The 60,602-nt window shown below is 40.3% G+C and overlaps 1 protein-coding gene and 1 long non-coding RNA gene across 7 annotated transcripts; one reads left to right on the forward strand and one right to left on the reverse strand.

Annotated features, from left to right (window-relative positions):
* Positions 1–14,738: 14,738 nt before the first annotated feature.
* Positions 14,739–31,656, reverse strand: LOC307198302. The gene is made up of 5 exons (XR_013831607.1): positions 31,569–31,656; positions 18,620–18,701; positions 17,233–17,318; positions 16,599–16,690; positions 14,739–15,552 (listed from the first exon to the last, which is right to left on the reverse strand). It is a non-coding gene; the product is annotated as an uncharacterized lncRNA (long non-coding RNA).
* A 224-nt stretch (positions 31,657–31,880) lies between these two features.
* RRN3 (RRN3 homolog, RNA polymerase I transcription factor) lies at positions 31,881–60,303 on the forward strand. 6 transcript variants are annotated; one of them, XR_013831512.1, is made up of 19 exons: positions 31,881–32,001; positions 33,476–33,581; positions 34,742–34,798; positions 40,007–40,096; positions 40,209–40,338; positions 40,732–40,791; positions 41,143–41,206; positions 41,964–42,033; positions 44,517–44,615; positions 46,630–46,722; positions 47,726–47,864; positions 49,066–49,196; positions 50,986–51,116; positions 52,070–52,254; positions 53,385–53,493; positions 56,029–56,181; positions 56,332–56,391; positions 57,176–57,263; positions 58,161–58,188. XR_013831512.1 is itself a non-coding variant. In XM_079944222.1 (18 exons), the coding sequence occupies exons 1-18, from the start codon at positions 31,913–31,915 to the stop codon at positions 58,320–58,322; spliced, it is 1,956 nt and encodes a 651-aa protein (XP_079800348.1). In that variant the 5' UTR covers positions 31,881–31,912; the 3' UTR covers positions 58,323–60,300. The 6 variants fall into 6 exon arrangements, 5 of the variants coding, with proteins under 5 accessions (XP_079800348.1, XP_079800352.1, XP_079800350.1 ...); XM_079944222.1 differs by lacking the exon at positions 56,332–56,391 and having other exon boundaries at positions 58,161–60,300; XM_079944226.1 differs by lacking the exon at positions 56,332–56,391 and having other exon boundaries at positions 57,207–57,263; positions 58,161–58,298.
* The last annotated feature ends 299 nt before the right edge of the window (positions 60,304–60,602 follow it).

The raw sequence follows: 60,602 nt of genomic DNA on the forward strand, positions 1-60,602 counted from the left end.
CAAATTCTGGCTCTACGGGAGACAGGCCTGAAACAAGTTAATAGACATTAGCTGTTATGCCAGGCACTCTCCTAGGCCTGCTAATTTAATGCTCTCAAATGCCAAATGAGGCGGGTATTGTTACTAGTGAAGAAACTGAGGTTCCAGAGGTAACTTGCCCAAGGGGATGGAGTTCCTCTGTTCTGTCAAATCCCCATGGCCTGGTGTGTACATACGGCCCCAAGAAGCCTTTTCCTTGCACTGAATTTACTAAATAACCATGCTATCTCGGCTGCCTACCTGATTGTTTAACAACAAATACCTGCTAACACTGAAACCTTAGGACATGTTTGTATTTAGAGAAAGTTCAAACCAACAGGGTCCTACTGTTTAGCACAGGGAACTATACTCAATATCTTCTAATAATCTATAATGGAAAAGAATCTGAAAATGAATATATATATGTATATGTATACACATATATGGATATACCATAAAGAAAATATATATATATATAAGTGAATCACTTTGTTGTACACGTAAAACTAAAACACCATTGTAAATCAACTATACTTCAATAAAAATTAAAAATAAAAAAAGTTTTAAATCAAAAAATAAAGTTCAGAATGGCAAATCCTATAGACATTTCACCCACACGAAGTAATTACGGATCACTATCCAGATATACAGTGATTGCGGCTCAAACTGTTGGTTTTTAAGTTCATATGGACTTTACTTTCTCTTGATCATATGTTTGTTTTTATAAAGTAGAAAAGTTCACTAGGATTTACTCAATAACAGATTACTTCCTGAAGTTGTCTAAAGCCATACAGAATTCAAGCTGGGCATTCTCTTCTCTTGAGCGTCTTTCATGGGAGATAATCAAGATGATCCTAGAACACTATCTTCTTTATCGATATCCAGAAAACTAGATAGAGTAGAACTCTAGTCTGATCAGTCATGCTCCTTATGGGTACAAATAAACTTCATATTGAAAACAATGTCCTTCTGAAATGAGTTCTTCAGTCAACCTTTCAATGGTAATTCTTCCAATTCTTTTTCTCGTCTTTCTGCCACCAGCAAAAATCCGCTGTGGCTGGGATCCCACGTGCTCCTATTTTAAACACCTTGTCACAGGAGATGAAGCATGAAAGGAGTTTCTTGATTTTGTACCGCCAATTCATCATTCACTTTATGTTAGGATATTTGCTGTTATCGATTGGAATGGCTCTGTCAGCTAAAGACTGGATAAGTTTTATCCTTAGACTGCTCCTTCTCTGGGTTCCGATGCAGGAACATATGAATATGTTATGAATATAACAATTATGAATATGTCAACAATATGAACAACATGAATATGTCAACATATGAATATTATAGCACAACAAGAAGGTGAGTCAAAGGCAAGCAAAGCATTATGGTGTCTACCTGCAGAAGGAACCTCCACCTTCATCTGGGATGCAAGAGCCAGAATGAGCCTATTATCCATTTTTGTGTGCAGAGCCAGGCCTCAAATGTATCTCCATTTTATTTATTCTTCTTAAACCTGAAAAAGATTTTAGTTTTTAAGATATAGCAACAAAGACCTTGCTTCTATTCAGTTCATTTCCATTTTCAGAAAAGCTTTTCTGAGGTTGTGTTTGGGGCAGAGGGAAAGATTCTTCTTAATTATTCCAAGTTCTCTCCACATGTTAGTGATACAATAAATAACCAACAGAAGAGGTGGGTTTAGGGAGAAATTCTTCAGAGCCAGTTTACTAAACCTTTCCTAAATCCAACAATCAGTGTTCTCTAGAATAAATAGGGCAAAATTCCTATTCCATTTAACATCAACCAAGTCATCAATTAGAAGTTAAAGATGACCCAGTTTTAATAGCTTTTGCTACTTACAGAGCACAAGTTAGGTGCGACCAAGAAAACATCAACAAAATCAGTACCATAATCCCTGTTCGTTAAACAGAAATGACGTGGGTAGGATGAATATGTCTTTTGTCCTTTCTCAGGATCCTGATATTGCCTGATGATAACAGAAATGTGGGCTGAAGCCTAAGCTCTTTGCCTCTTTCTCCCACAGGATATTTTTCCTTCTCTCACAGCCACCCACTATGAAAAGGAAAGCAACTGGGCCAGGACTTTCAGGGCTGGATAGACATGTTTCGATTCCTCTACAGCAGTGGTAATCCACTGGGACAGTTTTGCTTCCTAGGAAACACTTGGCTATGTCTAGAGTCATTTTTGGTTGTCACAACAACCTGGGGGTGGAGAGGAAGGTCCTACTGGCGTCTACCCACAATTAGAGCCCAGAGGTGCTTGCAAAATGTCCTACTGTATAAAAGACAGCCTTCCCACAACAAAGAGTTACCCAGGATAGTCTGTAGTAGTCTGCTTGGACTGCCATAACAAAACACCGGAGACTGAGTGGCTTAAACAACAGAAACTTTCGCAGTTGTGGAGGCTAGAAATCTCATACTGAGATGCTGGCAGACTTGGTTTCTGGTGAGGATTCTCTTCCTGGCTTGTAGGTGGCCACCTTCTGGTTGTGTCCTCAAATGGACTCCTCTCTGTGCACGTGGAGGGAGAAATCTTTGGTGTCCCTTCCCCTTCTTATAAGGACATCAGCCCTGTTGGCTTAAGGCTTCACCCTTATTACCTTAATCTTTATGACCTCCTTATGGGCCTTCTCTCCAAAGAAAGTCACACTAGGGCTTGAACATATGAATGTTGGCAGGACATAATTCAGTCCATAACAAGGAGCAAATGTCAACAGTGCCAAGAAGAAAGCTAGGATAGCCAAAAGGGAGAAACAGCCCAAATATTCATCAGTGGATGAATGAATAAACAAAATGTATATCTATACAATGGAATATTTTTAGCCTTAAAAAGGAATGAAGGGACGTCCCTGGTGGCACAGTGGTTAAGAGTCCGCCTGCCAGTGCAGGCGACACGGGTTTGAGCCCTGGTCCAGGAAGATCCCACATGCTGCGGAGCAACTAAGCCCGTGCGCCACAACTACTGAAGCCGACGCACCCTAGAGCCCACCTGCCACAACTACTGAGCCCATGCACCGCAACTACTGAAGCCCACGTGCTCTAGGGCCCTCACGCTGCAACTACTAAAGCTTGCGCACCTAGAGCCCATACTCCACAACAAGAGAAGCCACCGACCGCAATGTGAAGCCCGCGCACCGCAATGAAGAGTAGCCCCTGCTCACCACAACTAGAGAAAGCCTGCGCGCAGCAATGAAGACCCAACACAGCCAAAAAAATTTTTTAAATAAATAAATAAGATAAAAATAAAATTTTAAAAAAGAAAGAAATTCTGACACATGCTAGAAAATCTACAGACCTTGAACAACATGGATGCTAACTGAAAAAAAAAACAGACACAAAAGGACAAATATTGTAGGATTCCTCTTAAATGAAAGGTACCTAGAATAGTCAAAGTCATAGAGACAGAAAGTAGAATAGTGATTACCAGGTGCTGATGGGGAGGGGATGATGAAGAGTTACCATTGAATAGGTATAGACTTTCAGTTTGGGAAGATAAAGTTCTGGAGACGGATAATGGTGATGGTTGCACAGCAGTGTGAACATACTTAATGCCACTGAATTGTAGACGTAAAGGTAGTTAAAATGGGGTAGGTGATGTTGGCATCAGAGTGGCATAGACATTCCTCATTTTTGTCCCTTACCCTAACCAACAGCAAAAATTTGGCATCCATCCATGGACAAAGGTGCCACTGAGGGAGCTGTGGGATCCAGCACCATAGGCCAAGGGATGCAGGAGGAGTCTTGCCAACCTCTGCTCAAGTAATAGGCAGACAGACCTTGGTCCCAGCTATAGACCCTACAGTGGCCCATGAACTGGCTCCAGATTCTCTCTGCTGTGGTCTGGGAGTCCCTAGAATCAACCAGGGGTGAGAGAGCCTTTGTTGAAGTCCAGCTTTCCAGATGAAAAGTTCTAGGACATGAAAGGAGCAAAAAAATACAGGTCTGGACCAATGGAGAGAGTAAGAGGAACCGCTTGACTCTACCCACATCATTCCTCCCCCAAGGCAGCCCAACCTGGTGCCAAGAGAGGTTTCCTCGGCCCACAGGGGAAAAGGAAAGCATATGAGTGAGTGCCTAGCCTTCCCAGTTGTGCAGGATGCAGCCCAAGGGGCTCATTCCTCTCTTGCCCTATCCACAGTACAGAATCCTGAACTACATGACTGGAGCGCGGGAAGAGGCCGGGAGAGTGGAGATAGGATTCTGAGGGCTTTAAAGGGATGCAAATCCTACTAGCTGCAAAGGGACTCCATCGGGAAGCCCACCCATACGTCGTCGCTGGGAATGTCTCACTTGCGAAGTGGTCCATCGTCACCCTCAGTGCCCCAGGTGCCTCACCCACACCACACCACCCCTTTGGGGCCAGGTCCCTGTGTGTGCTCCTGACAGCAGCAGCGAGAACAAACTTTGATGCATTGCTAGTGGACACACACAGAAAGCCAGCCTGAATCTGTGGGCTGGGGACAGACCACAGGCTTGGTGGTGCTAAAGCTTTAGCACCTTCTTTGGGAAAACGAAAGAGAAGCGGTCAGAACTTTGCAGCATCCAGAGAAGGCATAGAAGCTTAAGAATTCTGCCACAAGAGGGAGCAAGAAGCATGGAGCATGTGTACCCATATAAGGTCTGAGAAAGTCTCAGAATCTCTAGCCTGGCCAATAGAAGGTATCTCTCTTCAGAAGGCAGTTAGTAAAGACTGGAGAAGATGACTGCTACTTCAAATGTGAAGATAGCAAAGCAAAACTCCAAGGAACATAAAAGATCAAGGTAACATCACACCACCAGAGGATCAAAATAATCTTCCAGTATCAAGACCCAAAGACACAGAGATCTTCAATTCATCCAATAAAGAATTCACATAGCTGTTTTAAAGAAACTCAATGAGCTTCAAGGAAACACAGAAGGACAATTCAATGAAATCTGGAAAGCAATATACAAATAAAACGAGAGGTTTAACAAAGAGAGAGAAATCATAAAAAAGAACCAAACAGAAGTTCTGGAGCTGAAGCACACAATGAACGAAATGAAAAATGCAATAAAGGGACTTCCTTGGTGGCACAGTTGTTAAGAATCTCCCTGTGGGGAGGGCAGGGGGGAATGAATTGGGAGATTGGGCTTGACATATATACACTAATATGTATAAAATAGATAACTAATAAGAACTGCTGTATAGCACAGGGAACTCCACTTCGCTGTACAATAGAAACTAACACAACATTGTGAAACAACTATACCCCAATTAAAAAAAAAAGAAAAGAATCCACCTACCAATGCAGGGGACACGGGTTCGATCCCTGGTCCGGGAAGATCCCACATGCCTTGGAGCAACTAAGCCCATGCGCCACAACTACTGAGACTGTGTTCTAGAGCCCACGAGCCACAAATACTGAGCCCATGTGCCACAACTACTGAAGTCTATGCACCTAGAGCCCATGCTCCACACCAAGAGAAGCCATCACAATGAGAAGCCTGAGCATCACATCAAAGAGTAGCTCCCGTTCGCCGCAACTAGAGAAAGCCCATGTGCAGCAACAAAGACCCAACACAGACAAAAAAAAAAAAAAAAATTATTCACAAAATGCAATAGAGAGCAACAGCAGATGGATCACACAGAAGAATCTGTGAGATAGAAGAGAGGAATTTAGAGATTATCCAGTTCAAGGAGATCAAAGAGAAAAGAATGAAGAAAGCCTATGTGGTCTATGGGTTACATCAAAAAAAAGAGAGAGAGAGAAACATTTTTCAAATTACTGGAGTTCCAGAAGGAAAAGTGAGGGAGAAGGAGGCAGAAAGCTTATTTGAAGAAATAATGTCTGAGAACTACAATAATTTGTTAATGAATACACAAAATAAAAAGACGTAAATTGTGACATCAAAAAGATAAAAGGGGAAAGTAGAGAGGTAGAGTTTTTGTCTGTCATTGAAGTTAAATTGTTATCAGTGTAAAAGAGATGGTTATACCTATAGGATGTTATATGTAAGCCTCATGGTAAACACAAAGCAAAAACCTACAGTAGATTCACAAAAGATAAAGAGAAGGGAATCAAAGCATACCACTATAGAAAATAATCAATTCAAAAAGGAATGCAGCAAGAAAGGGAGAAAGGAAAAAGGGAACTACCAAATGTCCAGAAAACAATTAACAAAATGGCAATAGTAAGTCCAGAGCTATCATTAATTATGTTAAATATAAATGGACTAAATTCTCCAATCAAAAGACACAGAGTGGATGAATGGATTGAAAAACAGCACAACTACATGCTGCCTACAAGAGGTTCACTTCAGCTTTGAGGACACACAAAGGATCAAAGTGAAGGGATGGAAAAAGACATTCCATGCAAGTGGAAACTAAAAGAAAGCAGGGATAGCTACACTTAAATCAGACAAAATAGACTTTAAGCCAAAAATGGTAACAAGAGACAAAGAAGTTCACTATATAATGATAAATGGGTACATAAGAGTAAAAAGTTAAATTCCTCCCTAACAATCCCATTTCCCGTAGTGGATACCTCTAACAACCATTTGCACATTCTTTAAGATTTTTTTTTTCTTCACAAGATTTCTTTTTACTCATAATGTAAAAGTTTCCTGATTAATTACTTAATAATTTACCCCAAAGTCCAACTTCTAATCCTATTGGAAATGCACCCAGCCTCTGGTACTAGCTACAGATTTGAGGACTTCATAGGATGAACTTGGGAGTGAGGGACCTCAAATCTGAAAGCTACCAAGGCCTTGATAACGCTTTCAGAGGCCTGGTTATTAGCCCACAAGACACACTCCTTCTTCCCAAGTGCTCTCCAGGGTTCTATATGCCCAATAAACAAGTAAAATAATAAATACATATTTGACTCCACTATCTGCATCATCCCATGTCCAATCAACTACCAAGTCCTATTATTTCTTCCTTCATTCAAAAATACTTCATTAAGAGATTATATGCCAAGTTCTATGCTAGGCTGTGGGGATACCAAGATGAATAAGACTTAGTTCCTGCTCTCATGAAGCATGTAGCTTGGAATGCAGGGAAAGACAAGTAATCAAATAAGTAAAATAGATTCAACTTTTAAATCTCGATGGTCGTTCATTCCACTCTTCTAAACTATCAGTTGACCTCTGAGGAATGTTTAAATCAAGAATTTTCAATTTTGGTTGCATGTTAGATTCACCTAGGAAGATTATTTTTTTTTTTTTTTTTTTTTTTTTTTTTTTTCGGTACTTGGGCCTCTCACTGCTGTGGCCTCTCCCATTGTGGAGCACAGGCTCCGGACGCGCAGGCTCAGCGGCCATGGTTCACGGGCCCAGCTGCTCCGTGGCATGTGGGATCTTCCCGGACTGGGGCACGAACCTGTGTCCCCTGCATCGGCAGGCGGACTCTCAACCACTGCGCCACCAGGGAAGCCCGGAAGATTATTTTTTAATATGCTGATGCTGGGACCCTACCCAAGAGTAATTAAATAGAATCTCTGGGGCTGGGGCCCAGGCATCAGCATTTGTTAAAAATTCTCCAAGTGATTCTAACATGTAGGCAGAGTTAAGACATCCAGCATACATTTGCAGCAACATGGATGGACCAAGAGATTATCGTACTAAATGAAGTAGGTCAGAAAGAGAAAGACAAATACCATATATCACTTACACATGGAATCTAAAATATGACACAAATGAACTTATCTATGAAACAGAAACAGTCTCACAGACATAGAGAACAATTGTGGTTGTCAAAGGAGGGGGGAGTGGAGGAAGGATGGATTGGGAGTTGGGATTAGCAGATGCAAACTATTATATATAGAATGGATAAACAACAAGATCCTACTGTATAGCACAGGGAACTATATCCAATATCCTGTGATAAACCATAATGGAAAAGAATGTAAAAAAGAATATATATATATTTTTTAATTTTTTTAACATCTTTATTGGGGTGTAATTGCTTTACAATGGTGTGTTAGTTTCTGCTTTATAACAAAGTGAATCAGTTATACATATACATATGTTCCCATATCTCTTCCCTCTTGCATCTTCCTCCCTCCCACCCTCCCTATCCCACCCCTCCAGGCGGTCACAAAGCACCGAGCTGATATCCCTGTGCTAAGAATATATATATTCTTATGGAAAAACCTGAACGAACTTTTTTTTTTTTTTTTTTTTTTTCTGTACGCGGGCCTCTCACTCTTGTGGCCTCTCCCACTGCGGAGCACAGGCTCTGGACGCACAAGCTCAGTGGCCATGGCTCACGGGCCCAGCCGCTCCGCGGCATGTGGGATCTTCCCGGACCCGGGCACGAACCTGTGTCCCCTGCATCAGCAGGCGGACTCTCAACCACTGCGCCACCAGGGAAGCCCTGAACGAACTTTTTGGCTAACCCTGTATATATATATGAATCACTTTGCTGTACAGCAGAAATTAACACAACATTGTAAATCAACTATACTGCAATAAAAAAATTGCGGCTTAAAGTATGTCACATCATTTGTCATGGTATATTAACAGTATGTAAAACCAAAGACAGACCAACAGCTCCCAGCTAAAAGGCGTTATCAGTGTAAAAGAAATCTATTATTTCTGAAATTTAAACCCAGTTAGTATCATGTTGGTTACTGGACAAGTAATTGCTCATGTTTCCTCTGGTTAATGAATTCCTTCTTAGCCAATAAATGAATAATTAAGTTCATTAAGTTATTGACTTAAGAAAAAATACTAATCTGAGGTGTGAAAACATCTTCCTCTGAGAAACTATATTCTTATAATGACCCAATCAAGACCCTACCTCATATCAAAGAGCAGCCACACTTGCTGGTTGTGCTGAAAGGCTTTGATCTGTGTTCCTGTATAAGAACTACTTTTTACTATCAGGTAAGTAAAGCAAACATTCCTTTCATAAAAAGAATAACTTTTAAAAAATTATTTACTCAGAAACATCCTGTGGTTTGGGAATTCCCTGGTTGTCCAGTGGTTAGGACTCGGCGCTTTCACTGTTGGGGCCGGTTTGATACCTGGTGGGGGAACTAAGATCCCACAAGCCCTGAGGTGCAGCCAAAAAAAAAAAAAAAAAAGTTAAAGACAATTACTGGCTCATGAAAAATTGTAAAAAAAGACAATCTCCATTGAAAATGAGATATACTAATAAGTATATTTTAATAGTATTATTGATGTTTGCTTCCATTAAGACCAGGAATATAAAATTGTAATAAATTCTGGTTTTGGTATAAATACTTAAAATACTGTTGTGAAGTTTTTTTTTTTAAATAGAATGTAATAACTGAGCACGACTTTTTAATATTAATATTTATTTATATAAATAAATATATAAATATATGGGTCTTAGCTGCAGCATGCAGGCTCCTCAATTGTGGCATACAGACCCTTAGTTGCAGCATGCACGTGGGATCTAGTTCCCTGACCAGGGAGTGAAACTGTGCCCCTTGCAGTGGGAGCCTGGAGTCTTAACCACTGCACCATCAGAGAAGTCCCAATATTGTGAGTTTTGTGGGGAGTTTTAAAGTAATTTTTATTTAATTAATTAATTTATTTATGTGTCTGTTGGGTCTTCCTTGTTGCTTGTGGGCTTTCTCTCTAGTTGCAGCGAGCAGAGACTACTCTTCCTTGCGGTGCGCAGGCTTCTCATTGGGGTGGCATCTCTTGCTGCAGAGCACAGGCTCTAGGCGCCAGGGCTTCAGTAGTTGTGGCTCACAGGCTCTAGAGTGCAGGCTCAGTAGCTGTGGTGCAGGGGTTTAGTTGCTCCGCAGCATGTGAGATCTTCCTGGACCAGGGCTCGAACCCGTGTCCCCTGCATTGGAAGGCGGATTTTTAACCACTGCGTCACCAGGGAAGTCCTCCAATGTTATGAGTTTTAATACACCAATTTTTCAATATTTTTTCAACTACTTTAACACTGTAAGGAAAATAGAATTCCCTGGCGGTCCAGTGGTTACGATTCCGTGCTTCCACTGCAGGGGGCACGGATTCGATCCCGCATGCCACAGGGAGCATCAAAAAAACTTTGTAAGGGGGCTTCCCTGGTGGCGCAGTGGTTGGGAGTCCGCCTGCCGATGCAGGGGACACAGGTTCGTGCCCGGGTCCGGGAAGATCCCACATGCCGCGGAGCGGCTGGTTCCGTGAGCCATGGCCGCTGGGCCTGCGCGTCCGGGGCCTGTGCTCCGCGGCGGGAGAGGCCACTGCAGTGAGAGGCCCGCATACAGCCAAAAACAAAAAACAACCAAAAAAAACAACTTTGTAAGGAAAACTAAAAGGGAAGAAACTGAAGACACGGGGATGGGTAGGGGAATTCACCTCTAGGCCAGCTATTAACCAGTAGAAGTATGTAATAGTTCAGTCACTAGGAGGCAAACAGGTAAGATCGGAATTAAGATATCTATCAACAGACCCTAATCTAGCCAATTCTTCACCAAAACAAAGAAAAGCCTTTAACTCTGAAGGTGACAATACCTGAGACCAAGCTGTACTCCTAGCTGAGGAGGGGAAATTCCTAGAAGAGGGTCCTTGCCTTTTGCTCTCCTTCAGAATGTCGCCCTCGTTCTGGAAGGTGGGAGCGAGGGGAAAGGAATGTAGATACGTCCCCCCTCCCTACGGCGGGGACAACAGACGACGGTCAAGAGAGGTAAACTCTCTACTCTCCGAGGATCCCCGAGGGAACGAACACGCGAGGGTAGCACAGGGAGGGAGCACTGCGCATGCGGAGAAGCCGGCCCCGCGGGCGACGGGGCGTACCGCGCATGTGCCAGGATCTGGGGACGCGCCCGTTTTTTTTTTCCTCAGAACAGGTGAGCGGCGGCTTCTCTTTCCCGCCCTCTCGCCCCGCCTCCTGCTTGGCTCGCCCCCAAGGCGTTGCCATGGGGACCAAGCGGCCACAGCTGGCCTGTGGCGGTGCCGCCTGCCTGGTCGCTTTTGCGGACCTGGTGGCGGCGACAGTGGGAGCTCATGGAGCTTTCGGTTAACGACGTCGACAGGACCAAGAAGCGGTGTGGTCTGGGCCGTTGCAAGCATTTCTTTTGGTTGGGCGTCGCCTTCGACACGGTGGGCGCGACCGTGATGTTCACCGGGGTCTTCGCCGATCTGCTCTTCTACGACCTGTTGCTTTACCTGGGTTCCATCATCATCTTCCTCAGCCTCCTCTGGTGGGTTTTCTGGTACAGCGGTAACATCGAACTGTCTTCTGAAGAACCCTTGAACAGGCCCTACCACCTGCCTTCCGCCACCACGCTGGAAATCCTGAGCCAGACCATCAGCAACCGTTTCTCTTTCAACATGGGCAGCGTTTCCAACACCTTTATGCGGATGCGGCCGCGGCGGCGGCACCGCCAGAGGTTCCTGCAAGGGAGTGCTCTGGATATGACCGTCACGGGCCAGGTCGAAAACCAGCTAGACCAGGACAAAGACGGGATGGAAGGTGCCAAGGAGAGCGGCGACGCTCAGGACTTTGGCAGCGAGGATCTCCCCAAACCTGAAGCTGTCAAAAGTTTAAAGGGAGTTTGCTCCTTGGGCCCCAATGCGGGTCCCCTAGGCACTGACGCTAGTCTCCCAAGGTTTGTTAAAGGACCATGGACCCATCTGGTGCAGCCATTCACTCCATCTCCTCTGGACCAGCCTCTCACTCCAGCCATCCTGGCTTTTAAGAGCCTGCCCATAGTCCCCGAGGCCTCTGCTAGCCAGCCTCTGCCTATGCTGAACTCTGAGACCCAGCCTGTAGTTTCCTTGGCCTCTACGAGCCAGCCCCCTGCAGTTACTCTTGCCTCTGTGAGCCAGCCTGCTGCCCCCTTGGCCTCTGCTAGCCAGCCTCTACCTATTCTGACTTCTAAGAGCCAGCCTGTAGCTTCCTTGGCTTCTACTACTCAGCTTCCGGTCCTCTTTGCCTCTGAGAGCCTGCCTGCTGTCCCTTTGTCCTCTACAAGTCAGCCTCTGACCATCCTTACCTCTCAGAGCCACCTCCTGGTGCCTGTGGCTTCACAGAGCCACCCCCGGGTACCTGTGGCTTCACAGAGCCACCTCCTGGTGCCTGTGGCTTCACAGAGCCAGCTCCAGAATCTTGCTCAGGCCTGTCAAACTCAGCCACCACCTCTTCAGGCTTCCCAATCCCAGGGTCTGGCCACCCAGGTCTCTCTGCTCCAGCTGCTGCCCACCCAGTCTTTTCAGACCCAACCTGTGGACCTTCAGGCGGCCCAGGCTATCCAGGACTTTCAGGCCATGTATCACACCCAACAGACCTCCCAGAGCAGCTCTTTAGTCCAGAGGATTGGACCAAGCCAGTCTCCATCTGCCCAGGAGTTTCACAGAGAGCCAGTTGCTTTTGAGACCCCACCACCAGCGGGCCAGGAGCTAAGTCAGAACCCCCCTGACACTGCATCCCTGCTCCCTGAGTCCCCAGCTGCTCAAGCCCAGCAGTCAGTGCCCCCCGGCAGGGCGCCCACCCCCGTCCCGGAGAGGAGGAGTCGCTCTCTCTAGCACAGAACCAGACCCCAGCCCTCCGAGTGGCCCTAAGGCCTCCACCAAGTAAGTGACTTTGGAGGAATACCTGCAGTATTCCTTAACTGTTGCCGGGTCCATGTTCTGGTGGTTTCCTCAACCCCCTCTCTTCAAAAACATTAAGTTACTGGAGGTGAAGTGGCCTCTTCCTTCAGGGATTAGATCATTTGAACTTTGGTAGGTTTTGAAACCTAGTGCTCTGAGTGGATGAGTTACTGTTAAGGTTTTATGGCTCTCCCAGCCTGATGCTTTATTTCGACTTGGTGTGGAGAGGGTGTTAATTACCTTCCTTCAGGGCCTCTAAGGTGGGGGGACTCTGCAGTGTTTCTGAAACAAGATGATTTTAGGTGGTACAGGGACACAGCACAAATAGCAGTGAGCCTTCCAGTGGGAAAGTTATTCCCTTTTCAATTCTTTTTTCAATCTTTCTGATTATATCAAGGAGAATGCCCTTAGTTTGGGGTTAGTGATCTCTAACACCTCTGTAACACTTTGGTAGGCAACACCTGCACCCACCTAGAATTTAATACCATTTGTGTTAACAAAGTTATTTCAGTGGATAACTTCTATTCATGCCCAGTAATACTGGTTTCTCTATTTATTGATACAATAGTGATGGTTCTTTTTTGAAATCCACTTATTTAAGTAAAAAATACTTTACATGAGTCAATGTAAAGGTAAAAATTAATTGTAGAGTGAAACTTGGAAAGATTCTGAAATTTGGAAAACATTTGGTTATTTATACTAAATCGTATGCACTTTCTATTAAATCCCAAGACCCTTTATTCTGACCTATTGGATGAATTTTGTGGTTAAAGTTATTGAGGAGGAAGTTCACTTAACTCCCAAACCCTTGGCAATTGGAATGGTAGAAAAGATCATGTGAAGGTCAAAATTGGTGACCCTGCTTCTCAGGGGGTTAAGTGCTGAGTGTCAATATCCTGGTCTTTCTCTCTAATCCTGTTGATAAGTTATTTGGGGGGGCAGGGAGGAAGAGTATGGGGGGCAGAGCAATACTTTGAAATTATGTTAATGCTCCTTGTTTAAATGCTACCAACATATTCAAGAAGGTGTTTATCCTAATTTCATATTGGTTGGTTTCATTTCCAGCGTGAGATACAACTGAATATTAGGTGGAAGTCAAACTCTTTATTTCCTTATGATTTTCTCCAATTCGCCTTTAAGAGAATGTGTAACACTCTCTAGGTATATAAACACATATATATTCTATAGATAATCATAGGGGCAAAGTATTTTAGCTCTTGATTTTGTACAATTTGGACACGTGGATTCTAAAATGAAATACATTCAGTGTTTTATGTTTATCTCTTTAAAAATTTTTTAAGAGCAAAACACTGACAAACCATAATAATTCCAGAAGTTAAAGATTTAGTATTATTGAAAAAGATCATTTTTTCCCATTAATTCTTTCAAGTAATTCATATGATCGAAATAATTCTCCATGTAATTCTTAAAGGAGCACTTACTAAGTGCCAGGAATAATGGTAAATGCATATAAACATGAAAGGATGCAGACCTTGCCATCAGAAAGTTTAGAGACCCTGTTCTCTAAAGAGGAGAAAATTTTAGACAAGGAAGGAGAAGGGGTAGGCTGGTGTCTACCTGATAATTTTTAGTGGAATAATTATTTTTGACAGGAAGAGCCATGCAGTGCCTTTCAAATAATTAATTCACTGACCCGGCATTTACTGAATTTCTAGCAAGTGCCAGGCATTCCATTAGGCATTGGGGATTCAGAGAGAAGGTGCCCCTGCTCTCCAAGTGCTCACTGTTCATCAAGGCAGACAGATCTAGGAATAACTAACACAGTGAGCTGTAACATGAGTCTACTCACAGTCTTCCAGAATACAGGGTGAGGAATTTTTCAATTGGATCCTAAAGTAGGTGTCTATTGGTTGAGGAAGATGAGAAGAACATTCCATGCATGGGGGAAAATCATCAATAGAAAGGCTCAGAGGTTTAACAGTCAGTCCATGGCTTGCTGGCAACACATTTGGGAAAGGATAATCCGATGCTGGAGTCAAGAGTGCTTGGGGTTGGGTGTGAGGAAGTGGGAAACCTTTGAAGGCTTTTTAAGAAGGGTACTTGTGTTCATAATTCTACCTGTGGGCTCTGTTCTAAAGTAATGGCAGGTGGCCAATAATTAGAGAATAATTGCTAAGTTCTCTGCCAGTTAGTTCTAAGGGGAAAACAGTCCTCTTAGATGTTACAACAGTTTCTAATTAAAGTGTAGGGGACTTCCCTGGTGACGCAGTAATTAAGAATCCACCTGCCAATGCAGGGGACACGGGTTCGAGCCCTGGTCCGGGAAGATCCCACATGCCACGGAGCAACTAAGCCCGTGCGCCTGTGCTCTAGAGCCCGTGAGCCACAACTACTGAGCCCGCATGCCACAACTACTGAAGCCTGCACGCCACAACTACTGAAGCCCACACGCCTAGAGCCTGTGCTCCACAAGAGAAGCCACCGCAATGAGAAGCCCACGCACTGCAACAAAGAGTAGCCCCCGCTCGCCGCAAGTACAGAAAGGCCGCCTGAAGCAACGAAGACCCAGCACAGCCATAAATAAATAAATTAATTAATTAATTAAAAAATAAAGTGTAGGCTCCATGGGTATTCATCCCGGAAAACACTGTCAGGTGTTTATTTACTTGTACATAACATTTTTTTTGCTACAAAGATTGTTGCCAGGCCGTTTCCAGATTCTTGGATGTTACCACCATAGAAATGATATTGTTTCCACAAGACCCTTAGGCAAGCAGAGGTTTTTATTCAAAGAGGTAGCATGTGCACAAAGGAGAGGGCGGAAAACTACAACAGCAAGAAAACAAAGCAAAACAAAACTTCCAGCTCCTAGAGTAGAAGGGGCGAGTTGCTTTTATAACAAAAGGGAGGGTTCGTCTCATGGATCACTGATAATTTCCAGAAATCATCCAACTTCTTTGATCATCAGCAGGTGGCCCCATGATGGCTATAAGGAATAGGGAGTTGTTTCTGTGAGGGTGTAGAAATGCATGAGAATTTTCTGCAAAAACGCACAGGAACAGATAAGGTTAGTCTCTGGGACTCAGACCCCCGGGGCCTTTGTTTTTTAGCTTACAAGGCCTGTTTTTGCCCAAGGCCGTTACCCTGGTCCTTTTCCGAAATGGCTGTGCTCTTGTCTTCCTGTCTCAAGATGACGTCAGGTAGAATGACACCATTTTGTTGCATTTCTCTGTACTGACGGTAGGATAAGTACCTATCTAAAATGGAGGTTGACAAATTTTTTTCTATAAAGGCCCAGATGGTAAATATTTTAGGCTCTGTGGGCCAAAAGGCAAGATCCAGACTATTACGTGGCTGCTTATATAACAAGAGAGTAACTACTCCCGCCCCACCCCACCCCCTTTTGCTGGGGGATGGGCTGTATAGCGGCTTTGACTCCAGTTGCACGGCTGGAGTCATCCACCTGACCAAGAGCAACTGGCCCGAGGCAGAGGGAGACCAGCCTGCCTGGCCGAGGCAGAGGGAGACCAGCCTGCCTGGCCAGGTTCGCAGCCAACAGAGTGTATTTCACTCTGCCCCAGTGACACCCAGGCCCGAGGCCGTCATCCTCTCCTCTCAGAGAACCTGGCTGTCTCATCTTTGTCTGCTGGCCTGAGGAGAGCTGATTTGCCCAGTCCCTGACTCCCAGGTTGAGATTCCACCGTTGGATGCCTGCCATCTGCCGTAACGTTCAGGCCCTGAGGAGACGGCAGGCCAGACAGGCAGGCACAGGGAGCTCTGGGGAGAGCAGGAGTGGAAACCGATCCCCGGGGTTTAGTCCTGGAGGCTCCCAGCCATAGACCACAGCAATGTAAAAGCACGGAGTGGGGAGAGGTGCTGCTGGCATCTAGTGGGTGGAGGCCAGAGAGGCCGCCCAACACCCTATAGTGCTCAGGCCAGCCCCTCACAGCACAGAATTATCCCGCCCCAAACATCGTCAGTGTGAAGTTGAGAAACCCTGATCTAGACTAATAAAAATTTGCGCTATAGTTCATTAGGCACTTAAAAAAAAAACCACTTTATTTTGATCCTCAGATGATGCATTACCTCTTAAATAGTAATGGTATCTTCTCCACTTGACCATGAGGATCTCATTCATCTTTGTTTTGTTCATCTTTGTATTCCCATTTTGTATAATTCTGAATCAACACACACATATGGGGCATTTATTAATAATAATAGCTAACATTTATTGGGTGTTCATAATACACTACCCACTGTGCTTAAGTAACTTACAGGCTTTATCTCATTCGTCACAACCATCAGAGATAAGGCACCATTATTATCTCCACTTCAAGGAAGGGAGATTTGTTATTGGAAGGTTATGTAATTCTTTTCAATGTCACATAAATGGAGGAGCTGGAATTGATGTGTAATTGATGTATAATTTGTTATAAGGTGTATATTATAAGCTTTCCTTCCAAGCGATAGTTATTAAAGAACTTTTTTCTTAAGCCTATTAGTCATAACTTGGGCTGTAATACCCCAGATCAGTCTAGGGTTATTTCTCTGTTGAAAGCTTTATTTCCAGAGAGAGAATGAAAATCAACAACTCTTTCATTTTTTGGTTCCTCTCTATGTTTGTAAGTCTCATCTCAAATAAAATTGCTTTTTTCTTTCCAGAGCTCACCAATGTTCCTACAGATTTAAGTGCCAAGTTTATAAAAGCACAAATACTTACCTTAATCTCGATTTGGAAACCTCCATCTGGAGCCCTGGCCTGTCTCAGCACTGCAGACTTGACCAGCTGCCTCCACCAAGTCTGTGCTGCAGAGTGGGGAGAATTTTCCAGCCCCAGACAGTAAAGATGTTTATTGCCAGAATTTGAAGCCATAATAAACTATGCTGTTCCAAATGAACTTCATTTTAAAAGAAGTTGGTTTTTAAAATAGACTTCTCTTGTGAAAACATTCCAGCATTCTAAGCGGAAAATCATGTCTCACATACTCTGGGTGAATGTGTCAGTACAAATCCCACAGAAACGGACATTGAAAATTGCAGCTCCTTGTATTTAAGGATGCTTTGTGACCTCGTTAAGCTATCAGAAAGGTTAATACAATCAGGGTATTATAACATGTTACAGTTTATTTATATGTTCATTTGATTTAAGCAATATGAGTTTCCCTTTTTCCCAAGGATTTAAAACCTGCTGATTTGATTGCATATTTTAATGATAATCAAATAAAATTCATTTGGGACTGCTCTCCTCTTATGTTCTTTCTTTGTATCAGTGAATTGTTTATGCAAGAATGGTCTAATATAGGGATAGTTTGCTTTTAAATTTTCCAATTATAGGCAAAAGTACATTTTTAGGTGGTATGGTACTTTGGATCAAAACTTCCAAAAATTTAGTTGCTTTTATATTTCTTCCCCTTTTCTGCCCTATGCTTCATTATTTCTATGTTTATAATTTTTAAAAATTAACTCAAGTTGGAAGACTTCATGCATTGCAGATACTTGGAAAAAAGAATAAGGGAAGGACATTATGCTAAGTGAAATAAGCCAGTTTCAACAAGATATATACTGTATGAGTCCACCTATATGAGATTTCTCATATCAGAGAACCAAATTCAAAGAAACAGAAAGTAGAATGGGTAGAGTGGGGAACCAGTAGTTGTTTAATGGGTACAGAGTTTCAGATGAAAAGAGTTCTGGAGGTTGGCTGTACAACAATGTCAATGTACTTAACTCTACTGAACTGTACACTTAAAAATGGTTAAGGTGGTAAATTTTATGTGTATTTTACCACAATTTTTAAAAAAGAATAATTGGATTAAACCAGCAATTTATAAACTATATGACATTTATCAATTTATTTTTAAGTAATAATATATGCAACAGTTGAGCTTCTGTATATAAAATGAACCAGGTAAGCACAGCTGTTTTAATAACACAAGAACTATAGTTAGGAACTCAGAGAAAAATCAACTTTAACGTAGTACAGAACAAGCGACCAGGTAAGTGCAAAGGACATTGTTGGGGGTGTGCCCACACGCACGTTTCAGGAACCTACAGAAGAGCCTTTTATCTTGCAGTAGCTAATCAATATTTGTATGGTTGGATTTTACCTTGGGTAAATAGAGGTGGTTCTCAAGAACTGTGATTAGTGAACCTCAGGTGCTACCACAATGCCAGGAAGCAGACAGTCACCTTGAAAGAAAGATAGAAACAACTTTAATCATCTTAGTAAATATAGATGTTTATGTATTTTAAAAATACAAGGTCCCCAAATGACCGGCTGCCTGGAGCAGAGCTGCCCACCAGCCTGGACTCCACACGGGCCTCGACATGAAGGAGAAAGAAATCTCGTTATTCTTAAAAAATAAATACATAAATCAACCAATAAATATAAAATAAAAACACTGTCTGGTTTATTTTCCCCCCATTTCAAAAGAAATGTTTTTATACTACTCAGCCATAAGAAAGAATGAAATTTTGCCATTTGCAACAACATGGATGGACTTGGAGGGTATTGTGCTAAGTGAAATAAGTCAGACAAAGACAATACTGTATGATATCATTTATATGTGGAATCTAAAACATGTAACGAACTAGTGAATATAACAAAAAAGAAACAGACCCACAGATACAGAAAACAAATTAGTGGTTACCAGAGGGGAGAAGGAAGGAGGAAGGAGCAAGATGGGAGTAGGGGATTAAGAGGTACAAACTATTATGTATAAAATAATCTACAGGGGACTTCCCTAGTGGCACAGCAGATGGGACTCCACGCTCCCAATGCAGGGGGTCTGGGTTCGATCCCTGGTCAGGGAACTAGATCCCACATGCATAGCGCAACTAAGAGTTCACATGCCACAACTAAGGAGCCCTGGAGCCGCAACTAAGGAGCCTGCCTGCTGCAGCTAAGACCCAGTGCAACCAAATAAATAAATAAATAATTGTTTAATAAAATAAATAAAATAAGCTACAAGGAAATATACAACACAGGGAATATAGCCAATATTTTATAACAACTTTAAATGAATTATAACCTTTAAAAATTGTGAATCACTATATTGTACACCTGTAACTTATATAGTATTGTACATCAACTATACTTCAATTAAAAACGTGATATAAAAAAATAAATATATAGGATGAACACATTTTTAAAGTTTAAATCTTTGGGTAATATATTTCCATATTACAAAATCCAACAAGCATAAAACAGCACAGAGTAAAGTCTCTCTATACTCCTCAGCACATTGCTACTGATAGACATTAAAAATGTTATTAGGACTTCCCTGATGGTGCAGTGGTTAAGAATCCACCTGCAAATGCAGGGGACATGGGTCGAGCCCTGGTCTGGGAAGATCCCACATGTCGTGGAGCAACGAAGCCCGTGTGCCACAACAACTGACCCTGCGCTCTAAAGCCCACGAGCCACAACTACTGAGCCCATGTGCCACAACTACTGAAGCCCATATGTCTAGAGCCTGTGCTCCACAACGAGAAGCCACTGCAGTGAGAAGTCCACGCACTGCAACAAAGAGTAGGCCCCACTAGCCACAATTAGAGAAAGCCCACGTGCAGCAACAAAGACCCAACACAGCAAAAAAGTAATAAATAAATAAATATATATATTTTTAAAAATGTTATTGGTTTCTTGTAAATCCATTCATTCAAATACATATATACAATACATTCATTATATAACATTCATTTATATATATAACGTGCTTATACTGTACCTTCTAGTGTTTTTTTCAAAAAATTTTTTTAACATCTTTATTGGAGTATGATTGCTTTACAATGGTGTGTTAGTTTCTGCTTCATAACAAAATGAATCAGTTTTATATATACATATATTCCCATATCTCTTCTTGCTTGCGTCTCCCTCCTTCCAACCCTCCCTATCCCACCCCTCCAGACGGTCACAAAGCACCAAGCTGATCTCCCTGTGCTATGCGGCTGCTTCCCACTAGCTATCTACCTTACGTTTGGTAGTGTATATATGTCCATGCCTCTCTCTCGCTTTGTCACAGTTTACCCTTCCCCCTCCCCATATCCTCAAGTCCATTCTCCAGTGTGTGACTTTATTCCTGTTTTACCCCTAGGTTCTTCATGACATTTTTTTTTCTTAAATTCCATGTATATGTGTTAGCATACGGTATTTGTCTCTCTCTTTCTGACTTACTTCACTCTGTATGACAGACTCTAAAATAGCTCAATTTCGTTTCTTTTTATGGCTGAGTAATATTCCATTGTATACATGTGCCACATCTTCTTTATCCATTCATCCGATGATGGACACTTAGGTTGTTTCCATTTCCGGGCTATTGTAAATAGAGCTGCAATGAACAGTTTGGTACATGACTCTTTTTGAATTATGGTTTTCTCAGGGTATATGCCCAGTAGTGGGATTGCTGGGTCATATGGTAGTTCTATTTGTAGTTTTTTAAGGAACCTCCATACTGTTCTCCATAGTGGCTGTACCAATTTACATTCCCACCAACAATGCAAGAGGGTTCCCTTTTCTCCACACCCTCTCCAGCATTTATTGTTTGTAGATTTTTTGATGATGGCCATTCTGACTGGTGTGAGGTGATACTTCATTGTAGTTCTGATTTGCATTTCTCTAATGATCAGTGATGTTGAGCATCCTTTCATGTGTTTGTTGGCAATCTGTATATCTTCTTTGGAGAAATGTCTATTTAAATCTTCTGCCCATATTTGGATTGGGTTGTTGGTTTTTTGATATTGAGCTGCATGAGCTACTTGTAAATTTTGGAGATTAAACCTTTGTCAGTTGCTTCGTTTGCAAATATTTTCTCCCATTCTGTCTGAGGGTTGTCTTTTCGTCTTATTTATGGTTTCCTTTGCTGTGCAAAAGCTTTTTAGTTTCATTAGGTCTCATTTGTTTATTTTTGTTTTTATTTCCATTTCTCTAGGAGGTGGGACAAAAAGGATCTTGCTGTGATTTATGTCATAGAGTGATCTGTCTATGTTTTCCTCTAAGAGTTTTATAGTGTTTGGCCTTACATTTAGGTCTTTAATCCATTTTGAGTTTATTTTTTTGTATAGTGTTAGGGAGTGCTCTAATTTCGTTCTATTTTTGTGTATGGTGTTAGGGAGTGCTCTAATTTCATTCTTTTACATGTAGCTGTCCAGTTTTCCCAGCACCACTTATTGAAGAGGCTGTCCTTTCTCCATTGTGTATTCTTGCCTCCTTTATCAAAAATAAGGTGACCATATATGTGTGGGTTTATCTCTGGGCTTTCTATCCTTTTCCATTGATCTATATTTCTGTTCTTGTGCCAGTACCATACTGTCTTGATTACTGTAGCTTTGTAGTATAGTCTGAAGTCAGGGAGCCTGATTCCTCCAGCTCCGTTTTTCTTTCTCAAGATTTCTTTGGCTATTCAGGGTCTTTTGTGTTTCCATACAAATTGTGAAATTTTTTGCTCTAGTTCAGTGAAAAATGCCGTTGGTACCTTGATTGGGATTGCACTGCATCTGTAGATTGCTTTGGATAGTATAATCATTTTCACAATGTTGATTCTTCCAATCCAAGAACATGGTATATCTCTCCATCTATTTGTATCATCTTTAATTTCTTTCATCAGTGTCTTTAGTTTTCTGCATACAGGTCTTTTGTCTCCTTAGGTAGGTTTATTCCTAGGTATTTTATTCTTTTTGTTGCAATGGTAAATGGGAGTGTTTCCTTAATTTCTCTTTCAGACTTTTCATCATTAGGGTATAGGAATGCAAGAGATTTCTGTGCATTAATTATGTATCCTGCTACTTTACCAGATTCATTGATTAGCACTAGCAGTTTTCTGGTAGCATCTTTAGGATTCTCTATGTATAGTATCATGTCATCTGCAAACAGTGACAGCTTTACTTCTTCTTTTCTGATTTGGATTCCTTTTATTTCTTTTTCTTCTCTGATTGCTGTGGCTAAAACTTCCAAAACTATGTTGAATAATAGTGGTGAGAGTGGACAACCTTGTCTTGTTTTTGATCTTAGTGGAAATGGTTTCAGTTTTTCACCATTAAGGACGATTTTGGCTGTGGGTTTCTCATATATGGCCTGTATTATGTTGAGGTAAGTTCCCTCTATGCCTACTTTCTGGAGTTTTTATCATAAATGGGTGTTGAATCTTGTCAAAAGTTTTTTCTGCATCTATTGAGATGATCATATGGTTTTTCTCCTTCAATTTGTTAATATGGTTTATCACAATGATTGAACTGCGTATATTGAAGAATCCTTGCATTCCTGGGATAAACCCCACTTGATCATGGTGTGTGATCCTTTTAATGTGCTGTTGGATTCTGTTTGCTAGTATTTTGTTGAGGATTTTTGCATCTATGTTCATCAGTGATATTGGTCTGTAGTTTTCTTTCTTTGTGACATCTTTGTCTGGTTTTGGTATCAGAGTGATGGTGGCCTCGTAGAATGAGTTTGGGAGTGTTCCTCCCTCTGCTATATTTTGGAAGAGTTTGAGAAGGATAGGTGTTAGCTCTTCTCTAAATGTTTGATAGAATTCGCCTGTGAAGCCATCTGGTACTGGGCTTTTGTTTGTTGGAAGATTTTTAATCACAGTCTCAATTTCAGTGCTTGTGATTGGTCTGTTCATATTTTCTATTTCTTCCTGGTTCAGTCTCGGAAGGTTGTGCTTTTCTAAGAATGTGTCCCTTTCTTCCAGGTTGTCCGTTTTATTGGCATAGAGTTGCTTGTAGTAGTCTCTCATGATCCTTTGTATTTCTTCAGTGTCAGTTGTTACTCTCCTTTTTCATTTCTAATTCTATTGATTTGAGTCTTCTCCCTTTTTTTCTGGATGAGTCTGGCTAATAGTTTATCAATTTTGTTTATCTTCTCAAAGAACCAGCTTTTAGTTTTATTGATCTTTGCTACTGTTTCCTTCATTTCTTTTTCATTTATTTCTTATCTGATATTTATGATTTCTTTCCTTCTGCTAACTTTGGGGTTTTTTGTTCTTCTTTCTCTAATTGCTTTAGGTGTAAGGTTAGGTTTTTTATTTGAGATGTTTCTTGTTTCTTGAGGTAGGATTGTGTTGCTATAAACTTCCCTCTTAGAACTGCTTTTGCTGCATCCCACTGGTTTTGGGTCATCGTGTTTTCATTGTCATATGTCCCCCTCCCCCTTTTAAAGTTTCTCTTAAGATGCAAGAGGGAAAAGATATGGGAACATATGTATATGTATAACTGATTCACTTTGTTATAAAGCAGAAACTAACACACCATTGTAAAGCAATTATACTCCAGTAAAGATGTAAAAATAAATAAATAAAGTTTCTCTTAAGTTGTTAATATGCAAGTTAAATCTGACTTTACAGGTTTGTAAACTCCTTGATGGCTAAAATCCTCTCTCTCTTTTGTTTCTCCCACAGGTCACATAATATACACTGAAGTATTTTGGACTTAGTTTTATTCTTCTAATAATTAAGGTCATACTTGACATCATCCTGAAACAGAATCAATGTGTGTTCTATTCAACACCATTCTAAGCATTTCATTTAATGTCTCTGGCATAGTCAAAACTCAGTTGTGAGAAGGCTAGAGATAGTGACAGTGAAAAACAAAATAGCATTGTTCAAAGAGTCTTATTTTTACCTTTGGTCTTACCCAAGACTTCTAAAACTGGAGTTACTAAAAAGTGATTAAATTGTTTTATTTTTTATTTAGTACATACTAAGTGCCAGATACTATACGAGGCACAAGGATGATTCAGTCTCTGCAGAAGTCATTTCCTTTCTCTCTGTTTTCAATGTTGTACAGCAAGAAATTAAGGGCTGAGTAGTCCATAACTAGATAATCAAGCCCAAAATAATCAGGCATTGGCTGCGGTTTTTAGTTTAAAAAGCCATAAGAAACAAACTATAAGTAATAGGATGCAAAATATTTAAGGTGTTACTGCTGGGCAATTTATGAATTATTTTCTTCTTTTCTACAATAAATCCATCTCTCTATCTCACAGGTCAGTTTTCAGCTGACTGCAACTACATTTCTCATGTTTACATGAAAATAAATGGGCAAATACTACTGTCATTTAATTAAAACCCACTCTGTAGTGCTCACTGTGCCATACTCTGTGGTTTGTGCTTTACACGCTCTAATCTGATCCTTACAATAGCCCTAAAATAACTGAAAAAAATTGTTATCCCCATTTTATAGATAAGGTAACTGAAGTTCTGAGAACATTTAGGCAGTTGCCCAAAGTAATAGAGTAAATGACAAATCTGGGGTTTGATTCCTATTCTTTGTGACTCAGCTCTAAAGGGTGAAACTCCATCAGTAAAACCCATGAAACAGTTTTTTAATTTTAAAATTAATATTGTTAATGTGATTATTTACCCATCCCCCATGTTCTATGAGTTAATATACTTCATTAAATTAAATAAGCATGGAAGACTATATGCCTTTTAGTCACCTGCACAAAAATAAGGAAAGAAAACTGCATTTTGACAAGTGCCAAATACCATAAATTATATTAGAGTATAATTATAGACTGTATGTAGTATAAGGCTTCCAATATTACAGTCTGCAAAACTAATGTGAATTCCCCACCATGTTAAGATCTCTCATAGTTTGACTCTGCTAGACAAAATGGCACAAGGGTCATTACTTATGATTAACAAAGTGATGCAGAACTTTGTTGTAAAAGTCGAAAGGGGCTGTAATTAGGAGATTAACTTATTTATGCAGTAATCTGGTTTGATCAGCCTGAGAAAGGGTACTTTTCTAGTTCTTGTTTCTGAACGGAGTGAGCTGAAAGTTTAACCCTGTGAGCTAGGTCAAGGTGTACAGCTCTAGAGCCTGATGCTCTTTCTGCGGTGCCACTCTTTCTCCTCAACGTGCTTTTATATCACACAGTATGTATTTACCACACGAGTTTAATAAACAGGGAATGGATCATACAGCAAAATATAGTTCTAAGTCTTTCTTTATCCTCTGTTATATAAGTAAATTTTTAGTTAAATGATTTAGTGTAACTGAGCAGGACCCTGTGGAACCTTCCCGGGACAGATGACCCCGCCACAGCCTCCATCCTCCACCTGCCTCATGTTTGTAGAAAAACTTTAGCCTCCTAGGCCTTCCCCCAGTTCCAAAGAATAAATTTAATCTGAGAAATGAGAAAATGCAGAGGAAAATAGGCAAGCAAGACAAAATAATAGTTTTGCTATTAAACAAAGTCAAGGACATTTAGTACCTCCTCAAGGACTATAGATAATATCCTGAGCCATATCCTTTGAACTGTTTTGCAGATACTGGAACCCCCACAAGGTAGAAGAAGTTAACTGTATACTGCCCACAAGCACATAGACCCCAGGCCAGTTGGAACCAGAAGGCCTAGCTGACCAAAGATTTATGGCTCAGATAATGTTCCAACCACAAGTGAGACATGATGGCTACTTCTGTGTGATCAAGACAATCATCTCTGAAAATAGAAGATTGCCCCCTCCCCAGAATGTAGCCCTTTCCTCTTTTCCCTGTGTAATCGCCAAGCAAAACCTGGGGAGTAGGGATTTGGTTCTTTGGGACATGACTCCACCTTCTCCCCAGGATTGCTGGCTTCCTCAATAAAGCCATCTTTCCTTTTCACCCAACACTTGCCTCTCGGTATTGGATTCCTGAGTGATGATCAGGTGAACCTGAGTTCAGTAACATTAGTATGGAGAAATTTTTCCAGTACCATTATCAGATTATATCATGGTGAATTGCTGTTAAATAATATATTACTTCTTCTGAAATTTAACATCCACTTAGCTTAGATCTCTGTACTTTGTGTCTTGCTTTGCAAAAGGCTAATATAATTTGAATATAAAGAAGGAAAAGGAATGAGTATTTGTATTACAAAAGGATCCCTGGACAATTATTCATTTATTTCAGGATTCCAATTTTGGCTGTTTTCTCAGTGGATTCTCTTCTTCTCACCCACCACCACCCTCCTCCAAATGACTGTTACCTCAACCCTGAACTGACTGAAATCCTAAATGATATCCCATTTTCTATTCTTGCCATGGGGTCTTGCACACACTTTTCTTCCTACCTTCAAAGCACTGTCCCCTCACAGTCTCCTGACCCCTTCACCCTTAGTGATTTTTTTTTTTGGCCACGCCACATGCGAGATCTTAGTTTCCCAACAGGGGACTGAACCCGTGCTCCCTGCAGTGGAAGCGTAAAGTCTTAACCACTGGATCATCAGGGAATACCCGCTTAGTGCTTTTTAAATTTCAACTCAATAATCACTTTCTCAAGGAAACTTCCCAGAACTCCCTAAAGATATAAATTATGCACATTATAGAACCCCACAGCACTATGTATTCTCCTGTAAAGGAATTAATAGGTTTGTAAGTGTGATCAATGATACATTTGATCAATGTCTGTTTCTCTCACTAGTTGGCAAACCCCATGAGGCAAGGACCATTACTGCTGTTGTTGTTGTTAGCTGACCACAGACTTCCAGTGCCTAGCACAGGGCCTGGTACCTAGGTGTTCAATAAATATTTGTTGAATAGATGAATATAGATATTAACTACTATTAGACTGAAAGTCTGTCAGAAAAGATAAAGTTGAGGTTTGGTAGTTCCTTCCAACCAAAGATCAATTAGAAAGACAGATAAAACAAAGTTCTGAAATTATGCAAATAAAACAATAGAAAATGTTATTGATTCATAACTTAAGTCAGATGCAGTTGTCTTCTAAGGAATTTAGGGAAGAAATTAAGGCACTTTTCTCTGTAGCATCCTTCTGGTAAAACTCTGAAAAACATTCCAACTAGGCGTTAAATAGCATGAAGCTCTTGCGCATTACCACCATTTCCCAACAGAATAAAATGGTAATATTTTTTAATATCCTCCAAGAATATTAAAGGCAAAATTGAAAATTTTATGACTGTTTACAATATAATTTTGTATACTGTTTTACCTTTTTTTCTCTAGTTGTTTCTTATACATTTTGTGTCTTCAACTGGACTAAAAGTTCACTAAGGCCCTGCTTCATACCAGTGGTTCTTAATTTTGGCAATATTGTCTCCCAGGGGCATTTGACATGTCTGGAGACTTTTGCTTTTCATAATGGGGAGGAGGGGAATGCTACTATCACCTAGTGGGTGGAGACCAGAGATACTGCTAAACATCCTACAATGCGCAGGACAGTCTCCTCCCCTCATAAAGCATTATCTGGACCAAAATATCAATAGTGCCAAGGTTGACAAACTCTGCTTTATACTTCTCTGGGAAAAGGAAGGCTCTAAATTAATGGTCTTAGGATATATTTATACTATTATTTAATAATGTATTAAATACATTATATTGTATGTAATTATCTATTATAATTAGATAGCAATACAATTTATATGTATTTTTATTATATATAATTACATATACTGTGTGTAAATATACTTTAATTAGTAAACATATATACATTATTAATTAATATACATTAACTATATGTATTAAAGATACACAGGGACTTCCCTGGTGGGCCAGTGGCAAAGAATCCGCCTTACAATGCAAGGGATGCAGGTTTGATCCCTGGTCAGGGAACTAAGATCCCACATGCTGCGGGGCAACTAAGCCCATGCGCCACAACTACTGAGCTCACGTGCCTTAACTAGAGAGCCCACTTGCTGCAAACTACAGAGCCCATGTGCCCTGGAGCCCGCGCCACAACTAGAGAAGAGAAACCCCACATGCCACAACTAGAGAGAAGCCCACACGCTGCATCAAAAGATCTCTCATGCCTCAACGAAGATCCTGCGTGCTGCAACTAAGACCCGACGCAGCCAAAATAAATAAAATAAATAAATAAGTAATAAAGATATATAGTTGAGATCTTGCATTAAGGAATGGCGTTTTTGTAAAGATAAGTGACATAAAATAATTGTTGACTGTTTTTGGAAAGGGAAAAGGGACAAATGTGATATCTATTATTGGCTTTGCTATTTAGAAATTGTTCATTTGAATCATCCCTGCCATATAGTGATTTGAAAAACATTTCTGGAGCATTAATAGTGACATTTTCATCTACAGCAAAGGTACAATATGACCTCACCTCTCAAGATTGGGTTAGAGGAGGGCGCCTGACTCAAATTTGGCCAGTGAAAAATTATTTTCCGGTGCTTTAAGATATCCTGTATCCTTAGAACAAATTCTCCTTTTTTGCTTAAACTAGCTTGAGAAAGTTTCTGTTACTTTCAAGCCAAGAGGCTTTAACCAAGAGAACTACTCTAGGGATGACTGTAAAATTCATCTCTAGGGGAACACTGCTCTTTTGAAAAACAGTTTAATGGGTCTTCTGGGTATATGAAAGTAAAATTTCATTCTGGAGTGAAGAAGCTCAGAAAAATTATGAACGGCTGTAATGCACAGTAATGTAAAGGGATGACTTCTTTGTGAGCAAGGCTGCATCTTTTCAGGAGCATGTTAATTCTTGTTTGCTTGTTGTTGTTGAAGGAGAGGTCTTTCTTATTATTTTTTTTTTATTAGAGTTGGAGACAAAAAGAGATCAGAGTCTGGGAAAGGCAAGATTGGATAAAGGAGGCTTTTCCCTGGCCAGCTGAGTTGGCCCATGGAACACAGTGAGTAGAGGATCCCCAATGAAGAAACATGACCAAGGAACTCCAATAGTAGATTATACTATCTAGTTTTAGGATTTTTCTTGCACTGTGCTCAGGTTTCACTGAAAAAACATTTTAACTTAGAAGTCTTGTCTTAACTGTGCTTTGTGGGAATAAGGAAGGAGTTGTGCTCAAGCTTAAGGACAAGGTATTGCTGGCAGTGTGTAGTGGCACAACCACTTTGGAAAGCTCTTTTTTCCTTTTATTTTTTACTGAAGTATACTTGATTTACAACGTTGTGTTACTGCTGTACAGCAAAGTGACTCAGTTATATTGATACATATATATACATTCTTTTTTTAAAGAGTATTTTTTAAAAATACTTATTTATTTATTATTTATTTATTTTGGCTGTGCCGGGTCTTAGTTGCGGCATGTGGGATCTTTAGTTGCGGCATGCGGTCTTCTTAGTTGCAACACGTGGACTCTTAGGTGCGGCATGCATGCAGGATCTAGTTCCCCGACCAGGAGTCAAACCTGGGGCCCCTGCATTGGGAGTGCCGAGTCCTACCCACTGGACCACGAGGGAAGTCCCTATATACGTTCTTTTTCATATTCTTTTCCATTATTTATTTTTAAATTTATTTATTTTTGGCTGCACTGGGTTTTTGTTGCTGTGCGTGGTCTTTCTCTAGTTGCGGCGAGCGGGGTCTACTCTTCGTTGTGGTGCATGGGCTTCTCATTGCGGTGGCTTCTCTTGTTGCAGAGCACCAGCTCTAGGTAAGCAGGCTCAGTAGTTGTGGCTCTGGGGCTCTAGAGCGCAGGCTCAGTAGTTGTGGCGCATGGACTTAGCTGCTCCACATCATGTGGGATCTTCCCAGACCCGGACTTGAACCTGTGTCCCCTGCATTGGCAGGAGGATTCTTAACCACTGCGCCACCAGGGAAGCCCTCCATTATGTTTTATCAGAGGATACTGAATACAGTTCCCTGTGCTATAAAGTAGGACCTTGTTGTTTACCCATTCTATATATACCAGTTTGCATCTGCTAATCCCAAACTCCCATGGAAAGCTCTTTGACTGTGTCTTGTATACCCCCCAAGCCAGCAATTCTACCCTAGAAAAATTCTTGCACATGTGAATCAGGAGACTATTATAAGAATATTCATAGCAATGTACATAACAGTGGGAGGGAGTGCGGAAAGAAAAAATCTAAATGTTGGAGATAAGAAAATGGATTTATAAATCATGGTATGTTCATATAATAGAACACTACAAAGCAGGGAAAACACAATTACATACAACAGGGATGGATTCTAGAAGCATAATGTTGATTGAAAAGAAGCAGCAGCATAATACAGCATGGAAGTAATTTTATCATTGAAAGATAAGTGAAAATAAACAGTATATTGTTTGGGAATATATATGGTAATTACATAAAGAAAAGTTGAAATGATTTTTAAAAAATCAGGATAGTGATTACCTTGAGAGGAAGCAGGGAGAAGGTGGGATATGGAAGGAGCACACAGGAAGAATCAATAATACAGGTTGTTTCATAAGTTGGGTGTACATTCACAGGTGTTCACTTTACTATGTTTGATAACTTACATTAATATATATTCTTTTTTACATATCAGACTTTCTAAAAATGAAAGAATAAAGTAATTGTCAAATTGCTTGACAGTACAGAGTTAAACTTCTACTGGCTGAGAGTGCAAAGAATTGTTTTGTTTTGTTTTTTAAGCTCTGGAGGTGGAGGGGTAAAGATTCCCACTTAAACAGCTGTCTTGAACATCTTTGTGAGCTAGGGCGTAATTTCCTCTGTTTTGGGGACATGAATGATTTCTGCCCAGCATTCCGCAGGAACTCTAAAGCAGTGAGCGAAGAAATGGTGAGACCATATGGAGACAGCAGAAGGACAGTTACACTGTTGCAAAAACAGAACAGTGCTTTATATTCAACAAGTTGCTGTAGCTGGTTTACGTCCTTTTTATATAGTTCTATACAGTTTCCAAAGGTTGCAACATTTTCCCTTCTTAGAAACTGAGGGGAGGGACACTCCCTTTTTCCCTCTGCCTCCTTCCCACCCACCCTGCTTTGGCACCTGTTGTTCCCTATGCTTGGAAGACCCTTCCCTGCTTTGTTGGTCGGCCGACTCGGTACCTCCTTTAAAATTTTAAGTTTAAGGGCTAATGCCTTTTGGAAACTGTCTTCTCTCACTCTCTGATTTCTCATCCCAGCATCATCACAGCTCTGAGATTTCTGGGTAACTCTCTTCATGAAACCTGCTTCCGGGAGGGTAAGATTAGCTTACCCAAGCTAATCTGCGAGGATAGCGCAGTGGGGACGGAGAAGCGGGTTCCTGGGTCAAGCCGACTTGTTCAAACCCCGACCCACCTATGTCTCTGCGGGTTTGGATTAATCACAGGGCTTCGGGTTCTTCAGTTTGATTGAGGAAGGCTTTGACTCCAAAAAGTTAATACTCGACATACCCAGCCACCGCTTAGCACCTCCCGGTGTCCTCGCCCTTTCTCCCGGAGCCTCAGGGCTGGACCGAGTCATCCTACAAACGTCTCCAGTCTTAATACTGGAGGTGGCCTCATCGCCGCACCTCGCTGGGCGGAGAAAGTCCTCCAAGCGGAATGAGGGGCCTGATGCAGGGGGCCGAAGAGACCGCCTTGGCGGCACTCTAGCCGCCGAGGTCACTCAGCTCTCCCCATGTGGGGTTCCTGATTGGCTGAAGGCCGTCGCTCGCACACTCGTTTTCCGGGATGGAGGCGGTCCTAGAAGGAGCACGACTTCCGGCGTAAGGTGCAGTCGTCGCGTGTCCGGTCAGATGGCGGCACCGTTGCTTCACACGCGGTTTCCCGGAGATGCCGCCGCTTCGGCAGCTGCAGTCAAGACGCTGGCCGCGTCGAGGACCGGGTAAGAACCAAGGACGCTTCCTTCTGCGCGTCTGGGACCAAAGCCCAGGACCGGGATTAGGGGAGAGGAGCTGAAGAGTCTGGGACAGAGCTAACGGAGTGGGGTGGGAGCAGAGGGAAGAGGGTCACTTCATGTCCTCAAGAGTGAGTCCATGCCCCTTAGATGGGTAATAAAAGTGGGAGAGGGGATGGAAAAATGAACCTATTCGCTGTTCCATAGTCCCTCCTTTCTCCCCACTGGTTCCCTTATAGCATCCCAGGCCTGGGTACTGCATTCTGTTCCTTTACTCTTTCCTCCTGCTTCTTCGACTAGCTTTGGAAAGAGGTCCCTGGGCTATTTGGGTTATTAGCCAAATGCTGCCACTGACGGAAAATTGCGTCTTACGTTTTGCTTGTTTTTTTAAAATTTGTTTTGACACACGTTTGTTTAACAGTGTTTATATCTAGCTCAGCTTTTAAAGCCCCTAACGCCCGTAAAACACTTCGGGGTTTAACTTTGAGAGTCCTTAGCAGGATGCTATGTTTTTTCACTAATCTCTGTTTAAAAGAAGCAAACTTTGCGGAACACTTGGCATAATATCACTCATTTTATATATATATATGTATATATACATATATATATGTGTATATATATATATATATATATATATATGCAGGCTCAGCGGCCATGGCTCACGGGCCCAGCCGCCCCGCGGTATGTGGGATCTTCCCCTACCAGGGCACGAACCCGTGTCCCCTGCATCAGCAGGCGGACTCTCAACCACTGCGCCACCAGGGAAGCCCGTATAATATATTTTTTTTAAGTGCCTACTTTTGGCGTTAGGCATGGGGGACAGTATATCAAAAGAGACAGTGTCCCTGGTCTCAACAGACCTTCAGTCTAAGGAGGGAAAGACAGTAGATAAGTAAACGATGATTTCAGATAGAGGTAACTGCTGTGAAGAAATAAAACAGTGTGATGGTAGGGGAGAGGGAGAGGATGGGTACTTTCGATTTCTGATGGGGAAGGTCTCTGACATTTGAGCTTCAACTTGAATGAAGACAAGGGTCCAACCACGTACACATCTGGAGAGTGTTTCTGACAGAGGGAATAATAAGTAAAATGGGAATCTGCTTGGCAGGTTTGAAGAACAGAAAGGACCCTGGCTGCAGTACAGTAAGTGGTTAGAGGTGAGGTCAGAGAGGTAGGCAGGGGCCAGATTAATGTAGGACCTTGAAGACGATAAAGAGTAGGAAACCTTTGGAGAATTTAAGCAAGAGAGTAGAGTAGCATGATCTGTCTTAAGTTTTTGAAAGATCATTAGATCACTGAATGAAGAGTGGATTGCTGGGGGACTCAAGTGGAAGGAGGGAGGCCAATTAGGAGACTTTAGCAGTAGTCCCACTGAATGATGTTGTTTCAATAAGTGTTGGCTGTTATAGCTTTTATTTTTCCCTGTCATGCACTTAATGGCTTGATAATCTTGGTTCTATAGGCTTTCAGATATGCTTGCACTAGAAAATGATTTCTTCAATTCTCCCCCAAGAAAAACTGTTCGGTTTGGTGGAACTGTGACAGAAGTGTTGCTGAAGTACAGAAAGGTAAGAGGTGATAATGTGAGGTTGGTGGGTTTTTTTCCCAGCTTTATTGAAATATAATTGATATATTGAGGTTTGATTTTTGCTAGTCAGAATACAATTATAGCTGTTATACTAAAAACCAGTAGATAAATAAAATGGATTTTAGATATCAATATTGAAATCAAATAAATTTAACAACAGCACGGTGCTGTCAGTTCAAAATTAGAGTAGTAACCCCTTTACTGAGGTTTCACATCTTCAAGTGCTTTATTTACCTAGTGTCTTTTAAAATCTTTAGCAAGTAGTAGAATAAAAAACCATTAGATCAAAGCATTTTATTTCTTTTTTTAAAAATAAATTTATTTATTTTATTTATTTATTTTTGACTGTGTCAGGTCTTTGTTGCTGTGCATGGGTTTTCTCTAGTTGCGGCGAGCGGGGGCTATTCTTCATTGCAGTATGTGGGCTTCTCATTGTGGTGGCTTCTCGTTGCAGAGCACGGCTCTAGGTGCACGAGCTTCAGTAGTTGTGGCACGTGGGCTCAGTAGTTGTGGCTCGTGGGCTCTAGAGTGCAGGCTCAGTAGTTGTGGCACACAACTATGTTGCGGCTTAGTTGCTCCTCTGCATGTGGGATCTTCCCAGACCAGGGATTGAACCTGTGTCCCCTGCATTGGCAGGTGGATGCCTAACCACTGCGCCACCAGGGAAGTCCCACATTTTATTTCTTAAGGAATTACCAAAGCATTGCTTTGGGACAATAAACCAGCTCTATTAATGGGGATTTTTTTTTTTTTGGCTTTGTTTTTGTGTTAGTTTAGAAGTGATTCTGCTGTATCTCAGCAATGGTGGGAAAATATGCATTACTGTCCATTTTTATATGTAACCTGCATTTATATCCATATATATGATTGGATAGTATCATGGAATATTGACTATCATATTCAAATGTCAGTACACAGGTATAGCTAAATATGAATGGCCTGTTGTCATTTTCTTATTTCTAAACCCCCTAGCTACACTAACATGAGTTTTAAAATTTTCGTAGTCAGGATTTTATAATCCGCAACTGATATGTGTATGTTACAATGTTCTTTTTGTAAAAGTTAAAAATCCTGCTGTTGGTCTTTAACTGGAAACCCAAGCAAGGAAAAATTCATTTTTTTTTCCCCCTTCCTGTTAAGGGGGAAACAAATGACTTTGAGTTGTTGAAGAACCAGCTGTCAGATCCAGAGATAAAGGTAATTAATTTTGTGTTTGATTATTAGCAAAGTTGTTGCCACTTTGTAGAGACATTGGTTTGCACTTTTGGTCCTATTCCATTCTCTAGAACTTGCTCTATGATCCTTCTTTAATGGTTCTCAACCAGGGGCACTTTTGCCCCTGAGGTAATTTGGTGATGAACTGGAGACTTTTTTTGTTTTTTTTTTTTTTTTGCGGTACGCGGGCCTCTCACTATTGTGGCCTCTCCCGTTGCGGAGCACAGGCTCCGGACGCGCAGGCCCAGCAGCCATGGCCCACGGGCCCAGCCGCTCCGCGGCACGTGGGATTCTCCCGGACCGGGGCACGAACCCGCGTCCCCTGCATCAGCAGGCGGACTCTCAACCACTGCGCCACCAGGGAAGCCCATGGAGACAGTTTTGATTGCCACGACTGGGAGAAGTTGGAAGAGTGCTACTGGCATCTAGTGAGTGGATGATAGGGATGCTGCTAAACATCCTACAATACACGTGGCAGCCCTTCACAGCAGTGAATGATCTGGCCCCAAATGCCAGTAGTCCTGAGGTTGAGAAACCCTGCTTTAATTTTTCCTTTTTAGAACCTTTCTTCTATGCTGCATGCAACTCTCATGTCTCTCCAGTTCTAAAACAACAAAACAAAACAAAGAAACAACAAAAAATGACTTGTCTTTCAAACTACTACTCTTTCAGTGTTTTTGGAAATGGTTCAAGGTATATATACCTGTCATGTAGTAACAACTCAGTAAATGTTATTTCCCTTTTCTTCCTTTATTGCCCAGTTTTGGAAAGAATAGTCTGTTACTGTGGGCAGTGGTAGTTAAATTGCCTGGCATTAAAATCCCAACTCCATTGTTTCCCAGTGTATGATATTGGGCATGTTGTTTAACCTCTTTGCCTCTGTTTTCCTCCTTGTAAAACCAGAGAAATGAGAGAAGTACTTTAAATGTAGCTGTTTTAAGAGGATCCAATGAGTTAATATACAAGAAGCATTTAGAACAGCCTCTGACTCAGAGGACTTTGTAATTGTTAGTTGTTGTTCCTGTTGACAGTCTGCATTTTCTCATTTCTCATTCATGTTTAAATCCACTGTTAAGTCCACTGCTGTATTTACTATGACAGAAGTTACCAGTGATTTCTTATGTGTTGATTTCAGTGGACTTCTTTTTTATTTTTTAAAGCCCCATAGTAATTCCTTGTAGCAGTTTATACAATTGACTACCCATTTCTTAAAACCTTTCCTTCAAGACTTCCCTGGCGGTCCAGTGGTTAAGACTTAGCGCTTCCACTGCAGAGGGTGCAGGTTTGATCCCTGGTTGGGGAACTGAGATCCCGCATGCTGCGTGGCGTGGCCAAAAAATAGAATAAAATGAAAAAACAAAAAACCCCTTTCCTTTGGTTTCTTTGATCTTCGTGTCTTCTTATCACTTATCTCTAATCATTTTCTTGACAGGTTCTTCTTAAATTTGGCATTGATTGGATTTCCAATCTTAACCCTTTCCTCACTTTACAGATTCATCCTGTGTGTTTTCCTTATGCCCTCATGGCTTTGAAATTTATCTGTGTCCTGATAACTTCCAGATTTGCATCTATAGCTCAGATTGCTCTTGTGGACTCCAGACCTGTTTCTTTCTTTCTTTTTTTTTAAATCTTAAAATTTTTATTTAATTTAATTTATTTTTTATCGAAGTATAGTTGAATTACAATGCTGTACAGATGTCTTAACTGCCAGCCCACAGGTGTTACAAGTGCCCTGAACTTAGCATTCTCTCTCTCCCAAACCCACGTCTGCAGCTTTCTTTATGTGCTTAAATGATTTATTGCTTATCTCTGTCTCAGCCTAAGTCATCTCTAAAGCACATTCTAAACATGTCATTGCCCTACTTCATGCCCACTGAAGAATAAAGGACCAGCTTCTTAGCATGGTCTGCAACAAATTTTCAGTGTTCAGTCCCACTAGATACTTTATTTCTTAAATTTGCCATTTCTGTTCATCTTTAGGGCTTTGCATGTGCCTTTTTTTTTCTGGCTGTAAGAGGTCCTCTGTATCTACTTTGTTTGCTACCTATTTGAGCATGGGCTCTGGTTACATAGCCTCCCTCCCTTACTGGCTTTATGACTGAGGGCAAGTTACTGCATTTCAGTGCCTCAGTATCCCCAGCTATAAAATGGGAACCAATGGTAGTACCTATCTCATGGAGCGGTTGTAAGGATTAAACGAGTTAATATATGTTAAAGTCTTAGAATAATGCCTTGCACATAGTTAGTCTTATATTAGTGTTTATTATTATTATTACTGTAATTATAAAACTCCTACTCTTTGAGACCCAACTGCAATATCATCTTCGCCAATGAACTTTCTCAGGTTCTGTCTAAGCACATGGTTGTTCATTCAGTCCATACCCTACACTGCCAGCAGATCTTTCTAATTGTAAATTTGGCTTACAAGGACTTCACTGATTTGTCTGGCCCCTCTTTGCTCCCCAGATTTATCTGTTGGCTTGCTTGCTCACGATATAGTCCAGCCATACTGAACTACTTTTGGTTTTCTGAAGACATGCTTTTACCTCTGTAAAGTATAGAGCCCCCAAGAATACTGACTCTGTTTAAAGACAATGGAAGCATCACTTCTTTAGAGCTTTCTTTAAAGACCTGTGCATTCTTCCACAGGTACGAAGAACCACATTCTTTGTGTTCTGCTGTATTTTATATCAGCACATCTCCTTGGGATTTTGACAGACCAAGAATCACATCATTTGTGGCCACATTAGTTCAGAGGAGTGTTAAAATAATTTGTTTCTAATAATAGTTCAGTACTAAAGCACCAAAGTCTCTGACTGGTTTACTTTAAAAAGTGGAGCAGTTTAAATGTTGTCCTTATAATTTTGTTGTACTTGTTTTAGTGGGAAAGTGACAGGATAGAGCCAACTTATTTTTATTTGTGTGTAACTTAGCTTGTCTTCTCTGTTTCAGGCCTTGTTATCCTTAATGACCGTGGACATTATGAAGTTACTGTAGTGCAAATGAGTTGCGACTTACTTTATTTTATTACCAGGTTACTTAGGGTTCATCGGTAAATAGTCAGTGTCATTGAGGTTTGTCACATAGATAATGCATAGGAAGCACTCACTGGTGAACCGGTGGGGAAAACGTGGGGAGCTTCTTCATGTGGGGCAAGGCATTGTGGGAAAGTGGGCAGAGCGTTGATCTAGGCGGACAGGTTTTTTTTTTTTAAACATCCTATTGGAGTATAATTGCTTTACAATGGTGTGTTAGTTTCTGCTTTATAACAAAGTGAATCATCTATACATATACATACATCCCCATATCTCCTCCCTCTTGCATCTCCCTCCCATCCTCCCTATCCCACCTCTCTAGGTGATCACAAAGCACTGAGCTGATCTCCTTGTGCTGTACGGCTGCTTCCCACTAGCTATCTGTTTTATATTTGATAGTGTATATATGTCCATGCCACTCTCTCACTTTGTCCCAGCTTACCCTTTCCCCCTCCCCGTGTCCTCAAGTCCATTCTCTACGTCTGTGTCTTTATTCCTGTAGGCGGTCAGGTTTGAACCTAGTTTTTTACTGGTTTGGTTGGGCAAATTGCTTATTAATCTTTCTTAGGCTCAGTTGCCTCAACTGTAAAATGGGAATAACAGTAATCCATTTGCAGCATTGTTAGGATTCAGAAAAGGTATATACGTGCGGTGTTGAGCACCGTGCCTGGCACATGGTGTGTTCTCACTAAATGACACTCCCTATAAGTAGTCTGTTGCTGTAGGTCCAGCCCTGTCTGCTAATAGTTTATCACTGCAGGTTCAACACTGTCTGTTTGTAGTCTGTTGCTAAAGGTACAACACCGTATGTCTCTTTCCCCTACTGAGTCTTAGTCAGCATTAACCATTTTCTTTCAAAAATTAGGGCCTTTTTTTTTTTTCTTTTTCTTTTTTGGCTGTGCTGCCCAGCTTGCGGGGTCTTAGTTTCCCAACCAGGGATTGAATCCGCACCCTCAGCAGTGAAAGCCACTGGACCACCAGGGAATTCCCCAAAATTAGGGGCTTTAATTTTTTTCTTGTGTATGCTGTATATATGCATGAATACAAACAGTATCTTTATTAAATATAACTGATATCTTATTCTCTACATGGCTTTTTTTTTTTTTTTTTTTTTTTTTTGCGTTACGCGGGCCTCCCACTGCTGCGGCCTCTCCCGTTGTGGAGCACAGGCTCCGGACGCGCAGGCTCAGCGGCCATGGCTCACGGGCCCAGCCGCTCCGCGGCACGTGGGATCCTTCCGGACCGGGGCACGAACCCGTGTCCCCTGCATCGGCAGGCGGACTCTCAACCACTGCGCCACCAGGGAAGCCCTACATGGCTTTTTTGTATTGCTATTTAGATTTTCCCATGTCACTAAAAGTATTATGAATAGTAATTTTATTGTCTGAAAAATATTTAATGGAGTAGTGGAACCATCATTTATATAGAACACATTTTAATTCATTTAAACCCATTTGAAGGTTGGGTTAAGAAAAAGTTACATTTATTGATGACTCTAGTTAATCAGCTTAGATGAATGTTGTCAACATGCTTGCAGGTCAGCATGAGTATAGAGGAAGTAGAGGTACCTGTTGGTCCTTGTGATCTTAGAATATTTGAATCTGTTACAATTCTTTAGTTTAAAGAAGTCCCAGGTGTCAGCATTTGAGGTGTTCTCACTTTTCTAGGGCAAACAAAAGTGATTAGAATTAAGTATTGCATTTGATTCTTTTTCCTGTATATCAGTTATTATATTACTTTAAAAAAAAAGGAAAATTTATTGTAACATCTTTTTCCATTTTGATACAAACTAAGAAGTTTTCACGCCAACTTTGGCTTAAGTCCAAGTTTGTGACATTTTTTTCCCTCAATTTAAATTTTTTTTTTTTTTTGATGTGGATGGTTTTTTCTTTAAGTGTTTATTGAATTTGTTACAATGTTGCTTCTGTTTTATGTTTTGGTTTTTTGGCCACGAGCAATGTGGGATCTTAGCTCCCTGACTAGGGATCGAACCCGAACCCACACGCCCTGCATCGTAAGGTAAAGTCTTAACTACTGGACCACCAGGAAAGTCCCTAAATATTATTGATAGATGATCAATGCCAGATAGATATCATTTCTCTGTTATTTGAGAGAATTTGTGATTTTGAACGTACTTTTCTTTGTTTAACTTAAGGATGACCAGATCATTAACTGGCTGCTGGAATTCCGTTCCTCCATCATGTACTTGACAAAAGACTTTGAGCAGCTTATTAATATTCTGTTGGTAAGTTCGCCATTTATTTCATCAACTATTATGTGTAATTCAGTACTTCGAAAATAGTATATATTGTATCAGTAAAATGTTCCTTTTGTCTTTCTCTCTCTCCCACCTCTAGAGGTTGCGGTGGTTAAATAGAAGTCAGACAGTGGTGGAGGAATATTTAGCTTTCCTTGGTAATCTTGTATCAGCACAGACTGTCTTCCTTAGACCATGTCTCAGCATGATTGCTTCTCATTTTGTACCTCGTAAGTGACTGCTCTTTGCTTGTTTTGATTTTTATTTTTTTAAATATCTCTATTAAAAAGTTACCTTCCCACTATATTTTGGAGATTATGCCACCATGGAAGATTCCAGGATGCTTATTGGCAGCAGTTCTGGTACATGTCTGTCCCCTATAATGACCTCTGTGGAAGTGTCTAGATTCATTTGTTGCTATGATTTTTATGGATTGTAATTTGCTTTAGTGAGCTTCTGACGAAGTCTTGGAACTCAGGGATTTTTAGCTACTTAAACCTCCTGCCCCCATTGTAAATTTTATTGTATTAAGTTTGGACAATGGAAAAATCACTCTTTTATGTAGCTGTTGATTGTTTAGATCAATATTAGAAGAATAACATATTTCCTTTTTTCTTCAAAAGCCCGAGTGGTCACTAAGGAAGGTGACATAGATGTTTCGGATTCTGATGACGAAGATGATAGTAAGTATAAAGAGGATTAAAGCAAAGACTGCCTCCCGTGTCTTAGTGAATGCATGCTGAATGCTGAAGTATCCTGGCACCTCCAGGACTTAATCTAATACGTAGACTGCAACAAAAGGCAACCTTCGATGGAATCGTTTTGTTATATTTAATGTTAATGTGCAATCAGTTGCCCTTAATGGCATTATTTATAGTCTTCGTTGATAGTCGGTCATGGAGAAAACTCTTGAAATTATTATTTTGCTGACACATGATTCAGTTTTGGTTAGCAGGCATTTTTAGACTTAGGTAGATAATTGTTCAGTTTTCAGTTTTATCTTCATGCTCATACTCTCCCTTTTCACCTTGTAGATCTTCCTGCAAATTTTGACACATGTCACAGAGCCTTACAAATAATAGCAAGATATGTCCCATCGTGAGTATACTTTGGTTACTTATTTTGAATTGTGGTGTTTAAGTCTCAAGAAAATTATGATTGGTTAGTAGAAAATTGTAAAATGTTCATAGCATCAAAACTGAAATTATATGCTGCATATTTTTTGTATCCTGTTGATATCAGATCACATTCTACAAAAAATGGCATTTCAGTTCTCTATTCATTGTCTTTAACTATTTTTCAAAACTTGTATGCAAATTCTCCCCTCCAGCTTTTTATGGTGGTTAGAATTTTGCTTTTATGTTCAACAGACACGATATCCAAAACTTTTCAGTGAGAAGCCCCTGCGTTTGTGCCATGCCATATGAATAAAAATTAGTTCTAAGAAAATCTTTTAAGGTGTGTAGGTTTCTTTTGGAGGGGTGAACTTCAAATTCCCCCAGTAAGTTTAGCAAATAAGCTAACTTTAAAAAGTCCAAGTTGATAATTTTTTCTCCTTTTTAAAATAATATATATGTGCAGTGATTTTAAACTGAAGCTCTTCATTAAACTTTTGTGGAAAAAAGGATCCCCCCCTTTAATTTGCTGTTGATATCAAACTTAATAGAAGCTTATTTTTCCCCAAGTTGTTACCGATTTTCTCTGAAGCCATGCATTTATTTTCAGTTCCAATTCCTTGAAATAGGAGCTACTGTTTGCCTCCTGTATCTATATTTGCTCTTATAATGGAAATGTTAGCCTTCTAAGGAAGGCCAGTTAACATGGATTGGTTGCATGTTTTTTCTTTTTAAAATAGAACACCATGGTTTCTCATGCCGATACTGGTGGAAAAATTTCCGTTTGTTCGAAAATCAGAGAGAACATTGGTAAGAAATCTTTTCATGGGGGAAACTAATGGAAAAGTTGTTTTTTGTTATGTAGTTTTAGCTGAGTTTACGTCTTTTTCTTAAAAGTTGTTTTGTCTGCTGAATTTTAAACTCAAGGCTAAGAATTTGACTCAGATTCCTTTCTTAGCAACCAACTGACTGAGGGTTCTCAGTGCCTTTTCTCTTATTCCTACGTGCAAGTCAAAGGCAGAGTCCATTTCAGAAATATCTAAATAGGCTTAATGCTTACACAGATGGGAATTACTAGAAGATAATAGTTCATTTAATACCAATTATAAACATGCTTTATTTGAACATGAAGGCAGAGCCTTCTATAAATGAAGTCTTATGTTTTTTGTGTAATATTTAGATCATCTGCCTAACTTTCAATAGTGGTTCCCTTTTAAGCATAGATTATTTTTTCCTAAATAATGTATTACAGGTATTAAATAAGGAGTTAATAACTTTTGCTGCTATTTGTGATGGTGTGCTTCAAGTGGAGTATTACAAATTCTGTATCTCTTATGAACATAGTTGCAAAAATTCCCAACAAAATACTAGAAAATTGAACCTAACAACATATGAAAGGAATTATGCACCATGATCAAATGAAATTTATCCTAGGAATGCAAGGTTGATTTAATACCTCAAAACCAATTAGTATACTGTATCAGAATAAATGATAAATACCACATGGTCATCTCAATGGATGGAAAAACACCAAAACCCTTTTATGACAAAAATAGAAGGGAACTTTCTCAACCTGATAAAAGGCATCTATGAAAAATTCACAGCTAACTTTATACTCAATAGTGAAAGACTGAAGTCTTTCCCCTAAGATAAGGAACAAAACAAGGATGTCCACCTTTGCCATTTCTGGTCAGTATTAGCCAGGTGAGTTAAGCAACAAAAAGAAAAAGGCATCCAGATTGGAAAGGAAGAAGTAAAACTATCTCTATTTGCAGATAACATGATCTTACATATAGAAAAATCCTAAGGAATCCACAAAAACAGTAGAGGTAATAAATGAGTTCAGTATAGTCACAGAATATAAGATTAATGTATAAAAACTTGTTGTACAGGACAGTGGGGAAAAGAATAGTCTTTTCAACAGTTGGTCTGGGACCAGAGTATGTTCACATGCAAAGAATGAAACAGGATTTATTACACCATATACAAAATTGAACTCAAAGTGGATAAAACTCTTAGAAAATAGATGAAAATATTTGTGACCTTGGATTAGACAACCATTTCTAGATATACCACAAGCAGCCGTAGAAGTAGTTAAATTGGATTTCATCAAAATTAAAAACTGTTGTGCTTCATAGTACACCTTTAAGAAAATGAAAAGATGACTTAAAATGGGGAAATACTTGCAAATGGTGTATCGGATAAAGGCCTTGTATCTAGAGTATATAAATAACTCTTACTGACTCAATAATGAAAAGTCATATAACCCAATTTAAAAATGGACAAAGGGTCTGAATAGGTGTTTCTCCAAAATAGTTATACAAATGGCTAATGAGCACATGAGAAACTCAACATCATTAGCCATTAGGGAAATGCAAGTCAAAACCATGAGATATTGTTTCTTACCAACTAGGATGGCTGTACTCAAAAAGATAGATAACAGCACGTGTTGGCAAGGATGTGGAGAAACCAGAACCCCCCTACCCTGCTGGTGGGAATGTAAAATGGTAAATGGTGCAGCTACTTTGGAAAACAGTCTTACAGTTCCTCAAAAACGTTAAATGTAGAATTGCCATATGACCTAGCATTTCCACTGCTAAGTATACCCAAGAGAAGTAAAAATATATGTCCACCTGAAAACTTTTACATGAATATTCAAGGCAGCATTATTCATAGTAGCCAAAATATGGAAACCAAATGTTTAGCAGCTTATGAATAAACAGAATGTGCTATGTTTATACATTGTAATATTATTCAGCAATAAAAAAGAATAGTTTACTTGCTACAACATGAATGGACCTTGAAAACATTATGCTAAAACACCACATGTTGTAAGATTCCACTTATATGGAATGTCTATACTAGGCAAATTCATAGAGAAAGAAAGTAGACCAGTGGTTACCTAGGGCTGAGAGGAGGTACATTATTAGAAGATACAAGGTTTTTTTTTAGGGTGATGAAAATGTTCTAAAATTGATTATGGTGATGGTTATACAACTCTGTGAATATACTAAAAACTATTGAATTGTACACTTTATAAATAGGTGAATTTTATATGAATTATATCTCAACAAACCTGCTTTAAAAACACTGTAGAAGTATACAAATCACAAACTTAATTTACTGAGGGTAATTAAATTATACTAGTATTGTGTATATAAACAGTGTTGTTTCTATGTTGCTTGATAGTCTTTTCTGTTTGAATAGTTGAAACTAAAGATTGTGTAATGTTTTGGTTGCATAATTATGAAACATTTATTCTCTGTTGAAATGTTCATCTTTTTATGTTTTAGGAGTGTTATGTTCATAACTTACTAAGGATTAGTGTGTATTTTCCGACCTTGAGACATGAAATTCTGGAGCTTGTTATTGAAAAGCTGCTCAAGTTGGACGTAAGTATTGGGTAATCTGTTTTTCTCTTTGATTTTTATTTATTAAATAGTGTTATAGTATTTGTTACAATCATAATATTTGAAACAGTAGTAGCAACAATGGAAAAAAATCCACAGTTCCACCTTTGATTCATTTCTTTGAACATTTCTTCAACATTTCTTTGAGCATTGATGTGCTGGTGTTTATAGACAGTCCCATCTCTCATGGTTGGGGAACAAGGCATTAATTAAATAGTCACATAAATGGAAAAGTACAGTTGTGGTAAATGCTGTGAATGGAACACATGCGTTATGAGCTAGAAAACCTGATGTAGTCAGAAGAAGTTGGAAATGCATACCTAAGGAAGTTATTTTGGGATTCTTTATACTTTTTTTAGAGGCTTGCGATAAGCTGCAGTGGGAATGAGAAAGTGATGGATTCTGGTGACATGGGGAGGAAAGGTCCTTGAGACTGTATTGGAAGTAGGGGAGTAGAAGGTAAGGGAAAGGTAAGGGAAGGTAAGGGAGCTACCTTCAAAGGTAGCTCCCTGTGGAATGAAAGTTTGGTGTTGCGGTAACAGTAATAAGAAACGTTAGGAGGAAGTTGCAGGATGATGAGTTCCATTTTGGATGGATTGAGGTGCAGGTGGGGAGCTAGATGGAGAATATTCACCAAGCAGTTGTAGCTGCAGGCAGGGGACTGAGAATGAGGCCAACAGGAGAGAGGAAGTGAGATCGGAAATGAGAGGAAAACCAAGAGTCTGGATACCCAGGGAGGATCTGGAGGGAGGAAGGCTTTAGTAGGCAGCATGAGACTTTAAAAAAAAATATTTTATTTATTTATTTATTTATTTATCATTATTTATTTATTTTTGCCTGCGTCGCGTCTTAGTTGGCAGCATGCGGGATCTTTGTTGCGGCATGCGGTATCTTTTGTTGCGACGCATGGACTTCTCTCTAGTTGTGGTGTGCGGGTTTTCTCTCTCTAGGGATGTACGGGTGTTCTCTATATAGTTGTGGCGCGCAGTTCCAGAGTGCGTGGGCTCTGTAGTTTGCAGAATGCAGGCTCTCTAGTTGTGGCACACAGGCTCAGTTGCCCCGTGGCATGTGGGATCTTAGTTCCCTGACCAGGGATCGAACCCACGTCCCCTGCATTGGAAGGCGGATTCTTTACCATTGGACCACCAGGGAAGTGCCCTATTGCTGAGCTTTTTAAGGAGGATGAGAAAAGCAAAGTCCTTGGGTTTGGTGTTTAGGATGTAGTCTGTTGCTGGAGGGAGCATGGATGGTTAGGAAGTGGGGCTGCTAGAGACCTGGTGAGGGTTTGTGGTGTAAAGAGGGGATGAGGCGGGGTGAGAGACATATTTCAGGGTTGGGGAGACTTGAGGTTTGTGGACTAAGGAAATAGGAGTTGATGGGAAGAACATTGATTCTGTAGGAGGTCTAGGAAGGGCTGGAGGTTGGGTGGGCTGGCACATTGCTCACTTGGAGTTAAACCTCTCTGGTCAACTGCATAAATATATTCTTATGGAACATTTTAGAGTATACTTAGGAAGAAGGTCATTTATAGACAGTTGAAAAGGCATGATTTGAGTGGTATGTTAAACAAGATATCTGAAGGGTTATATAGCCAAATAAATATTCATTAATTCAAATTGATTGCATTTAATAATTTTCTCCTCAGTTGATTGATGATATGCTTCTTATACACCATGCGTGTGTCTTGTGCATAGTTAGAGTTGGAATAAACGTTGAGTTTGTTGAAGCTATCTGTTTTAGACCAACATAGCACAGTTCATATTAATTTTATGTACATATGTAGTACAGGGAGCTTAATTTATAATCTTGTAAATTTCTCCATGACCCAGACCCATTTATAGGTTTGCATTGTGATTGTTTATTGAGTTACAGTGCTATATAGGGTGCTAATATGGACATCTTTAAAGCATGTATATCAGATGAATTTCAAGTCCCTGAATAATGTAGTTATATTTTAAATGCTTTTATTCTTTTTTTTTTCTTTATTGTAATGTAGGTGAATGCATCCCGGCAGGATATTGAAGATGCTGAGGAAACAGCAACTCAGACTAGTAGTGGAACAGATGCCACAGAAGGGCTCTTTAATATGGTCAGCGTTTATTAATGAAATCAGACATACGCAGTTCACAGTCCCAGAGGGTGGGAAGAAACAGCTAATGGCTTCTCACCTTTTTCAAGGCTTTGAATTAAAACAGTAGTTCAGCAAACTTGAAAATGATTTTTTTAAATGAGTAGTTTGCTTTTTTGTTGCTTATTGACTAGTAGAGCTTATTTCCAAGGCTTTGAATTTGGGTTTGGTGAAGTATGTTTCATTTTTATTCTTCTGTTTGTTCTTTGTTTTTTGTAAACCACATATTGTTTGTGAAAGAGTGATAAATGGAAAAGCATACCAATGTAACTTCTGTGTTTTACAAATTGTATACCTTAATGCAGTGCTTCTCTACCTGGGGCAGTGTCTTCAGTTGGGTTCACCGGGAGGAAAGCCTGAGGTGGGGATTCAGGTGCCCTTGGGACAAAGGGTGTGAGGAAGCTGGAAAAGGCAGGGGAAGGAACTAAGTGAGAGTTCGGTCTCAGTTGGAAAGCAGCTCCAGCCTGATCCCCCGCAGAAGCTCTGGAGCGTGAGTTGCAGGATAGAGTTAGTCCTACCTTGAGACCAGAGAGATGGCCTCTTGTGACCTCATGTCAGTCAGTTCTGATGGGGCGGGAATGGGAGCAGCAAGGGCATTTCTCTGGAGAAGGGGGGCAACTGTGAGCTGTCAGCAGCCAATACTCATAGCAGCTCGGGGATGGGCGCCCTGTCCTGGGAAAGGAAACCTGGCACCAACAGTGGGTGCCAGGAGCTGGGGGAAATCTGTGATGTTTGCATGGCCACACTGTAAATGGGTGTCTAAATGAGAATCAGAGGCTGAATCTGTGCTTTCATTTTGAATTCCACGGGTGGTTCTGATTCACACCTCTGTTTGAGAGCCCCTGCCTGGAAAGGTCTTTGTGTATTTTCTTTTATCTTTTAAAGGAAACGATTACCTCAGAATGTTCTCACTAAACTACTTTTACTGAGGCATTTCATGTTAGTTTTTACTTTACTTTCAAAGGACGAAGATGAAGAAACTGACCATGAAACAAAGGCCGATCCAGGAATGCTTGATCAGATGGTCCATCCTGTAGCTGAACGCCTGGACATCCTGCTGTCTTTACTTTTGTCCTACATTAAGGATGTCTGCTATGTAGATGGTAACAACCTGTAGTAGTCACAGTAACCGCTGCTTTGTTGAACACCTACAATGCACTGTGCTGGGTATTTTTCATACTTTAGTACTGATAGAAATCCTGTCAAAAAATCACTGTTTTGAGTATGAGGAAGAGAAGGTTTAGAGAGATTGTTACTTGCCAACGTGACATAGCTTGAGAATAGTGGGACTGGGATTCAGGCTTAGTTATGTTTGTCTTCAAAGCCCTTGATGATATTTTCACCGATTACTGTATTGAAAGCTTATATATGGAGTTTGGACAGTTTTAGGTGGACCTCAAGTTCAAGACATTTAAGAAATGGTATAGTAGACGTTGATACATGGTACTTGGTGTTCCGTATTGAATTTAGAGAGTCTAGGTACTTTGGTTTTGCCAGGTGTTGGTACTGTAGTGAACAAATTGATATGCTTCTTGCCCTTACAGAATTTTTAGTCTAGAGGCTTTGCCTCATAATAGGACTGCCATTCAGTCCTATTATTAGGACTTGAATCTGAATTAATATGTTACTACTCTAACTTTTTTGCTGTTATAAAAATAATACATATTGATTAGAGAAAATTTGGAGAATACAGGAAAGGATTTACAAAGTTTATACAGCCACATTCTTACTATTTGGAGAACCATTATAAGCATTTTTTTTTCTTTTCTGTTTGTATGGGTATATGTGTTTTTCTCGGTGAATTTGGGGATCACACTATATGTAGTATTTTATAATCTTCCCTTTTCACCTCTTGTGAACATTTTCTCATACCATTCACTGTTCTTCTAAAACAGTTACATGGATTTAACTGGTTTCTTATTTTTTTTCTCCCCCTGCTTTTTTTGCCATTATAAATAACAGTATAATGAACATCCTTGTATATATATTGTCAATTATTTGCTTGTGATAAATTTCTAGCAGTAGAATTACTGGATCAGAGGGCTTCTGCTTCTAAATGGCAGTTTTACAATGTGTGGCATCACAGTAGTGTGTATGAGATGAGAGCCTGCTTCCTTGCTAGTGCTGGGTTATTGTAATTAAAAAGGGAACTCTGTACAAAATAAAGATGGCATTCCCCACCCCCCGTAGCTTAATAGATGATGTATGTCTTAATGGTGTTTGCTTTTTACAAATTTGGTAAATGAAACTGGTAGCTTGAAAATAATGTCTTTATAAAACTGAAATGCCAAATTTTCTTCGTAGGTAAGCTTGATAACAACAAAACAAAGGATTTATATCGAGATCTCATAACCATCTTTGACAAACTCCTGTTGCCCACCCATGCCTCTTGCCATGTGCAGTTTTTCATGTTTTACCTCTGTAGCTTTAAATTGGTGAGTATGTCATTCACATTATTGTAGCTTATTTTATTCTTTCCCAGAATTTCCCCTTAAAAAGTGGGGGGTGGAGGGAGGTGTGGAATAGAGACCATGAGGTATTTCTTTGTCTTGAGCTCATTTTACTTAGTGCCCCTGATGAAATAACAAGCCCTTTTTCAACCCGTGGAAAGAGCAGAGGGCATTGCTGCTGCCTGTCAGCTTAAGCTGAGTGCTCTGAAAATGTCATCCTGCATTTAGTCCACTAGGTGGTGCCCTTCCCTTTAATTCAAGCTTTTATTAAAATCTCATAAGGGATATTTAACTGTTTATTTTCTTTATTCTCTTTCAGTTGATCTTAACTAGCCCAAACTAAATTTTTAATCTAGGATTTAAAAACTTTGTTTTTCTATTTTGAGAACAAAGCAAAACAAAAGAACACAGGACTCTTCTTTGCAACTGTTTTGTAGCTTCCTAGAATAGTCCAGGAGAGTTGGTCATGGATAGAAAGGTTAAACTCAATCTGCCCCAAAGCATGTGTTAGTGGCTTTTGAAAAGAGCTATTTGGGAGAAGTTGGAGGTTGCATCCTTTGTTGAAAAGGAGCAAATTGGTCTGTTTTTTTCCTACCATTAGCATAATTAGTCAAATGCCAACTATACTTTATTTATTTTAAAATATTTATTTATTTATTTTGGCTGCACCAGGTCTTCATTGCAGCATGCAGGATCCTTTAGTTGCGGCATGTGGTCTCATATTTGGGGCATGTGTGTGGGATCTGGTTCTCTGACCAGGGATCGAACTCGGGCCGCCTGCATTGGGAGCTCAGGGTCTTACCTACTGGACCACTAGGGAAGTCCCACCGACTATACTTTAGTCTCTATTTCTGGTTAAGTTTGATATGTGCAGTCTGAAAGGTACTGCAGAAGGGGTTCCCACGTGAGCGTGGTTAATCATTGGTTTCCAATTATGGCTAAATATCAGAATCACTTACATAGCTTTATTTATTTGTTTTTTTTTTGGCTGCGCCACTTAGCTTTTGGGATCTTAGCTCCCTGACCAGGGATGGAACCTGGGCCCTGGCAGTGATAGCACCGAATCCTAACTACTGGACCACCAGAGAATTTCCTAACAGAGCTAACAGAGTTTTGGTGGATCCCAAAGCCCTGTCACAAATTTGTAGGGTTCCAAAGCCCTGAAACTGTAGGGTTGATTTTTTTTTTTTTGGCTGTGTTGGGTCTTGGTTGCTGGGCGTGGGCTTTCTCTAGTTGCAGTGAGCGGGGGCTACTCTTTGTTGCGGTGCATGGGCTTCTGATTGCGATGGCTTCTCTTGTTGCAGAGTACAGGCTCTAGGCGTGCAGGCTTCAGTAGTTGTGGCACACAGGCTCAGTAGTTGTGACTTACGAGCTCTAGAGCTCAGGCTCAGTAGTTGTGGCGCACAGGCTTAGTTGCTCTGCGGCATGTGGGATCTTCTTGGACCAGGGCTCGAACCTGTGTCCTCTGCATTGGCAGGTGGATTCTTAACCCCTGCTCCACCAGGGAAGCCCCTATAGGGTTGATTTTGATGCTTAGCTAGTTTTGGGATCCATTGAATTATTTAATGCTGTGGAACACCTTTTGTTTTTAATAGTATTATCTCAAGATGTTTTAAAAATAAGAACCATGATAACGTATTCATTATTTATCTAGCAGTATAACTGAGATACTAGAACTTTACCATATTGGTGAGTTAAAAATCTTAGGATTCGGATCGCCAGAATATCTTAAGCGTTAAAAAAAAGATGAGACCAACACCTTCTCTTTTTATAGGGATTTGCAGAAGCATTTTTGGAACATCTGTGGAAAAAATTGCAGGATCCAAATAATCCTGCTATCATCAGGCAAGCTGCTGCAAATTATATTGGAAGCTTTTTGGCAAGAGCTAAATTTGTTCCTCTTATGTAAGTAACCTAATTTTCCAAGTGCTTTTCATATCATCCTTTAAAAAGTATAGTATTGTCTCAAGTCAGAGAAATATCTGCCTTATTTTTTTGGTCTGTCTTTAAAGTGAAAAAATCTGTTCTCCCACTCTATTCAAGAAGTTTATATTTCTGAGAGGCAATTTCAGAATAAAATGTCTCCTTTCAAAATGTAAAACCTCACATGAAAAGCTTTTGTAATCTGTTCTGTATGGTTGCACTTGAATATGAAGATCCATTTGTCTTCATGGATGGTGTACAGTGTTGTATACTGTTTTGATTCTTTTTATAGGTTTGTCATTTTTCATTTGCATTCCGAATCAATTGTATCTGTTAAAGCTGAAGAAAAAAATCCTTTTAAAGGTAATAAATCTATTTAGGAGGCCAGCTCTGGGCCTGTTTCTTCTACTTATCCATGAAGATATCTTTGGACAAGGATGCTATTTAAAAACCCTTTCCTGATAGCTAAAAGCTATCTGGCTGTTCTGTCCTAAATTGTTGACCATGGGATTTCATCAGAACCCCTTAGGGAATGGTGAGGTCAACTGGACTGTCTTTCTCTTGTAAGATGTGAGTAAACATGCCCTGCTCTTTGGCCATATTCCCCCAAGAGGGCTGGGAGGCCATTGGAGAAGCCCTTCTGAGTTGATGAGGAGAAACTGTTCTCCAGCTCTTGGGACTTCAGGCATTCTTAGGGGCCTGCCTGTTGTTCCTAGGAGGTCCACGTGCTTGAGCTTGTAACCGGAAGGCTGTCTTTCCACCTGCCTACCATTTTCTTTCCTTTCTTTGCTTCTCCTCTGTGCCCATGGGTGATAGATACAGAAGCCAATGGACAGACTTTTCTTAGTTTGTAAGGAGAGGCAATTGTGTGTTCTTATGTCATTCTAGTTTTTTATGAAGCAAGTGAAGTTGACTTGAATTTTTCTTTTCTCTAGTACTGTAAAATCATGCCTCGATCTTTTGGTTAAGTGGCTGCACGTATACCTTAATAACCAGGATTCAGGAACAAAGGCATTTTGTGACGTTGCTCTCCACGGACCATTTTATTCAGCCTGCCAAGCTGTGTTCTACACTTTTGTTTTTAGACACAGGCAGCTTTTAAGTGGAAACCTGAAGGAAGGTCAGTGATGTGGGGTGATGGATATGAACTGGAATTTCCTTTTAAGCCCCACTTGTAAAAAGATGTGGGGCTTAAAAATAGTTGTATGAACTCTAGTAGGACAGGGTTTTATCACAAGATAAGTAAAATCACTGCTTTTCTTTGTATAAATAAATGGTAAGCGTCTTGGTTAAAGAGGACCTATTTTATATGGGAACATATGTATAACTGATTCACTTTGTTATAAAGCAGAAACTAACACACCATTGTAAAGCAATTATACTCCAATAAAGATATTAAAAAAAAAAGAGGACCTATTTCTTGTAAGCCATTACATTATGCCATTTTTAGTAATTTTTATCAAAATATACATCAAAGAATCTCCTAACAAAAGACACTTAGGCACAAGTTGGTTTGCTTGCCTCTTAGAATAAGTGTGGTGTCTTTCTTTTTAACATAGGAGAGAAGTATATTTATTGGTTCCAAGACAGTAGTATCTACCTAATTTTTCCTTCTACCTCCATAGTTTTTTGTAAACAAACAAACAAAACCCTGAAATACAAACAACTAATGCACACTTGAAAAACATGCTCAACTTTACTGATAACTTAAGACATGTAAGTCTCTCTTGGTTTTGTTGGCTGTCACATTTGACAGATTTTGTGTGTGTGTGTGTGTGTGTGTGTACATATGGAATTCAAGAAGGAGAAATTCCATATTGTATAATCATTACCTCTAAGGAATGGAGAATCACTGTGTTGTCTCAGCTTTTTAATGATTCCATGATTGTTAGCAGAAATCATCACAGTCTTTGTTTCCCTCTATACGCTCAGCATGTGCTGAGGTTGCTTATATCTGAGTTCCAAATTGTCATGTAAGGTTATTGCCCACTGGAAATGTATGTTTACTTCCTGAATCTTTAAAAGAATAAACTCTTTTCTTTAGAAAAGTTGGTTTGGTCATAAATACATATGGTTGAGCCTAGTGATATTCTTTGGGCTCTACACTGCGTGACTGTCTACATGGACCTTTAAAGCATTTGTGCAAATACCTCTTTTAAATTTGTTTTTTTTACTGTATAAAATAATAAGTGCTGCTTGGACTATTGTGTTTGTATCTTTTTAAAAAAATATTTTGTTTTTTAATCAAAGGTTTGAGGTACCTTCAAAGTCTAAATTTTGAACGGATAGTGATGAGTCAGCTAAATCCTCTGAAGATTTGCCTGCCCTCGGTAGTTAACTTTTTTGCTGCAATCACAAAGTAAGTTATTTATGCTCTATTTGTGGAAGTTATTTCAAAGTGAATTTATGTTAGTATTATAAAATTCCATTAAATTTCTGTGGAATTACTTAACAAAATTAATAGCAAAAAACATTTAAAAACCAATAACCCAGTACTTGTGGAAAGCACTGCATTGAAGGTATTGTTTTTATACTTTGGTTGCACTGGAAATTGCTACTACTTTTTAATCTGAGGACGATAATTCAGCAGAAGCTTAGGCACTTTGAAATAAGTAAGGCAGCTAGCAAGCTGAGAGGTACAAACCACAGATGTTTATTAGAGTGACTCTCATAATGGTAATAAAAATAGACTGGACATGAGATAAACATCCAACAATAGGAAATTGGTTCATTGAGGGCCTTGTGGCTACAGCTGATGTGCGTAGCATTTATTGTGTGCCCAGCACAGTTCTGATAAGCACTCTGCATAGAACTCACTTAATCCTCACACAATCCTATGACTGTATTATTAATCCCTATTTATAAATGGCGAGAAGGGGGACACAGAGAGATTGAATGACTTGTGTGGAGTCATGGCTAGACTGTGGCAGAGCTAAGGTTTGAATGCCGGCAGGCCGGCTCCTTCTTAAGCATTCACTGAATTATTTTGCTTCACGTAGCAAGTGAATTGGAGACCTTGGGTATCTTATCCTGATATTGAGGGCAGGATCATAGCTTAAAATCTTTAACAGATTGAGCTATTAGGAGATAAGAATAATTTCTGCATCCCTCAGTCCCCTTTAGACATCTTGTTGCTCTCATTCAGCAGGCTTATTTTTCCTTTGCTGGCCATCTAGTTCAAGGTATTCTCTCTCCCTCAGATCTCAAAAATGGTAGTAAAGAATTAAGATAAGAAACCAATAAGCAACAGTGTCCAGTGGGTGGACGTTTCCAGCACATCGCGGGAAGATAGGAAGCAGCTGGAAGAGTAGAACGGATGGAGCAAAGCAGAGGCAGCTGCCCGTAGAATATTCATGGGGTGGGAGTAGAGGGCTGCAGTTGAGGAGCAGACTGGCCAGAGAGGCTCTAGATCTGGGGTTTGGGGTTAGCATGGACGTTAGGAGTAAGACGTGAGGCTGAGAGCAAGAGGTCAAAATAAAGGTCTGTGTCAAGGAATTTATGTATCATTCTGTAGCTACTGCTTCTGCTATATTGACTCATATAGCTGTATTTTGATTTCGACTGCTGCGTAATGTTCTCATAATTTTAAAACATCGATTCTTTGTTGGGATTTAAGCTGTCTTCCTTTTTCAGTGTGGGTGCATGGTTGTGTGTGTGTCCTGGTACACAGGCACATACTTCTTGTCACCCAGAAGTGCAGTTGCTGGGTTGTAGGAGGTGCACATCTTCACTTCTACCGAATATTGCAAAGTACTCCAGTGTGGTTTGGCCATTTAACACCAAGAGTCAAATGTGATCCTTGGCTAATGGAACAGAAATGAACATATGGTGCTTAAAATAGCAGTAGTGACCTAAGAGCCTGAGAACAGATACCTGAATGAATACCGTGGGAGGGAGGGTGGGAGGGGGAGCGTTGGCAAAGGTGAGCTAAATCTTCCTCTCAAAGAAGTGGCCCAGTGAGTGATTTTTGAAGTTCCTAAGTCATAACCACCAGGGAGTTTGACAACATATGGTCCTGTTGGGCTTTGTTGTTGTTGTTTTTAAAATTAATTAATTTTTGGCTACGCTGGGTCTTTGTTGCTGTGCATGGGCTTTCTCTAGTTGCGGCAAGCGGGGGCTACTCTTCGCTGCAGTGCGAGGGCTTGTCATTGCAGCGGCTTCTCCTGTTGCGGAGCACGGGCTCTAGGCGCATGGGCTTCAGTAGTTGTGGCTCACGGGCTTAGTTGCTCCGCGGCATGTGGGATCTTCCCGGACCAGGGCTCGAACCCATGTCCCCTGCATTGGTAGGTGGATTCTTAACCACTGCGCCACCAGGGAAGTCCTGGTCCTATTGGTTCTTATCGCAAGTTTTTCTGTCCATTTAACTGTGTTCACTCACTATGCCTTTTCTTTTCTTCAGCATTTTCTGAGGTTGTGATTCAGTAAACCCCATGGCTCTCCCTTAGTACCCTCCTTAATATCTTCAACAGCCAAGTGTCTCCACCAACAACCCATATCTCCTCTCAGTGAATCCTGAATCCCTTTTTCACCAACCCACTAATTCTTACAAACAGTAAAAAATAAGTAAATACAGCTACATAATTCTGTAAACTAAAAGAATTACCGTGAATGCATTAATTTTTAGTGAGTTCTGCCTGATTAGTAATCTAAGCCCACTCTCATATTCTTAAAGTGATAGCACATATTCTTTCTCCTTCGCTAACTTGTAAATAGTAGGCCCAGAGGACTGTACCCTAAAAGCATTACTTTCTACTTTATGTTATTTTTTTTCTTGTAGTTGTTATGTTCAATAAGATCTATATAGTCGGGGTAGTTGTCACACATGAACGGGCGTGTCCATGCAGAGTAATTCCAGCACATTAATGCCTCTGTCTGTGTTGGTTTTATTCCACAGCAAATACCAGCTTGTTTTCTGCTACACCCTCATTGAGAGGAACAACCGCCAGATGCTGCCAGTTATCAGAAACACTGCTGGGGGGGACTCAGTGCAAACCTGCACGAACCCACTTGACACTTTCTTCCCCTTCGATCCTTGTGTACTGAAGAGGTAGGTACACTTAGACAGTCGACCTTTCGATGGTGAATTTAAATGCGGTGTGTATGTGCCTTTACCAGGATCGGGATTTGGGATTTCTTTGTGGTGAGTGACCCTTCTGGTCGTTGATAGGGTCTCGTGGTCTCCTTGCGTGTTTTCCAGGCCCAGTGTGGAGAAGCCTGTTCAAGGCTGCTGAGGGTCGTGGCACACGAGGGCTTGCAGGTCTCTCCTTCAGTAGGAGCCCAGATTGACACCAAGAGGTTTTTGTTTTTCTTGAAACCTGTTGGTTTAAAAATACAAGAGGCTGGGGATAGAGGTACCTGGATAGGGAGGATGCTGCCTTTTCTTGGCTCATAAATTTCTGCCAAATGACTTGCTCCTTCTTCTAGAGACCACATCCCATACTGTTGCACAGGATAAGCAAATGCCAAGTGATTTATCTGGATGGGTAGTTCTGGAAAACCCCCAGGCCAGTCTTAACTTCAAATGTATATATATATATATATATATATATATATATATATATAAGGAAGCAGGATTTCTGCTTATGACAGTTTGTAACTAACAACACAATGATTTGGGATTATCTGGTCCCCCAAGTCTTGGTTGACTGAAACCAGATTGGTCTTTTTACCCAGATTTATTTTTAGTAAATGACTATAGGAATATTAAAAAGGAATTTCCAGAATAATATAATTTCACCTTCATTTGGCATATTATAACTCACTGTTAATCTTTGCAAAGTTGAGAAGTAATTTCACTTGAAAATGAAAAGTTGAGAAACAGTAGGTGTAATACTCCATCTACGTGAGTGGATGAACTCTTACAAAGAAGGAGCCCCGTTAGTTACAGAACCTACATAGGATATTTTTGGACACTATTATTATTTGAGCGATAGTTTTTACTTCTTCATTTTGGGTAATGGGTCTTGTGAGAAAAGAGTTAAATATGTGGTGACCTTTGCTGTAGTATTTAATTTGAGTTTGAAACCTGATCTTCTTGACAGGTCCAAGAAATTCATTGATCCTCTTTATCAGGTATGGGAAGACATGAGTGCAGAAGAGCTTCAGGAGTTTAAGAAACCCATTAAAAAGGTAACTTTATGATTCAACATACTTTCTGGGAATCTCCTATGTGGTTACAGAGCACAGTCAAATAGTTAATAGCAATGTTACACTTGAAAAATACTACATTTGTTCATTCTGCCTTTACAGAATTCCAAGCCCAGGTTGTGTTCTTACGAGAATAGTGTTTGTTTTTTAATGAATTGTTCAAACCAGACACTTCACATGCTGACTTTGGGAAGTGAAGGGTAAATAAAAGTCGGCTTAACACATTTAGATCTCTACCACTTGATCGTTACTACCAAGTAACAGTCTCAGATTTGCTTACTGTTGAAATGTTCCCAGAAGTTAACATTAATTTTGTAGGTTTTCATGAATAGGTGGTGAAGATGCAGGTCTGCAGCATGTCCTCCAGTGCGTGGCCATGGGGCTGAGGCAGCTATTGCCAAAGGAGAAAATTAGAATCCAATAATAAAAAATGTCACCATTTGTTTCTTTGTGGTGCATTCATTTATGTATTAAAAGTCAGCTTTAATGTGCCTGTCTTCTTTTTTATAAGTAATCATTGGAAAGCTCTTTTTAGTTTTATTCTTTCTTTAAATTTTGCGTTTGAGGAGGATGGTCATTCATTCATTCATTCACATTATGTTAGATTGAGCAAGAATGACATATCATGTTACCTGCCCTCGTTGAGCTTAAAATCTGTTCAAAAACAAAAAATCAGACTTTAAACAAACATAACGTGTGATGAGCAGTTGTACGGACGGTTCATAATAAAGAAGTGTGCATTGGGAAGCGTTCGAAATTAAGATTCTTTTCCTTCACGTTTGTCTTTCCAGAAGTAGCACATTCCTGAGGAAAGAGATTCTTGAAAGCATTTCAAACTGCCACTTGAGATCTTGTTGATAATCTCTGTTCTTTGTGCAGGAGATGGTGGAAGATGAAGAAGATGATTTTTTGAAAGGTGAAGCTGGGATTACACCGAGCTCCTTTGATGCGCATTTCCGCAGTCCTTCAAGCAGTGTGGGCTCCCCACCTGTCTTATACCTGCCAGACCAGTCCCCCATGATCACAAGGATTTGTGATTGAGACTGACATTCCTCCTGTCGTGCCCTTCAGTACCAAGGTTCATACTGTTTGAGCATCGCGTTGAACTAGAGCGAGTACGTGCTTCAGGCATCTCACTTTCAAGTTAGACTTACTCTAATGTCTGAACAGACGTGGTTGGGTTTTTTGTTTTGTTTTTGTTTTTTCTGTTTTGCTCCTGTACAGACAAAAGGAAAAGACAGGGGCTTCCCTGGTGGCGCAGTGGTTGAGAGTCCGCCTGCCGATGCAGGGGACACAGGTTCATGCCCCGGTCTGGGAAGATCCCACATGCCGCGGAGCGGCTGGGCCCGTGAGCCATGGCCGCTGAGCCTGCACGTCCGGAGCCTGTGCTCCGCAGCGGGAGAGGCCACAGCAGTGAGAGGCCCGCGTACTGCAAAAAAAAAAAAAAAAAAAAGGAAAAGACAGAATATCATGTGCAATATTTTACGGTGGAGTTGATGATAAGTGTTGAAAGCTTGGCTCATTTCTTTAATGTATACATTTTTTTGTTACAGCTTTTTGACATAATTATTGTGAAATTTCTAATAGCAACAGCCTATTTTAACAGATTGCATTTTTAATGAGGTTTTTGTCAGAGCCATACTTACAGGACTTTGTTGATATGATATCTTTTCACTGAAAAATCCTCAAGGACACGCTTTGAAGTCTTCAGAATGAGTTTCTTTTGGATACGCTGTTTCCCCTCTGCTGTAACTGTATTTGTGTTCCGCGGTTTCAGTGGGGTGCAGAGAAGATAGCAGCAAAGTGTGGGGAGGGGGCCAGGGCTGGTCCTGGATGCTGCAAGTTGGAGCTGGCACTGAAGGAGATCTCCAGGGACTTCAGAAACTAATAAAAGCCTAGAGGGACGAGAGAGGATTTAGAGAAACAGAATCAGACACATCGTACATTTGTGAGTGTAAAAATGGGTTTAAAAGAAAAAAGGAGTTCCAGGTAAATGTAATTCACATTGACTGAAGTAGGGTTGGACTTTTATAAAACACAGCTCACAGTGTTTTACCCTGACGCTCCAAGAATTGCTGTCAGGACTGGAACTACTTGTAGTGGAATGTAGTATTGATCATTGAGAATTTCTTTGTCCAAAAGTAGGGGAAGAGAGGGGATTTTAGGTTATTTGGTGGAATGGTTTTGCTAGCAACAGTAGGTCAGGGTTACAGCTACAGTCCCTGTCTACTGACTGTTCGTACCATGGATGCCAGCTCAGTGAAATCCTCTGGCGAGGCTCTTTTTGTATTTTTATAACTAAACACTGGGAGAGAGGAGTCTAAACAACCTCGCTGTATGATAAATTTGTGCAAGCGGTGCTAGTCATTTTGAAGCTCCTGCATATTTTAGCTTCATTCCTTATTTGTGTACTTGTTATTTGTGAAAACGGACACCTTTAAATATATTTATTTTTCTGCCACTTTCCTATTCTTTATTTAAAGGCAAGTGATATTTTCTTGATCACAAATATTTTATAATGAAATACTTTCTCTTTCCTAGGGCTTTGTATGCTCTCATATATTTACATTGATGGCAATGTAGAGTTTGAATTTCAGTCTGTAAATATGTTTTTGGAAAATAGAAATTTTTATTGTTTTAAAAAGTTTTGGGTATTGGTGATTTTCTTTTGGTGACTTGGTGGAAAGTTGTTTGAGAGCCTTTAGGTTCTCTGTTTTTTTAACTGCTGACAAAAAGGTAGGATTTTTGTATAGTGGATAAAATGAGTAATTGAAAATGTGTCTGTAGAAATTAACAGTAAGTGGGGTCTTTGTGAGTTGAGAAGTAGTTTTAATGTAGAAGTATTTAGACAAATAAGTCAAAAATTTCAAAGGAGTTTGAGAAAAAAAATACTGTGAAAATAAAACAATGACATGGTTAATCTGGAACTTTTGTCCTTATGCCAATACAGGGAGGTACCCCAATAAAGAAGCTTCTCATGTAAATGTTCTTTTGACTCCTGTGTTTTTTCTATTTTATATTTATTGATCTACTGTATTAAAGCACCGTTTTGCCATAGAAAACTGCAACTGAGACTTTACTTAATTGATACTATATTAAAGAGGCAAAAGTAATGCCAGTGTGATTGCAAGTACTCAAAAATAATTGCATACTGGTGATGAGAATGGCTTCCAGGTGCATCTGAAGTGTCACTGACTCCTTGATCACACCCAACGGGTCCAAGGAAAACAAACACTTCCAAAAAGTTACATGCTTTTAAGGAACATCTGTGCAAAAAAAAAAGTTGTTTAATCTCCTTGGGAATTATATATGAAAACAGGA

This window comes from Stenella coeruleoalba (genome assembly GCF_951394435.1).
Source record: "Stenella coeruleoalba genome assembly, chromosome: 15".
NCBI classification, from domain to species: Eukaryota; Metazoa; Chordata; class Mammalia; order Artiodactyla; family Delphinidae; genus Stenella; species Stenella coeruleoalba.

What these genes read in the sequence shown, in the direction of transcription:
- RRN3 (XM_079944222.1), top strand. Translation starts at nt 31,913, where the DNA reads ATGGCGGCACCGTTGCTTCACACGCGGTTTCCCGGAGATGCCGCCGCT. An exon ending in TTCTGATGACGAAGATGATA is followed by an intron (nt 40,792 to 41,142) that starts GTAAGTATAAAG and finishes TTCACCTTGTAG; the next exon opens with ATCTTCCTGCAAATTTTGAC. An exon ending in AAGTGGAAACCTGAAGGAAG is followed by an intron (nt 52,255 to 53,384) that starts GTCAGTGATGTG and finishes TTTTAATCAAAG; the next exon opens with GTTTGAGGTACCTTCAAAGT.